This window comes from Pleurodeles waltl, chromosome 2_1, assembly GCF_031143425.1.
Source record: "Pleurodeles waltl isolate 20211129_DDA chromosome 2_1, aPleWal1.hap1.20221129, whole genome shotgun sequence".
NCBI classification, from domain to species: domain Eukaryota; kingdom Metazoa; phylum Chordata; class Amphibia; order Caudata; family Salamandridae; genus Pleurodeles; species Pleurodeles waltl.
Genome location: NC_090438.1, coordinates 783,457,117 through 783,529,205, shown reverse-complemented (window position 1 = coordinate 783,529,205; position 72,089 = coordinate 783,457,117).

Here is a 72,089-nt window from a genome sequence, read left to right as displayed (position 1 = left end):
GTGCGACAGGGGGCGGACAGGCCAAGGGAACCCACTCTCCACGAGGCCCTCTCCTCCATCATGGGAGCATACCACCACTCCCAGTAGACGATGGCGACGGTCCTGTTCAAGTTTCAGGAGACCCAGCGACTGCAGGAGGACCAGTATTTGGGGTTCAGGGAGGAGCTCAGGACCATCAGCTCCACCTTGGGCACCATCATAGGGGTGCTGAAGGACATACAGCAGACCTTGAGGGACACAGTGGCACTCCAAGGGGCCCCTGACACTAGCATGGATGATGAACTTCCCACCACCTCCGCCGGCGCTAGTGGATAGGACGCCCTGCCACAGGACCACCACACCAGCACCACACCCCCTGCAGACGGACAACCACCACGCAAGCGGTCCCTGAGATCCAGGAACAGGACATAGCAAGATGGCAAGACCCCCGCCAGGAAATGAGACCACCCTGATTGTCCTCCCACTGTCCCACTTTGTAACCCTGTCCATACTTAAACTGCCCCAGCTCCACTTCCTATGCCCATATGGGCAGTGCACCTGTGAGACTAATAGACTGGACTCTGCCATGGACATTCCTCCACCATCACCCCTCACCATTTTACAACCCCCCTCCATTTTTGAGCACTTAAATAAACACCCTTGAACCACAAAACAATCTGGAGTCAGTCTATGATTTGGTAAAATGTATTATCAATGACAGTGTCTAAATGCGTTTCTAGTTGTAAAGGCAACATACCTATGTCACACATCACAAATCCTTGAAAGATGCATGCAGATGACACACGTTGGTAAGCACACCTGTGAAACCGTAATGGAAAGGAACAACTCAGTTACCAAATAATCCTATGAAATTACACACAGGATAGAGGAAGACGTGTGAGAGTGAATGTAATGGTAAAAATGAAAATGTTCTCACCTTTGTGTCACTGGAAATATTGCTGTATGACTGACTCCCTGTTGTCGTTGTCTTCTTCCTCAGCTACCTCCTCATCACTGTCCACAGGCTCTACAGGCTCCACAGCTGCCACAACACCGTCATCTGGACCATCCTCCTGCAGAAAAGGCACCTGGCGTCGCAATGCAAGATTGTAAAGCATCGAGCAGGCGATGATGATCTGGCACACCTTCTTCGGTGAGTAGAATAGGGAACCACCTGTCATATGGAGGCACCTGAACCTGGCCTTCAGGAGGCCGAAGGTGCGTTCGATCACCCTCCTAGTCCGCTCATGGGCCTCATTGTACCGTTCCTCTGCCCTGGTCCTGGGATTCCTCACTGGGGTCAATAGCCAGGACAGGTAGGGGTAACCAGAGTCCCTTAATAGCCACACACGGTGCCTCTGGAGTTGACCCATCATATCAGGGATGCTGCTATTCCGCAGGATGTAGGCGTCATACACTTAGCCAGGAAACATAGCATTTACCTGAGAGATGTACTGGTCTGCCAAACATACCATCTGTACATTCATGGAATGATAACTCTTCCGGTTCCTGTACACCTGTTCACTCCTGTAGGGGGGGACCAGAGCTACATGGGTCCCATCAATAGCACCTATGATGTTGGGGATATGTCCAAGGGCATAGAAGTCACCTTTGACTGCAGCCAAATCTTCCACCTCAGGGAAAATGATGTATCTCCTTACGTGTTTCAGCAGGGCAGACAACACTCTGGACAGCACGTTGGAAAACATAGGCTGGGACATCCCTGATGCCATGGCCACTGTTGTCTGAAAAGACCCACTTGCAAGGAAATGGAGCACTGACAGCACCTACACGTCCGGGGGGATTCCAGTGGGATGGCGGATTGGTGACATCAGGTCTGGCTCCAACTGGGTACATAGTTCATGGATAATGGCACGGTCAAACCTGTAGGTGACGATTAAATGTGCAGATGTCAACCATAGCCATGTAGGCCAGATCCCAGAAATTGCATCTGTAGAGGCCAGGAGAACGGCGTAGTGCAAGGGGCTGCTGTGTCTGTATTGTCCGCCAACGGTAGAGGTATGCCATGCGCTCAACCTGTCTTTCTTCTGTCTCCCCCCCCCCTTTTTGTGTTCTCCCTGTTCTTTTGTGCATCAGCATCATCAGGCGGAGGGACAGTGGCACCGGAGCACGAGGGAGCTGCATCCCACATGGCCATGGAGGGCCACACCATGGACTCAGAATGCACCAGTGGGACGGAGTGCGAGGGGAGCTTCACGTCGGCCACCGGATCACCAACCAGCGACACGGACTCGTCCGCCGATGGGAGCTCCCTTGTGGTGGCGGCACCATCTGTGGCCCCACTTCTACAGGTACAGCCGCCACCTCCCCTACCAGCACCGCCCGCCCAGCAGCCCCTCAGCGTTCGCCCTGTGCCAGCTCACCCAGGAGGGTGGGCATCACCTTCGCCCCAGGCACCTCAGGCCCTGCCCCAGTCACCCCTGCTGCCCTCAGTGAGGAGGCCATTGACCTCCTCAGGTCACTCACTGTTGGGCAGTCTACCATTGTGAATGCCATCCATGGTGTAGAAAGGGAGTTGCAACACGGTAATGCATTCCTGGAGGGCATTCATTCTGGTCAGGCTGTCCTTCAGCGAACCCTGCAATCTCTGGCCTCAGCACTGATCGCAGCCATTGTCCCTGTGTCTAGCCTCCCCCTCCAACCTCCTCCACCCAGACCCAATCCCCTGTACCCCAGCCCATCCCAAGCACACCATCAGACCAGCATGCACACACCTCAACACACAAAAGTAGCTCAGGCAAACATAGACACCACACATCCCACAGGCACTCACACAAGCATCACCCACATACAGACACAGCAACATCCACTGCCTCCACTGTGTCCCCCTCCTCATCGTCTCCCTCCTCCCTCCCAGTGTCGTCTACACTCTCACCTGCATGCACTACATCTACAGGCACCAGGACTCGCACCAGAACACCCAGCACCACACCCCGCTCACCTGCAATCACCACCTCCACTCCCATTTACACGTCCCCTGTGTCCTCTCCCAGTGTGTCTGTGACGCCCCCTCTCAAAGTACACAAACGCGGGCACCCACACACCCAACATCCATCCACCTCACGACAACCTCCAGTACCTGCACCTGCACCCAAAACACCTAAAGTGACACCTCCTACAACCACCTCCTCTTCCTCCACTCCCAGACCCCCTCCAGCTACCCACCCAGTGTTCGTCAGAAACTCTTCCTCTGCAAAGTTGACCTTTTTGCCCCCACCCTCCCCTCCGATTCATCAGTCCCATCTAAAAGCCTCAGCCCATCTAGCGCCTCAGCCAAAAAGCCTCCAGTACCAGTGGTGCGTGTTCAAGGTGTGTGGAGTGCACCGGCCACCAGGGCAGGCAGTGTGACCCGGAGCCAAGGCACTGGCAGTCCACCCCCTGTAAAGGCTCTGAAGTTGGAAAGTGGCCGACGGGACCGTGTGAAGACTCCTGGAGGCAAGACAAGTCACAGAGGTCCCAGGGGGATTGCAGAGTCAGCTGTGACTCCTCCAAAGGTGGGGAAGGGCCAGAAGAAGTCTGCACAGCCTGGTGTGAGCATCACAGCGGAGAAAGGTGGCATCCTTCCCGGCGGCCGGGACGCCACCGCCAGCACCGTCATCACTGGTCATGAGACCACAGCCAGAGTCATTGCCCAGGAGGGCCCAAGTATCGTCACTGGTCAGGAGACCACCGCCACCGCCGGAGTCAGTGCCCAGGAGGGCCCAAGTATCGTCACTGGTCTGGAGACCACCGCCAGAGTCATTGCCCAGGAGGGCCCCGGCAGCCACAGCCCCGCTGGGCAATGAGGGACCGTCATGCCACACACCAATGCCCAGTCCAGAGAACGTCATGCCACACACCAATGCCCAGTCCAGAGAACGTCATGCCACACACCAATGCCTAGTCCAGAGAACGTCATGCCACACACCAATGCCCAGTCCAGAGACCGCCATGGCAAAGCACCGCTGAACAGTCCAGAACCGCCATGGCAAAGCACTGCTGAACAGTCCAGAGACCGCCATGGCAAAGCACCGCTGAACAGTCCAGAGACCGCCATGGCAAAGCACCGCTGAACAGTCCAGAGACCGCCATGGCAAAGCACCGCTGAACAGTCCAGAACCGCCATGGCAAAGCACCGCTGAACAGTCCAGAACCGCCATGGCAAAGCACCGCTGAACAGGGCATGCACCGCTGAACAGGGCAAGCACCGCTGAACAGGGAATGCACCATTGAAGAAGGAAAAGACCGCCACACTAAGCATCGTTATCCAATGTGCAGCTGGGACAGTGACGGGAAGGAACTGTCACGGGGAGACTAATCCAGTCTGGGCACCATTCCCCCTCCAGAACCAGTGGAGAGATCCATCCACTCTGTCAGTCCTTCACAGGATGAAGCAGTCTGGGCACCAGTCCCCCTCCAGAACCTGTGGAGGCTGTTATCTACTTGAGGGACTGTGGCTTTGCACTCCCCAGGATGGTCCAGTGGGCAAACCACCCACTGTAGAGACTTGAGAGACTGTGGCTTTGCACTCCCCAGGATGGTCCAGTGGGCAACCCACCCACTGTAGAGACTTGAGACACTGTGGCTTTGCACTCCCCAGGATTGAACAGTGGGCAACCCACCCACTGTAGGGACTTGAGAGACTGTGGCTTTGCACTCCCCAGGATGGTCCAGTGGGCAACCCACCCACTGTAGAGACTTGAGAGACGGTGGCTTTGCACTCCCCAGGATGGTCCAGTGGGCAACCCACCCACTGTAGAGACTTGAAAGACTGTGGCTTTGCACTCCCCAGGATACATCAATGGGCATGGAGCCCCGTCGTGGATCTGGCTTTGCACTCATCCGGCTGAGGTGCCCCCCCTTACCTTCCCCCTGAGGTGCCTGTTGTATTTCTCTCTGATGCCCCGGCAGTGTTCTCTCCGTTTGTGGACAGGTATCTTGTGTGGGCCTCGCCCATGCATTTTTGGACTAGTGGTGCACGGACATTGATATGTGCATATCTGCACTACTTCTCGTATTGTATATACTTTTGAATGATTTTATAATATATCTGTATATATTTGGGACATGTATATTGATACATTACAATGTTTGAACTGATTTCGTTTTGTCTTTGCATTCTTCCGGGGGGGTTGTGGGTTGCTACTGTGATGTTTGTAAATGCATTGGTGTGTGTGTTGTAATATGCAAGGGTGGGGGTGGGGGTGTTGCGTGTGTGTCCCCCTGACTTTTGCCTCCCCCCTCCCCTATGTCATAGGTGCAGTACTCACCGTTGTCTTCGCCGGCGGTGGTGGTCGTAGATGAGTAGGAAGAGAAGGGCCGGTAGGATTTGTAATTCCGGCTCCATGGTGTCCTCCTTCCTCGTGGAATGTGTTCAGGTGAGCGTTTTCACATTGCAGAAACTGTTTCCGCCGTGTTTTTATCCATGGTGAATCCACCCCGGAAAAGGTGGCGGATTGGCGGGTTGTGATACTATGGGCGGTACATTGTCTTCTGCCTGTCTGTTGGCGGTGACCGCCGCGCTGCTTGTCTGTACCGCCGTGGCGGTCGGAGTGTTAAAGTGGCTGTCTTTGTTGGCGGTTTCCGCCACGGTCATAATTCCCTTTTTTTGTCCACCGGCCTGTTTGCAGTATTACCGCCGCTTTAACACCGACCGCCAGGGTTGTAATGACCCCCTTAGTCTTTCTTCAGCGGGACGAACCTGCCAGTTCAATCTGACCTCCTGGAGCCCTTCTCCGGATACGCGATGCGGGAATCCTCGGTGGAGATTTTTACCTTCGGACTTAGGCCCTCATCCTGACCTTGGCGGGCGGCGGAGGCCGCCCGCCAAAGTCCCGCCGTCAGGTTACCGTTCCACGGTCGAAAGACCGCGGCGGTAATTCTGACATTCCCGCTGGGCTGGCGGGCGGCCACCTTCAGGCCGCCCGCCAGCCCAGCGGGAAAGAGGCTTCCACGATGAAGCCGGCTCGGAATCGAGCCGGCGGAGTGGAAGCTGTGCGACGGGTGCAGTTGCACCCGTCTCGTATTTCACTGTCTGCGCAGCAGACAGTGAAATACATTTAGGGGCTCTCTTACGGGGGCCCCTGCAGTGCCCAGGGGCCCCGCGACCCCCCCTACCGCCATCCGGTTCCCGGCGGGCGGACTGCCGGGAACTGGATGGCGGTAGGGGGGGTCGGAATCCCCTCGCCGGGGAGACCGCCGGTTTTCCTGCACTGACCGCGGCCAAAGCGCCGCGGTCAGAATGCCCTGCGGGGCACCGCCGGTCTGTCGGCGGTGCTCGCGCCGACCCTGGCCCCGGCGGTCTAAGACCGCCGGGGTTAGAATCACCCCCTTAGTCTCTTTTTCGAGGTGAAAATCCTTCGACCGGGGTAAACCTGGATCTTGATCTGACGTCCCTGGAGCCCTCCTCAGATACGCTGGCTGGAAGGTCCCGGTCAACTTTTTACCTTCTGAATTAGTCTCTTTTTCGGAGATTTTCTTTACCGGGATGAACCAGCAAATCAGGCCGGGTCGCGGTTGAGGCGAGCCGGCTAGAGTTGCCGCGGCGGGTCGGTCCCTCTATGGAGCTTTTTTTCAAAAGTTGTCCAAACTTCTCCAAACTTCTGGGGCTTCTCCCAGATGTCCTTTTAAGGTTCTTATGAGGTCCACAGCTCACCCCAAGGGTGCAGAAGTTCTGAGATGGTCCTTGGGGGTATGGACTACAACTCCCAGAATACACCTGGCACAAACTCCTTTTTGGCCACTGGACAGTGGTCAGCTGGTCGCTTTCTTCAGGAGTTGGTGCAGGGGACTCTGGTAAGCAATTTTTCACCTGTAGCAAACAGGGAGTCCCTCCTTGAACCAGTTGAAGCCAGGCAAAGTCCTTCTTGTGGTGAAGCCCAAGTGTGCAGCTGGTGCAGTCCTTCTGAGTGCAGGTTCCAGGTGCAGGCCAGGGGTCCAGCAGGGCAGTCCTTCTTCTGTAGTTCTTCCTTGTTGGATGTGGTTGGGAACTGAGGTGTGGGTGCAGGGATGCCATTTTTATCCTTGCTCCTGGGTGAAAAGCATGGGGGTCCTGGTTCTCCAATCAGGTGCAGGGTCCTTCCCCCTGTGATGACCACTTCCTGGGAAGTGTGGCAAAAATCAATCCCAGGAGGCAACATTCTCCAAAAATCCAGCATGGCTGAATCTGATTTGTGGAGGTTACATCTGGCTGAGCCCACCACTGGTGTGGCTAAAAATCATAAACACACCCCTCTCCTGCCCTCTCCTATTCTAATCAAGGGGGCACCTAGTTGTCTGGGGTTGCAGGATGTGGGGGTGTTGCTGGTTGCTCTAAATGTCCTTCTCTGCCTTTGAAGACCAGTTTGGCAGCCCTCCCCCTTCCTGCCTCTCCTTCTGCTGAGGTGAGATTCCCTCCCACAGGCACATTCCTTTGTGTGAAGCCAGGCCACTTCACACCTCATCAAGGCAGCCTGGCCAGACTGTTAGAGCCTGGCCAATCAGAGCACAGCAGCACAGGGCTGAAATTGGCAACTTTTCAGGTAAAGTTTAAAACTCTTTACCTGAACAAGTCATATTAAATCCCACAACTGAAAGTTGTGGGATTTATTACAACAATTAATTTGATACCAAATTCCTGGTATGCATCATTTAAGGAGACTTAACAAATTAAAATAAAGTCTCCCCATTCTAGCCTATGAAGGCCATTTACTACAATGAGGGAAAAACTAATTTGGCTGTTTTTACCTCACCAGGGCTTACAAAACTATTTTTATAAAGTCCCTGCTTATAGTTACATGGCACCCAGCCCTAGGGGCACATAGGGCACACCATAGGGGTGACTTATATGTAAAAATAAGGTAGTTTAAGACTTTGGAACTACTTTTAATTCCAAAGTCAAATTTGCATCTAACTTTAATTTAAAATCATCCAGCAATGCAGGCCTGCCTTTAAAATGACACTGGGCACCTCAGCAGTGCACCTATGGGTGCACTACCTATTCTGTGGTCCCTAAACCTACATGCCCTACCATATACTAGGGACTTGTAGGTAGGTTCACTCAGCCAATTATAATTAGCCTAATTTGCAGATCCATTTTACACAGAGCACTGGCCCTGGGACTGGTAAGCAGTACCCAGGGCACTACCAAGAGTCAGTAAAACACCAGCAAAAAGTGAAAAATGGGGGCAAAAAGTTAGGGGGCCTCTGCAATCAGCCCTGTTTTCTCACACAAGCCCCCCCCAGCCCACACGCCCAGGAGACTCAGTCCAACCCTGGGAGAGTCTTCCTGGCTTGTTAGGCGAGGAAGACAGCAAAGAAAACTGGCTGTCCCTTTGCAGGGCCTACTCTGCCTTACATCCTACTGCCATGGTCACTCCCTCTGGGTAGTGAAGCCATCCCAACAGTGAAAGGACCCATCTCAAACTGAAACTTCCCTCTAAAGGGGTCTTCCTCCTCTCTCTCTGCCAACTTGGGTAGTGAGGTGCCCACCTCCCCTACTCCTAACTTTGCTAGGGCAACACCTAGCTTACCCAAAGAGGTCACCCAACACTTGAGCAACCCCACCATGACAGGAAGGCTAGCACCCAGCAGAGGCTACTGACAGCTGTCAGTACCCAGAACCATACCCTAAGCTCTCCACTGACAGGTGGCTGAGCTGCTTTAGGGGCAACTGTGGGGTCCTGGCACCCCTCTTGCTGTCTAGAGTGGGGGCTACCACCTCCTGTGACAGACACCCTCCTTCCACTCTCCCTTCTGTCAGTGCAGGGGCAACACCTTGCATCTGGACAGCTGTCTGACTACTCAGGACTTCCTTGGGGTCAGGTGAGGCCTCACCAGTGCCAATTCTGGGCTCCCCCCTACTGGGGCAGAAGGCCTTTGGCTCCCTGGAACTCTCTTTAAGAGTGGCCTACCCTTCCTTTTCTTCTTTCCTTTTCTTGGGGACCCCTGTCTCCTAACTGTAGGGACTGACTCCCCAGGACTTTGGGTTGGGGGGGCGCCCTGGGCGACCGCCCCATCTGGGACCAGACTCACCTCTTGGAGGTCATTGCCCAGGATACAATCTAGGGGGATGCCAGCACTGACTACCACCCTAAACCAGTCAAGGATACCCTCCCTCTCTAGGGGCACTATGGCTACAGGTTTGGAGGTGACCTCCCCTGTGGCTATCCTGACTTTCCTGGTCTCTCCTGGGACATACATGTCTGGGGTCACTAACCGGTCACTCACCATAGTGTGACTGGCACAGGTGTCTCTCAGGCCAGTGGTAGGGATCCCATTCACCTGAATGGGGTGGAAGTGCCTACTCCCACCCTCAGGGATCACCAACTTACCATCTGGTCCTGTCTCCCAGCTCAATGCTAGGAGGACTTCATCATCTGAGGAGTCCTCCTCCATGGCTACACTGGACAGCCCAGTGCTAACCACCTTCTTTGGACAGGCTGCATCTCCTCTGAAGTGACCTGTCTGCTGACAGTCAAAGCAAGCCTTACTGTCCAAGAGCTTTTTTAACCCTGGGTCTCCCTGTCTCTGCTTGTCAGAGTGGGAGTGGGATTTACTCTCCTCCTTCTTAGGGTTCTGGGGTACAGAGGGAGTCTCTGTGGTGGGCTTAACACCTTCCTCCTTAGGTTTTTGGGACCTGACCCCCCCTTCTTGGAGTCTCGCCCTGGGACTTGACAACCACCCTGGTTCTCAACCACTCATCAACTGCCTCCCCTAGCTCTCTAGGGTTGGTCTGCTTATAGTCCACTAGATGCTGGCGTAACCTTTCTTGGGTACGATTGGTCAAGATGCGCTCTCTCATGATCAGATTGTATAACCCCTCATAAGTATTTACTTTGTTACCAATAATCCAGCCCTCTAGTTCCTCAAGTGAGGTGTCTACAAAGTCAACCCAAGACTGGGTACTGACCTTCTGGGTGTCCCTGAAATTCATTCTATACTGCTCTGGGGTTAGACCAAACTTCTTGGTTAAGCACCTCTTCATACTAGGGTATGAATCTGCCTCCTCCCCCCTTAAGGTCAGAAGCCTATCCCTCCCTGAGTTGGGGACCAACTCCCACAAAAGGGAACACCAGTATTGAGGCCTAACCCTTCTCATTTGGAGTGCCCTCTCAAAGGCCTCCAACTACTTGTCTATATCATCCCCCTCTACATAAGCAGGAACCACCCCCTTGGGTAATCTGGGGCAAAAAAAAACCACCCATGGACACCTCAACTTCTCTGTCGCTGCCACCATCTCTTTTCTCTCTCTTTGCCCACTTTTTCTTTTCTAGGGCCAGCTTCTGTGCTTCCAAAGCTATAAATGCTAGCTGGGCCTCCAGCTCTCTTTCTCTGAGGGACAGGTTCTCTCCTCAAGGGACCCCCTTCCCCTAACTAGCTTTGGGACTGCCCCTAGTGACTGTATGTAATGAGGACCGGTCTTCCTCATCCTCACTTAGGCTCAGATGCCCTCCCTCCCCTGAGTGGTGAGAGCTAGCATCCCCCCCTACTTCTCCATCCTCTGGAGCTTCCTCTGGGTCTACCTCTTGGGCCTCAGCCCATGCTGTCAGGGATTTGATCAGGACATGCTTCCCGAGGTCAGTGGTTGCAGGCAACCCACTTTCAGTACACAACCCCCTAAGATGGACTACTGTCAGTGTGGGTAGGCTAGCCAGATCAAGCTCCATGGTTCCCTAGTTTTGTGTCAACAAAAACTTTTTGCAAAAATTGGAAACAAGAATTTAGAAAAATCACAAAAATTCAATAATTGAAATTAATCCAAATTAAAAATTAAAAAAAACATTTTTGCACTAGGACAATTTAAAGGATTTTTAATTTGTTTTACTTAAAACTGTAACGTGATACTGAACACAAGTACAGGATCCCACCACTGCTCACCAAAAATGTTGGAAAATGGGTTATTGGTAAGGCAGGTAGGTACCTACACTTAGCAATAGGCCACTAACCTCCACTAAGGTCCAGTTAGGTCTCAGTAAATTATCCCCAGCTCAACCCTTGGTAGCCTGGCAACGAGCGTCAAGGCTTAACTTAGGAGACAGAGTGTAAAGCATTCAAATATCACAAAACAGTAATTAAATAAAACACAGGAAACAGTTTAAAAATCCAAAACCAATTTATAAAAATAGATTATATTTTTATCTTTATAATGACAGCAAAACGAATAAAATCGGATAAGGGGAACCGGAGATATGTATTTTTAAAGAATTATTATTTTTTAGCGCCTAGAAACAAAAAGCGCCAATGGGGTCATCTGGTTGCACCTCGACCGGAGCAAAGTCAAAGTTTAAGGCCGACCGCGATGGAGCCCTGCTCGGCTACAGGCCGCGGGAGGCCTCGGTTAAAAGTTTACCTTCACACTGAGGTCCTCATTCCTACATTGGCGGGCGGCAGTTGCCGCCCGCGATGCGGGAACCTCCAATCTGCCGCCACGCGGTCAAAAGACCGCTGGCGGCATTCCAACCTTCCCGCCAGCCCAGCGGGAAGGGCGGGCCTGCAACATTGAAGCCGGCTCCGAATGGAGCCGGCGGTGTTGCAGGTGTGCGACGGGTGCAGTTGCACCCGTCGCGCTTTTCACTGTCTGCTAGGCAGACAGTGAAAAGCAGGCTGGGGCCCTGTTAGGGGGCCCCTGCACTGCCCATGCCAGTGGCATGGGCAGTGCAAGGGCCCCCAGGGGCCCCAGGACACATGTTCCCACCAGCCTCTTCCTGGCGGTGTAAACCGCCAGAAACAGGCTGGCGGGAAGGGGGTCAGAATCCCCTGGGCAGCGCTGCTTGCAGCGCTGCCCTGGCGGATTTGCCAAGCCGGGGGAAATCCGGCGGGAAATCGCCGGACCCGGTTTTCTGACCGCGGCTTTACCGCCGCCGTCAGAATGGGCAGGGAAGCACTGCCAGCCTGTTGGCGGTGCTTCCGTCATTTTAGCCCTGGCGGTATCGGACCGCCAGGGTTAGAATGACCCCCTTAGTCTTTTTTTCGAAGATTTTCTTCAGCGGGACGAACCTGCCAGTCCAATCCGACCTCCTCGAGCCCTTCTCCGGATACGCGAAAATCCTCGGTGGAGATTTTTACCTTTGGACTTAGTCTCTTTTTCTAGGTGAAAATCCTTCGACCGGGGTAAACCTGGAACTTGATGCGGCGTCCCTGGAGCCCTCCTCGGATACGCTGGCTGGAAGGTCCCGGTCAACTTTTTACCTTTGGACTTAGTCTCTTTTTCGGAGATTTTCTTTACCGGGACGAACCAGCAAATCAGGCCGGGTCGTGGTTGAGGCAAGCCGGCTAGAGTTGCCACGGCGGGTCGGTCACTCTATGGAGCTTTTTTTCAAAAGTTGTCCAAACTTCTCCAAACTTCTGGGGCTTCTCCCAGATGTCCTTTTACGGTTCTTTTGAGGTCCACAGCTCACCCCAAGGGTCCAGAAGGTCTGAGATGGTCCTTGGGGGGTGCGGACTACAACTCCCAGAATGCACCTGGCACAAACTCCTTTTTGGCCACTGGACAGTGGTCAGCTGGTCGCTTTCTTCAGGAGTTGGTGCAGGGGACTCTGGTTAGCAATTTTTCACCTGTAGCAAACAGGGAGTCCCTCCTTGAACCAGTTGAAGCAAGGCAAAGTCCTTCTTGTGGTGAAGCCCAAGTGTGCAGCTGGTGCAGTCCTTCTGAGTGCAGGTTCCAGGTGCAGGCCAGGGGTCCAGCAGGGCAGTCCTTCTTCTTCTGTAGTTCTTCCTTGTTGGATGTGGTAGGGAACTGAGGTGTGGGTGCAGGTCTGCCAGTTTTATCCTTGCTCCTGGGTGAAAAGCAGGGGGGTCCTGGTTCTACAATCAGGTGCAGGGTCCTTCCCCCTGTGATGACCACTTCCTGGGAAGTGTGGCAAAAATCAATCCCAGGAGGCAACATTCTCCAAAACTCCATCATGGCTGAATCAGATTTTTGGAGGTTACATCTGGCTGAGCCCACCCACTGGTGGGGCTAAAAATCATAAACACACCCCTCTCCTGCCCTCTCCTAATCTAATCAAGGGGGCACCTAGTTGTCTGGGGTTTCAGGATGTGGGGGTGTTGCTGGTTGCGCCAAATGTCCTTCTCTGCCTTTGAAGACCAGTTTGCCAGCCCTCGCCCTTCCTGCCTCTCCATCTGCTGAGGTGAGATTCCCTCTCACAGGCACCTTCCTTTGTGTGAAGCCAGGCCACTTTACACCTCATCAAGGCAGCCTGGCCAGACTGTTAGAGCCTGGCCAATCAGAGCACAGCAGCAAAAACAATGCAGGGCTGAAATTGACAACTTTTCAGGTAAAGTTTAAAACTCTTTACCTGAACAAGTTATATTAAATCCAACAGCTGGAAGTTGTGTGATTTATTACAATTAATTTGATACCAAATTCTTGGTATGCATCATTTAAGGAGACTTTAAAAATTAAAATAAAGTCTCCCCATTCTAGCCTATGAAGGTCATTTACTACAATGAGGGAAAAACGAATTTGGCTGTTTTTACCTCACCAGGGCTTACAAAACTATTTTTATAAAGTCGCTGCTTATAGTTACACGGCACCCAGCCCTTGGGGTACATAGGTCACACCTTAGGGGTGACTTATATGTACAAATAAGGTAGTTTAAGACTTTGGAACTACTTTTAATTCCAAAGTCGAATTTGCATCTAACTTTAATTTAAAAGCAGCCAGCAAGGCAGGCCTGCCTTTAAAATGACACTGGGCACCTCAGCAGTGCACCTATGGGTGCACTACCTATGCTGTGGTCCCTAAACCTACATGCCCTACCATATACTAGGGACTTATAGGTAGGTTCACTTAGCCAATTATAATTAGCCTAATTTGCAGATCCATTTTACACAGAGCACTGTCCCTGGGACTGGTAAGCAGTACCCAGGGCACAGCCAAGAGTCAGTAAAACACCAGCAAAAAGTGAAAAATGGGGCAAAAAGTTAGGGGGCCTCTGCAATCAGCCCTGTTTTCTCACAACTCCTCTTCCTTGAAACTGAATCTCTCTTTCTGATATGGGCACAGGAGCGGTAGAAGAACATCGGGATGCTCCAGCACTTTTCTTGAATAATAATAACTGTTGGCACAATTACTAACACTGCATTACCAAAAACCCAAACTGAGTGCCATAACAATAAGTACTGCGACACTAGGGCTGGCTTCACAGAGATTCACTGTTGCACACTACAGTTAGAACTGTGGTTGCACTTATCATGCACAAGAAAGACAAACAAGGGCATTAACCTCTTCGCTGCCAGGCCTTTTCCCCCTCCTGTGCCAGGAGTTTTTTTGGTTATTTGGGGCAGTTTGCGCTTAGGCCCTCATAACTTTTTGTCCACATAAGGTAGCCAAGCCAAATTTGTGTCCTTTTTTTCCAACATCCTAGGGATTCTAGAGGTACCCAAACTTTGTGGGTTCCCCTGAAGGAGACCAAGAAATTAGCCAAAATACTGCAAACATTTCATTTTCTTTTTTTTAAATGCAAAAAAAGGGCTGCAGAAGAAGGCTTGTGGTTTTTCCCCTGAAATTGGCATCAACAAAGGGTTTGTGGTGCTAAAACCAGCATCTTCCTAGCTTTCAGGAACAGGCAGACTTGAATCAGAAAACCCCATTTTTCAACACAATTTTGGCATTTTACTGGGACATACCCCATTTTTACTATTTTTCGCGCTTTCAGCCTCCTTACAGTCAGTGGCAGAAATGGGCATGAAACCAATGCTGGATTCCAGAAACCTAAACATTTCTGAAATGTAGACAAAATTCTAAATTCAGCAAGGGGTCATTTGTGTAGATCCTACAAGGGTTTCCTACAGAAAATAACAACTGAATAAGAAAAATATTGAAATTGAGGTGAAAAAAAATCAAACTTTCTCCACGTTTTACTCTGTAACTTTTTTCTGCAATGTCAGATTTTCAAAAGCAATATACCGTTACGTCTGCTGGACTCCTTGGTTGCGGGGATATATAGGGCTTGTACGTTCATCAAGAACCCTAGGTACCCAGAGCCAATAAATTAGCTGCACCCTGCTGTGCGTTTTCATTCTATACCGGGTATACAGCAATTCATTTGCTGAAATATAAAGAGTTAAAAATAGCTATCAAGAAAACCTTTGTATTTCCAAAATGTGCACAAGATAAGGTGTTGAGGAGCAGTGGTTATTTGCACATCTCTGAATTCCGGGGTGACCATACTAGCATGTGAATTACAAGGCCTTTCTCAAATAGATGTCTTTTTTACACACTCTCTTATATTTGGAAGGAAAAAATGTAGAGAAAGACAAGGGGTAATAACACTTGTTTTACTAATCTATGTTCCCACAAGTCTCCCGATAAAAATGATACCTCACTTGTGTGGGTAGACCTAGCGCCCGCGACAGAAAACGCCCCAAAACGCAACGTGGACACATCACAGATGCAAACAGAGGTGTTTTTTGCAAAGTGCCTACCTGTAGATTTTGGCCTCTAGCTCAGCCGGCACCTAGGGAAACCTACCCAACCTGTGCATTTTTGAAAACTAGAGACCTAGGGGAATCCAATATGGGGTGACTTGTGGGGCTCTGACCAGGTTCTGTTACCCAGAATCCTTTGCAAACCTCAAAATTTGGCTAAACAAACACGTTTTCCTCACATTTTGGTGACAGAAAGTTCTGGAATCAGAGAGGAGCCACAAATTTCCTTCCACCCAGCGTTCCCCCAAGTCTCCTGATAAAAATGATACCTCACTTGTGTGGGTAGGCCTAGCGCCCGCCGACAGGAAATGCCCCAAAACGCAACATGGGCACATCACATTTTTTTAAAGAAAACAGAGGTGTTTTTTGCAAAGTGCCTTCCTGTAGAAGTTGGCCTCTAGCTCAGCCAGCACCTAGGGAAACCTACCAAACCTGTGCATTTTTGAAAACTAGAGACCTAGGGGAATCCAAGATGGGGTGACCTGTGGGGCTCTGACCAGGTTCTCTTACCCAGAATCCTTTGCAAACCTCAAAATTTGGCTAAAAAAACACATTCTCCTCACATTTTGGTGACAGAAAGTTCTGCAATCAGAGAAGAGCCACGAATTTACTTCCACCCAGGGTTCCCCCAAGTCTCCTGATAAAAATGATACCTCACTTGTGTGGGTAGGCCTAGCGCCCTCGACAGGAAATGCCCCAAAACGCAATGTGGACACATCACATTTTTCATAGAAAACAGGGCCTACCTGTGGATTTTGGCCTCTAGCTCAGCCGGCACCTGGGGAAACCAAGCAAACCAGTGGATTTTTGAAAACTAGAAACCCAGGGGAATCCAAGATGGGGTGACTTGTGGGGCTCTGACCAGGTTCTGTTACCCAGAATCCTTTGCAAATATATAAATTTGGCCCAAAAAACACTTTTTCCTCTCATTTCGGTGACAGAAAGTTCTGGAATCTGAGAGGAGCCACAAATTTCCTTCCACCCAGCGTTCCCCCAAGTCTCTCGATAAAAATTGTACCTCACTTGTGTGGGTTGGCCTAGCGCCCACGAAAGGAAATGGTCCAAAACACAACGTAGACACATCACATTTTTTCACAGAAAACAGAAGTGTTTTTTTGCAAAGTGCCTACCTGTGGATTTTGGCCTCTAGCTCAGCCGGCCCCAGGGGGGGCAGAAATGGCCTAAAATAAATTTGCCACCCCCCTTACCCCCCCCCCCGAGAGCGACCCTTGCCTACGGGGTCGCTCCCCCTGCGTGACATTGGCGCCAAAAAAAAAAAATCCCCGGTGCCTAGTGGTTTCTGCCCCCTTGGGGGCAGATTGACCTAAAATCGGCCAATCTGCCCCCAAGGGGGGCAGAAATGGTCTAAATACAATTTGCCCCCCAGGGGAGCGACCCTTGCCTAATGGGTCGCTCCTCATCTCTAAAAACACAAACAAACAAAAAAAAAACACAAAGAAAACATTTGCCCTGGCGCCTAGAGGTTTCTGCCCCCCCTGGGGGCAGATCGGCCTAATAACAGTAGACCGATCTGCCCCCAGGGGGGGCAGAAATGGCCTAAAATAAATTTTCCCCCCAACCCCCACCCGGGAGCGACCCTTGCCTACGGGGTCGCTCCCCCTGCGTGACATTGGCGCCAAAAAAAAAAATCCCCGGTGCCTAGTGGTTTCTGCCCCCTTGGGGGCAGATTGACCTAAAATCGGCCAATCTGCCCCCAAGGGGGGCAGAAATGGTCTAAATACAATTTGCCCCCCAGGGGAGCGACCCTTGCCTAATGGGTCGCTCCTCATCTCTAAAAACACAAACAAACAAAAAAAAAACACAAAGAAAACATTTGCCCTGGCGCCTAGAGGTTTCTGCCCCCCCTGGGGGCAGATCGGCCTAATAACAGTAGACCGATCTACCCCCAGGGGGGGCAGAAATGGCCTAAAATAAATTTTCCCCCCAACCCCCACCCGGGAGCCACCCTTGCCTACGGGGTCGCTCCCCCTGCGTGACATTGGCGCCAAAAAAAAAAATCCCCGGTGCCTAGTGGTTTCTGCCCCCTTGGGGGCAGATTGACCTAAAATCGGCCAATCTGCCCCCAAGGGGGGCAGAAATGGTCTAAATACAATTTGCCCCCCAGGGGAGCGACCCTTGCCTAATGGGTCGCTCCTCATCTCTAAAAACACAAACAAACAAAAAAAAAACACAAAGAAAACATTTGCCCTGGCGCCTAGAGGTTTCTGCCCCCCTGGGGGCAGATCGGCCTAATAACAGTAGACCGATCTGCCCCCAGGGGGGGCAGAAATGGCCTAAAATAAATTTTCCCCCCAACCCCCACCCGGGAGTGACCATTGCCTACGGGGTCGCTCCCCCTGCGTGACATTGGCGCCCCAAAAAAAAATCCCTGGTGCCTAGTGGTTTCTGCCCCCCTTGGGGGCAGATTGGCATAGCAAAAATCGGCCGATCTCCCTCCAAAGGGTGCAGAAATGGCCTAAATCCAATTTTCCCCTCCAGGGGAGCGACCCTTGTCCAAGCTCCCCATCTGTAAAACAAAAAAAAACAAAAAATCCCCGATGCCTAGGGGTTTCTGCCCCCCTTGGGGGCAGATCGGCCTAATCAAAATAGGCTGATCTACCCCCCACGGGGGCAGAAATGGCCTAAAATATTTCCCCCCCAGGGGAGCGACCCTTGCCTAAGTGGTCACTCCCCTTGCGTGAAAATCACGTAAAAAAAAAACTCCCTGGTGTCTAGTGGTTTCTGTCCCCCTTGGGGGCAGATTGGCCTCATCAAAATAGGCCGGGCAGAAATGGCCGAAATATAATTTGCCCCCTAGGGGAGCGACCCTTGCCTAAGGGGTCGCTCCCCACACCTAAAACAAAAAAGTAAACAACATTTTTTTATCCCTGGTGCCTAGAGGTTTCTGCCCCCCCTGGGGGCAGATCGGCCTAATAATAGGCCGATCTGCCCCCAGTGGGGGCAGAAAAGGCCTTCCAAAAAAATGCCACCCCTGGGGCTGAGCTTCCAGCGCAATGGGAGAGGCTTTGTGATTGCGCGCGCTGACGTCAAAGGGGGAGTGGGGGGGTCGGGGTGGAAGGGGAAGGGCTTCCCCTTCCATCCCTGACTTGGGGGGTGGGCGGGGAGCACAGGGGGGGGAGCGCTAGTGCTCTCCCCAGTTACTGTGCCTTGGACAAGAGGCCAAGAGGTTAATAATATCATGTATAACTTTCCTGAATGCAAAGGGTTAAACTAAAAGGAAAAAAAACAATCCAAGAAATACAAACGTCCACTCTGGTTTTAAACAGTTAGGGTGGCACAGTTTGATTTGGTTTCACTGTGCGTGTGAAAAACCCTTCAAAAGCAAATTCCTCAAACCTGAAACACATGCATGAATGACACAATTTAAATCCAAGAGTTATGCAATTAGAGAAAGAAAAGTCATGTAAATGCTCTTTTAAAATTGCACTGTCACTTTTTGTAGTACTTGAGCTCAAAAAGATATCCTGAAGCACATTTAGGCTAGTAACTACAATAATAATGTAGAATGTTCAGATTTGCATTTGTCTCTTCAAGATAAGCCAAAATACGAGGTCTGAAATACACCAGCTGTTCTAAGAAAGCGCAGCGCTCAAAGAACAAACTCCCTGGAGAATACTAGTCACTTAGCTGCAGTCTTTTCCGGAGTGCTGGAGGAATGTCTGGTGTCAGCTGGTACAGGAACAAAGAAAAGAATTGCCTCAAAGTCCTGAATACGAGGATGACAGCACGGGCTGGACTGCCAAATCAGATGTTGAGATCAGGAAGCAAAACAAAGGCAAGCAGGGAGGCATACTTCACTCTGCTATTTATAGCCAATCAGGAAAGCAGTTGAGTTTCCACATGTAGATGAGTCACCACATCCAATTAGAAGCACATGTCTACACCACACCTAATTAGAAGCAAATGTCTACACCTTCTAACATTAGCAAACAAGCATTGGTGAAACAAGCATTGATAAAACCAATTGTGTAACACAGCAGAATATGTTTACTTAGAAACATGAAGGTTTAACCAAGAACAGAGATGTGATTTAACGCTAATCCCTGGGGATGCTGACAGATAACGCAGGAGGCACCTTGGGGATTCCTGAGAATGTCAGGGAAAATATGTGTGAATAGGACATAGTTATTCAAAGGACACAATCAGGTCCCGATTACAGTGCGATACTATTGTAATCTTAGTTTCAATGCACGGCTACAAAATATGCAAGGCCCTGAACTTTTCAACATTACTTTTTGTGTCCACGCACTCTGCTTGAACGCTCAGTGGGCTCAGTGGCACCTCTTGTTGAGGGTTCAGAGACAGAACTGTGTCTGGAACTACGACGCCTAGAATACATCACAGGGGCTGTGACACTGCTGAGGCTAGAGAGCTCCTCGCTATCCCACCACCCAGATCTCTGTTTGCAGCACTCTGAGCTGTCTGCATTGTCCCCAATACATTGGTGACTTGAACCAATCCTCGTGCAACATCCTGACTTCAATGTGCCATTTTCACTTGCATGCCCACAGCACATCTTGACAGCAAAGCAGTTGTGTTGGTGAGCCGACTGACAGATCTGTTGATTCCATCCAACTTACCCATCAATTGGTTATGGCACCTACGGTGGGTAACATGCTCCTACTGCATTACAGTGCAGAGTTCCTTAATGGCATTTCTCATCTCGCTTACGTGTTCTGCTGTAGCTAGCTGTCCCTCATGCAGCTTGCACATTTTGTGATTGAGAGACACCAACTGGCTGTGCATTGATCTCATGCGTTTACATTGCAGGTGCTGCACTTTCAACATGGATGACTCAATACCACCGAACAGTGCTGGGCCCTCACCTTCCTCTGTGCTCTGGCTGCCTTCTTCACAATGCCTCCAGAGGGGAGTAGACTGACACCAGAACAGGGACTGCTGTCTGTGGGTGCTTCTACCCTCTAAAGGTGGTTGTAAGTACATCTTCCTGTAATTAATTGGAGTCCAGAGTAAACTCAGGGAGGGGTTCCACTCTTGCCCTGTGCCTGGTTGGTGCTGGTATGATGGGCTCAATGGTGTTTGAATCAGACTGTGGGTGACTTTCGTTATTCCCCCCTGTTCCAATTTCGGCTACGCCAGCGCCCTGGAACATCTGAAACAACAATGCGCAGCATGTCCTTCATGATGTTCTCCTTTAATGTGTAATTTCACTGTTACTTTAATGAGAAACATTTCCACTGGCATAGTGTCTCTAATAGTCTGTTGTGTTGTTTCTCTGTTTAGTTTTACACTATACTGCTATTTATGTAGTAGATGCACTTTTGGGGTATGGACTTCTACTTCCATAAGGCATTGATATGTTGAATGGAAAATGTGGCCTGGACTATTTATCACAGTACATGGTGCCATTGCAATTTTCTAAGCGACATTTGTACATGCACATATGGTGAGTCAAATCATTACTGCCTTTACCTTTGCTGGTGCCGGGTGTGCCTGAGGTGTCTGTGTCAGTGACACCACCTACTGCTTCATACAGCAGTGTTGACTCCACCATGTCTTCCAAGGGGGTGGACAGTGTCTGAATGGGTGGTCCACCACCAGTGCTCCTTGCTTCCTTCAGCCTGCTTGCTACCCTCTCCTTGGCATGTGATCGTAAGTGGTACCAGCGCTGCACAACACCCACCGAGCAAATTTTGGTCTGGATTTCAGTCCACATTTTCCTTTTCTCACTTTCTGGGACATGTAGTGAGTGTTTGCCAAAAAACTGGTCATGGTTTCTGACCACCTCTTCTGCGAGCACCTCCAATTTCTGCTCACTGAATTTCAGTTTTCTTTTTCTCCCTCCTGTGTCCCTGCCATTTCCATTAGTGGCCATTGCCTTCACCTGGTCCTGGCTGACTACCTCCCTGGTGCTTTTTTTTTTTTTTTTTTTTGCGATTTCCATATACTGATTCGCTATCTTATCTAATTGTTATTTGGTACTCGCTATTTGTGACTGTGAATTGTTAGAAATCGCAAAAAATTCTGTGATGGTCTTGTTACATATCATTTTATAAATCCCGGTTACCGATTTGGTAAAAATCGCTGTTTGGTGTTTGCAAATGTGAATCTTCAAACATCTGTCTCTCAGTGAATATGCAGATCAGCAGAATATTTAATTCTTATTCCAGATTAACAATCATGGCTTGGCAAAGGTTCTTTCAAAGAGTTTTAAGAGATGTGTTCTTTCTTCATTGAAATCTATGCAGGTGCACAAAAGGCAAGGTGATGATTCAAGGTAATATCGACAGAATCTGCAACTTTTGTCCAGAACATTTGGCTACCATGAGAGAGATCTGTCCTTTGACTGAATTAAGCTGAATCAACATAACAGACATTTCATTTGTATTTTGATCGAATGGATAATGTAGGTATTCTTGAAATTTGAGGTGTTTGAAAGAATTAATTAATAAGGGACCACGCATGATAGCAATTGAAGAAGACACTTTCAGCAACCTGTCAGACACATTTTTTGAAGAGGCTGTGGTTTTTCGAGTGAGACAAGAGATCTTGTAGGCCAAGTCCACAGAGAGGCACAACATGAAGAAATATCTTTCTCTCTCCTTGATTTTGCCTCTTTCTATGTGTGCTGCAATCTGCAGTACATAAAGAAAGTTGAAAAGGCCTCCCAGGACTGTTTTTGTGCATTTCTGAAAGGATCATCAGGTACTCCCAGAACCATGAGCTGCCAGGGGCTGTATTACAGAAAGTGGCCCAGGGTATAACATGTATAACAAGCATGTGCACTCACTTTGTACGTCCCTGGGGCACTTTGGTATTACAGAAGGAGCCGCAGATGATTTTTGATGCAAAGGCAAAGAAGCTGTCAGGAGGCACACTGAAAGTGCGCCACAGAAAGGTGGCTCATTATCAGTATGCCCCTGATGGTAGCCTTCTGGAGGGGGGAGGGGGGTCTCATAGACCCTCAGACATCCCTTGCAGGTGGGTGCAGTCACTACCTGCACCTACCTGCAAACAGATCTCAAATCCCTCTTGAAAGTGCACTTGAATGTGATGCCTCAAGGGCAACACAAGTTTGTTGCTGCCACGAGGGCAGCACATTCTCTGTAAAAGGGCACAGTTTTCCTTTTTTGTGCACAGCACACCTATTTAAAGATGCTGCATACCAAAAACAAGAAAAGTGCAATTTATCTGTAATAATGTCCCAGATGTGTTGTCAGGTTTGTCTCTCAGACACCCACACAATTAATGAGCCTTCAACTTTTTTTATGAAGTTGCATCCCTGGCACGCACATCTCTAATGTGTCTCTGATTTTTCAATGAGGTTGTCTCCAGAAAAAAATCTCATAAAAAAAATCCACACCCTAGTATGGTTTTGAAGATGCCCACACTGCACTTAACTTACAAAGCTGGTACCTAAAAAATCACACAACCACCTGCATGCCAGCTACATTGTCCACATTTGCTGCTTAACTCTGAAACACAATACAATCACACTTTAAGCAGTCTCATATAACAATTCATTACAGTTCATTTTACATAACACACCCATATCAGTGCTCAAAACAGAAAAACTTGGGAATGAAACACTGCAAAATATTTGCACGATACACTCTGTTGAAATACTAAACATGCTTACATTTCACAGCAGCTCTTATAAACTTGCATGCGTGAAAAGCACTTCTCATGATGTAATTGTAAAAATGTGTATGCACAGTAAAAATAACTGCATGCATCTTTACAGCCATAAAATGCACCTTTACATGGCAATTATTAAATGGCAAGTATTACAAATAAAACTATGAATATCAAGCTCTCATCACGAGTGGCTTCCGAATTGTGGGGGCAATAACAGCAGTTAATTACCCTATCAACATTATGGCCCTCATCATGATATTGGCGGTAAATCCTTCTTACCATCTGTGGTGACGGCCGCCAACATACTGCCGCGAAGGCGAACACCTGTTTGCCAAATTAGGACACACACACACCAATCCCACAGAATACTGCCACATACACAAATCTGCCAGCCCAAAGGTCAGTGCTAAAGTGGCGGTACCAACACCCATATTGTTATGCCAACAAAACAACGCTCACCACATCATGACCCCCGAATCATCACGGCGGACATTCAATGGCGGTAAACTGTTGTCAGTACACACCAGCATACTCAGAATGGATACCCAAATACTAAACTACACAACATTGGCCAATACCAGAAACACACACCTGACACTAATACACACACCATACCCACACACTCACTGCACTATAAAACACACACCCATATTACCCACAACCCTTTACTAATACAATTTATTGCCACAAGGTTGACACCAAGACCACTGCGACAACTAGACACACACTCCATATATATCCATATATCCCTCACGCACACCACTTCATACACCCAACCACAGTACCCAACACCCACACACCTACACACAACACCCATGTCCCCACAAAGGTACCCCTGTTTCACAGATGAGGAGTTGCGGAACATGGTGGAGGAAATAGTCAGGATAGAGCCACAGCTGTTTGGAACACAGGTACAGCAAATATCCCTTGCAAGGAAGATGAAGCCATGGCGGAGAATCGTGGACAGGGTGAACGCTGTGGGACAGCATCCAAGAACATCAGGGACGACATCAGGAAAAGGTGGAACGACCTACGGTGGAATGTACGTTCCATGGCAGCAAGGCACCAGCTACCCCATCCAGAGGACTGGCGGTGGACCCCCACCTCCTTCCCCACAGCTCACAACATGGGAGGAGCAAGTCTTGGCAATACTGCATCCTGCAGGACTCACTAGAGTAGCTTGAGGACTAAACACTGGTGAGTCAAGATTTACTATCTCACCCCCATACCTGCATCCCATCCCATCCCCTCACCCTCATTCCCATCACTCCACTCCATCCCACACACTGTACCTACACATTTGACTAACCCCAATGCCAAGCCCTGCATCCTATACCAATTCATGGACTGCCCTCCTAGCCCTGCATGGGCACCCATCACAAAAGCATGCACAGCATAGGGGAAATAACAATCCCACAATACATCACCATACACAAACAAATGTGGCATGGCAACAGCAAAGATAGAGAGGAAACTAGGGGTATACAATATGTCACTGACATGAAGCATAATACATCACTTACATCCCCACAGGTGCCCCAGCCAATGTCAGCGGAAAGGAGGTGCCACAACAAACCAGTCCCCCAACTGAAGATGCCCCCAGTTATGATAGTAACTCTGGGCTTCTGGATCTGGATGAACTACCTGGCCCATCAGGGTCCACTGGTCAGTCGGTCACCCCAGCTCACTCCCAGTCAACCACAGAGCCTCCCCCATCAGTATCCAACACCACAGCACCCACCCAGTGTCCCCACACCTCTGTCCCAAGGACATGTCAATCAGCAGTGTGCCCTCCTGTACAGGGATCCCAGTCCACACCTTGCCCCCAAGACAATCAGGGACATGGGCCCAGTGGAAGTTGGCACACCATTCAGGGGAAACAAGCACAGGGCAACAGGGACACTGGGAGGACCGCTGTGCACCAGGGGGAGGACAGGCCCAGGGAACCGACTCTCCAGGAGGCACTCACCAAGATCCTGGGGGCCTACCAACAATTCCAGGACACAATAGGCCAGATCCTTAACAACATGTAGGAGAACAAGCGGCTGCGGAGGATCACCATCAGGAGATCAGGGAGGACTTGCAGGCTCTCAACACCACAATGAGCTCCATAGCAGGGCTGCTGGCAGACATGGCCAACATCATAAGGGAATTGACAGCACACCAGCGGACCCCTACCACTAGCCAGTCTATTGACCAGCCCTCCACTTCTGCTGCAACTAGTAGGCATGGATCCCTGCCACAGGAACCACAGGCCACCAGCACCCCTTCACCTGCAAAATGTGAACCACCCTGCAAAGTTCCCTGTGGCCCAGACAGAAGCCAGAGACACTTGCCAAGAGCAAGAACACCGCCAGGAAATGAGACTCTCCTGATTTTCCCCCTTGTGTCCCACCCTGTCACCTTGCCCATTCTGAACTGCCTTTGCTCCCCTTTCTATGGCCCCTTGGACACTGGACCTGTGCTACAAACAGACAGTAACAATACCCTGGACTTTCCTCTACCATCACCCCATTCATTTGCCCTTTTCCGTCAATTATTTGCACTACAATAAACACCCTTGAACACAACTTGAGTGACACTGTTTTATGTGTTGAAAATGTGCATTTATGGGAACAGTCACATCTAGTTCAAATGATCTGAACAGTGTGATTTCATACAAATAATGACCTGTAGCTGTCTGTAGTAAACACATAAGGACACTGTTGTCATATCACCAACATCTGTAAAATGACAAGCCATAGGTGACAGTAAGTTGAGATGCAAAGGAAGTGAATGCCTACATGCTACAGCCACACAGATAAATCAATAGTCAAAGTAATGGTCAGTTCCATTGTCTCACCTGTGTGTCATTGGAAGTATTGACGTATAACTGATGTTCTATTGTCCACATCCTCATCCTCTGCCTCCTCATCCTCACTGTCCTCGGGGTCCACTGCTGCCGCTGGGTCATATCCAATCTCCTCCTCCTGCAGAAAAGGCACATGTCATCTGAGGGGCAGGCTGTGCAACATGCAGCATGCCACTACTACCTGGCTGACCTTCTCGGGTGAGTAGCATAAGGATCTACCTGTCCGATGCAGGCATCTGAACCTGGCCTTCAGGAGCCAAAGATCCTTTTGATTATTCTCCTGGTTCGCCCATGTGCATCATTATAAAGGTTATCAGCCCCTGTCCTGGCATTCCTCACAGGGGTCAGGATCCATGATAGGTTTGGGTAGCCAGAGTCACCTGCAAGTATTGAGGGACAAACATTAGCCTTACACAATTCTATGGGGATAACACACGAAGGCATTCACTGACTACAGTGTTTGGGGACTCTGGCTCATCTATTAGCCACATTCTGTGCCTCTGTAGTTGGGCCATCACATTTGGGATGCTCCTATTCCTCAGAATGAAAGCATCATGCACCAACCCAGGATACATGGCAGTGACGTGGGATATGTACTGGTCTGCCAGGCACACCATTTGCACACTGAGTGAATGGAAACTCTTCCTGAACACCTGTTCAGTCTGGCAGGGGGACAAACACAATATGTGTACCATCAATCCCCCCAATAATATTGGTTATATGTCCCATTGCATAGAATCCTGCCCTTATAGAGGCCAAATCTTCCACTTGGGGGAAAGCAATGTAGCTGCACATGTCTTTCACCAAGACAGACAATACCCTTGCCAGCACGACTGAGAATGTTGGCTGTGACATTCCTGCTGCCAAGCCCACTGTCACTTGGAAAGAACCAGTTGACAGGAAATGGAGCACTGATAGGACCTTCACAAAAGGGGGGTCCCAGTGGGATGACAGATAGATGATATCAGGTGAGGCTCCAATTGAGCACTCAGCTCGGTGATTTTTGATGAGTATTATATGCCTGTCCTCCAGTGTAGTTAAGTCCACAAGGGGTCTGTAACCAGGGATTTGTCTCCTCCTCCTATTTATCTGCAGTGGTAGGTATCCAAGGGACACAAGAATGAGTAGGCTGTCACAATTTGAATAATGAAACCACCACATCAGTGTGCATACAGCATTAATGTGATGGGACAGTTTGAATGGCAATGTATGTGCAATTTTCTGCAATGACGCAGTTATGTAACATCTAAATGTAGTCCACCACCATGTAATGGCGACCGCCTGTCCTGTATCTAGGAACGGGTGGAAGTGAGGTAACTCTGCTGGTGACGTTGGGCGTCGTGGTGGAAGGCGGTCTTGCACCACCGTGCAAATCCTCTTTGGCTAATATGGGGCTCTATGGAGTACAGTGGCCAATGGGGATCAGCAGCGGTGGTGACGGTGTACACCAACGCAGACGTCACCACCATTTTCTGTTCTTGATTCCTGACTTTCCACAGGACAAGACTTATACTGCGTGTGCTGCTGTGACCTGTATCTGGAACCTACCATGGCCCGAGTGAGTGGGGAAAGGGCCCCTGTCTTCACTTTGATGGAGTTGGACCGCTTGGTGGGTGGGGTCCTACTCCAGTATGGACAGCTGTATGGTCCTCCAGACCACCAGGTGAGTACACCTTGGGCACAATGCATGTGGGAAGGTTGCATGGAGATGTGTGTGCAGGCATCGTGTCATTTGTGGGGAGGATGTCTGGTGATAGTGTACATTGTGTGCGCCGGCGATGTGTGTGCCAATGGAGTTGGAAGCGGGATTTGTGGGCCATGTGTGTGACAGGCTGGATTTTATGTGTAATGCTGTCCTCCTGTCTGTATTACCTCTGCAGGTCAGCACCCATCAGAAGAAGGGATTGTGGTGTGCCATCGCCAAAGATGTGCAGACCCTGGGGGTCTACAGCAGGCGGAGCACCCACTGAAGGAAACTGTGGGAGGACCTGAGACGCAGGGCACGGAAGATCGCGGAGGCCCAGCTGAGGATGGCCTCCTAAAGAGGAAGGGGTGCCTGTCAGATCCTGATCTCCCTGATGGCCCGCATACTGGCGGTGGCCTACCCAGAGCTGGATGGGCACCTGAGGGCATCACAGTAGCCACAAGGGGGTGAGTACAGTGGGCATTACTACAATAATTGGTAGGTGGCATGGGATCCGAGTGGTGGGTGTGAGTTAGTGGGTGTCCCTTAATGCCAGGACAGACATTGCAGCGTGCTCCGGCTCAAGGGTAATGGGTGTATGGGAAATGCAGGTAACCTAGCTCGGTTGCATTCCATGTCTGTCAGGGCTTTGTGGGTCCCAGGAGGGGTGCAGCTGGTGGTGTTTCACCCTCATCTTGCTGTGGCATATAGCCAATTGAATGCCAGTGCAATGCGTAGTGTTTAAGCCTGATGCCTGTGTGTGACAGTGCTGTGTATGCCAACTGTGGTTTTGATAGTGTAATTGACCCAGTGCTCCCTTTCTCTCCCTCCCCACCCTTTCTCCTTCTGTCATCCTGTTCATGTGTGCATTAGCATCATCAGGGGCACCGGCGACAGAGAGAGCTGCATCCCACAGGACCCAGGAGGCAGAGTCCACCAACGCTGAGTCAACCAGTGGGACGGGGACGAGGGGAGCACAATAGCAGAGACAGAAGGTGACAACAGACTCTGATTCCTCCTCCAATGGAAGCTCCCTGGTAGTGGCGGACACCTCTGTGACCACCCCAGCTGCAGGTACTGCCGCCACCCCGTACCAGAACTGCCTTCCCAGTAGCTCCTCAGCAAGTTGCCCGTGCCCGCTCACCCAGGAGGGTGGGCATCTCTGTCACACCAGTCACCTCAGGCCCTGTGCCAGTGAGCCCTGCTGCCCTCAGTGAGGAGGCTTTGGACCTCGTGAGATCCATCTATATAGGGCAGTCAACAATTATGAATGCCATCAATGCCATCCCAGATGCAACAATGCAATGTAATCCTGGAGGGCATCCACGGTGGATTGGCGGCCAAACAGAGATCGATTCAGGCTCTGGCCACCTCTCTGATGTCAGCCATTGTCCCTGCTTCTACCATCCCCCATCCAACTACCACTTCCCAGTCCCAGTCTCCTCAACCCCAACCCATCCCATGTACACATACAGACGAGCATGCACACAAGGCATCACACAAGAGTGGCACAGTCAAACACAGGCACCACACTTTAGTCCACAAGCACTCACACAAACAGCAGACAGTTGCACACACATCCACATCCACTGCCTCCACTGTCTCCCCTTCCTCTTCCTCCTCCACCTCCGTCACAGTCACGTCCACACTCACACCTGCATGCACTGCTGAAACAGCCACCACCAGCATCACCACACCAAGCAGCACACACCTCACCAGCAGACACCTCCACAACATCCATCCAGGTGTCCCCTGTGTCCTCTCCCACCCTGTTTGTCCCCCCTCCTAAAGGACACAAATGCAGGCACTCAGACACCCAGCAGCTATCCACCTCACATCAGCACACTGCCCATGCACCTGCACCTGCACCCAAGTCCTGCAGACGTACTCCACCAACAACCACTCCCTCTACCTCCACTCCCATCCCTCCTCCCTCATCCAGCCCCACCATCCCTAAGAAGCCTTCCCTTGCCCAACTTGACCTCTTCCTTACCCCCATCCTGCCCGTAAGAGCAGGGTCCTAATGAACCAGCCCAGCACCTCAGCCAAACAGTCCACGGGGACAGTGTAAGCACCTCCTCGTCGTGGAGGCAAGACAGTGAAGGATCCCACTCCACCAGCCAGGAAAGGGAAGGATCCCACTCCACCAGCCAGGAAAGTGAAGGACCCCACTCTACCAGCCAGGAAAGTGAAGGATCCCACTCTACCAGCCAGGAAAGGGAAGGATCCCACTCCACCACAGAGCAACGGGAAGGGTCTGACTCAACCACCGATGACAGAAGAGGTTCCCACTCAACCACCATTGACAGAAGATGTTCCCACTCAACCACCAATGACAGTAATGGTTCCCACTCAACCACCAATGACAGAAGAGGTTCCCACTCAACCACCAATGACAGTAATGGTTCCCACTCAACCACCAATGACAGAAGAGGTTCCCACTCAACCACCAATGACAGTAATGGTTCCCACTCAGCCACCAATGACAGCAATGGTTCCCACTCAACCACCAATGAAAGGCAAGAAACCCTCACCTCGAGCCGAGACAAAGCAGCCCTCACCTCCAGCAGAGGCTGCCCAGGGGACACCTCCCTCAGCTGAGAGACAGCAGTCCTCACCACCAGCAGAGGGCATGTCGGCCACCCTCCAGGGACTGTTGTACTAGGAGCCCCCTCCAGAAGCAGTGGGCAAGTTCTCCACATTAGAGACTGTCACCTTGCACTTCCCAGCAATTTGGAATGGGCATGAATCCCCCTCCAGAGCCAGTGGGCATGTTCCCCACCTCAGAGACTGTGACCTTGCACTCCCCAGCAATTTGAAATGGGCATGGATCCCCCTCAAGAACCAGTGGGCATGTTCCGGACTTCATCTGAGGTGCCCCACACCCCCATGAGGTGCCTGTCCACTTCTGAGATGTTGCCCCTGCCCAGTTTTGTGTGGAGTTAGTCAGGATCAAGTTGGGGCTTTGACTGTGCTCTGTGGCCATGTGGGCCTTATGTACTTTGGACTAGGCATTGGCCATTTCTGGACAATTGTTCATATATCTTTGTTATCCAATTGGTTCATATGGTGGCTGTTGTCATGCAATTACAATCTCACTACTGCCGACCTGTAGTCCTTGTATTATTATGCCATGTGTCCTGTGCCATTTGTTTTTCTCTGCAGCTGGTTGTTTGTATGGTGTGTGTGTGAATGGTGTGTGTCGTGTGTGTGTGTCACTCTCCTTTTCCTCCCTCCCTTCCTTGTGTGCTAGGCAGCTGTACTCACAGTCGTTGTCTTCGTCAGCGTTGCAGTTTCAGGACCGGGAAGACTTGAAGTTCTGGTTCAATGGCAGCTTTGATCTTCTCTGTGCCTCTGTTGGTGAGTCTGTAGTTTTCTTTGTTGTGTTTCTGCCAGGCTTTTAATGGCGTTGGTACCGACCTGGAAATCGTGGTGGTTTGATGTGTCATAATATGGTGAACAGTACCTTGTCTTCTGTCTGGCTGTTGATGGTGCGTGGTGTTAACGCCCTGGCAGTTGGTGTGGTAAATTGGATGTCTATGGGAGTTATAACTGCCATGGTCTTAATTTGGCGGTAATTACCACCACCACTTTAACAGTCAACACCAATGTCATAATGACCTCCTATGTGATTTGCAGGAACATTGGGGAACTCTTAACATTCACTTGGAGATTTTGGAAACAGCTAGTAACTCCACTTCCAAGGTCTTAGGACTGGATTAGCACCACTTGGCAGGGCAGGACTCACATATTAGTCTAGAATCTGCAGACGTGTGGTTGGAAGTTTTTGATGTCCATGAGACTTCAGAACAGGTCAGCAAGCCATTAGAGTCACTTTAGTTCTGCAGATGTAGAGATGCAGCTCCAGTACTTCTCACTCCAGGCAAAGAGACCACCAGGCAGCAGGGTAGGGACAGCAAAGCAGAAGTCCAGCAAAGTCCAGCAGAGTGACAGTCCTTTCAGCAGCACAGCATTCCTTCTTCCTGGCAGAATGTTATCAGGTCCAGAAGTGTACTGATTTGGTGGTGTCTGAGGTCCAGTACCTATACCCAGTTGTGCCTTTGATGCGGGAGAGACTTCAAAGAGATGCATTTGAAGTGCACAAAGTACCAGTCCTTCCTACCCAGGCCCCAGAAAAACTATAAGCAGCTATGCAGCCCTTTGTGCTTGCTCAGGACACAGCCCATTCAGGTGTGAGTGTCATATCCTCCCTCCCATCCTGCCCAGGATGTCCCATCAACAGGCAAATGGCTACTCAGTCACACCTAAGTTCCCTTTGTGTGTTGTGGATGGAGGGAATGAACAAAAGCTCAGCTGTCATCCACCCAGACGTATATTCAGAGACAGGCAGAAGGCACTAGGGGCCAGATGTAGCAAACGATTGCGACTCGCAAACGGGCCGAATCGCAATTTGCGACAGTGCAAAATCGGAAATGGGATGCAAAAAGCCCATTTCCGACTCCCAAAAAGCGATGGGACCCATTTGCGTGTCGCATCCGGTGCGACCCCATTTTGCGACCCGCAAATTGCAAGTCGCAATTTGCGAGTCGCAACCCATATGCAATTGCAACTCGCAAATTGCGACTAGTCGCAAAAAGCCCAGTTTGCATGTCCCATTTACCACTAACTCAGAGCAGGTGGTAACCATTACCAAAGTATAAAAGGGGACCCAGAAGGCATCTGGGTTACTCAAGATGGCGGAGATATACCTGAGAGCAGTGAGGAGGAGAGTCTACGCAGCCCAGCAGAGGAGGAGGAGGGGCCACAGACAGGAGAAGATATATAGAACCAGGCAGACTCTTTTTCAGCAAACTGAAGAGGAGATCTATGACAAATACCGCCTTAGCAGCGCAGCCATTCTAGAATTAATAGATTTACTGAAACCACAGCTAGAACACAAGACTCTACGTGGCTGCGCCATCCCTACGCATGTGCAAGTACTATGCGCACTGCACCTCTTGGCCTCAGGGAGCTATCAGGGGGTCATTGCCGTGGCAGGTGGGGTATCCCAAAGTGCAGTGTCAAGGTTCCTCAGGGCATTCCTAGATGCCTTAGTCACGCACATGTCTCACTTCATATACTTACCAAGGAATGAGGCAGAAATTAACAGCACCAAGCTGGACTTTTACCGCATTGCCCACTTTCCTCATGGCATAGGGTGTGTAGATGGGACACACATTCAAATATGCCCCCCTGCTAATCTGGAACACATTTTCCGCAACAGGAAGTGTACCCACTCACTCAACATACAGGTTGTTTGTGATGCCCATTATGTCATCACGGACATAGTAGCTAAGTTTCCTGGCAGTACCCATGACTCATACATTTTTAGGCATAGTGGGATACATCAACGCCTGGAACGTGGGGAATTTGGAGACGGTTACCTCCTAGGTAGAGCCACAGACACCTGCAGACATACACACAGGTCACTGTGCACGACAATCTGGACTTCCTAACCGTGTACTTTTGTGCCCAACAGGTGACAGTGCATATGCTCTCAGGCCTTGGATCATGACTCAGTTTTTAACACCCAGAACTGAATCAGAGAGGCAATACAACAGTGCGCATAAGAGGACCACGAACCTGATCGAGCGCACCTTCGGACTGCTGAAGGCAAGATTCAGATGCCTCCACCGCAGTGGAGGCGCCCTCCAATACACCCCCATTACCGCTTTCAAAATTGTGGTCGCATGCGCCATCCTCCGCAACATAGCCACCCGATGTGGGCTACCTCTCACCCCTGCAGACCCAGATCCTGATGATGAAGAGCAAGAACAGCCACATCGCCATCATGGGGATAGGAGTCTAGCTAATCAAGGCAGACTGAGACGGGACCACATTGCAACGCAATATTTTGGACGGTACGTGTCAACTCCCACCATACTCACCTATTAAACATTTGTTAAGTGGAACAAAAATAACTGTTTTATTAATGTCATGAAGAAACTATATACAAGTTGAAATTGTCCATGGGCAGGAAAATGCCAACCAGTCATGTGGCACATTAACGCCATGTGCCACATTAATCTGTCCTGGCTGTTATCTATGATCTCCTGCCCCTCCTGCCAGCCTGGCTGGTCCCTGCTGCGTCCATGGTGCTGTGCCTACCACTCCTCAGCACCCTACTGTCAGTGGCAGAGACACTGCTCACTGTTGAGCCCTCCTCCCAGGTGTATTTGTTAACTTCCTGGCTGTGATGTCATCATCATGTGCCAGGAAGTGTTTCCAGAGTGTTCTGGTATGCTTTCTGGAGTGTCTGCTGCACCTGCAAGCAATTTTGAAGGTAATCGCAATTTGCGACACCCACTCGCTAATTGCGAGTTCGTTTTTTGCACACTCGCAAACAGTGACCTCGCAAACTGCGGACTCGCACACAGCGTTGCGAGTCCGGCTGCGAGTCGCAAAATCGGATCGCTTTTTTTTCTGACATTCCAATTTGCGACTCGCATTTTGCGAGTCGCATCAACTCACAAAATGCGAGTCGCAATTTTTATTTTTGCTACATCTGGCCCTAGATTATTTAAAGTAAGAAAAGGACAACTTTCTAAAAATTGCATTTTCAGAATTACAATTCAAAACTGACTTCATCATAAGTTGTGATTTTAAATTGTGATTCCAGACACACCAAACTTGGGGGTCTCATCTCTTCCTAATCAGAAATTACACTTATAAAATGTAACAAGGCAATCCCATTGTTAGCCTATGGGATAGATAGGCCTTCTAGTTGTGAAAAATAAATGTAAGAGTTTTTCAATACCTGGACATATAAAACTTAAAAATACATGTCCAGCTTTTTAAATACACTGCTCCCTGCCCTTGTGCCTGTCCAGGGGCTACATTAGGAGTGGTTCATATGTATTAAAAACAGTTTGGGCATGACAAGGGGACTAACTTGCCAGGTTGAAATGGCAGTTTAAAACTGCCCACACAGGCTTTGCAGTGGCAGGTCTGAGCCATGTTTGAAGGGCTACTGCAGTGGGTGGCAACAATCAGTGCTGAAAGCTCACTAGTAGCATTTAATTTACAGGCCCTAGACACAGGTATTACACTTTACTAGCACCTTATAAGTAAATTAAATATGCTAATTGTGCATTAAGCCAGTTTTATCATGTTTAGGGAAAGAGCATGTGCACTTTAGAACTGGTCAGTAGTGGTAAATGCCCAGAGTCCTTAAGCCAGCAAAAACGAGGTCAGCAAAACAGTCGGTCAGAGAGCAAAACATCAGGGGAAATCACACGAAGGATGCCAGGTCTATCACAGAGGATATCAACAATCATCCAATCATGTCAACAATATGCAAATGATTCCAATAATATGAGAGGTGCATCATAATGCCTCAGTCATGATTCCACAAAGGAAGGCCAGGGATAGATAGATGGAAGTCACGTCCACATCAGCTTGTAAAACAGTGTGGATAATTAAATTGGTGAAAAGTGTATCAAAAAGATTAGCAGCACTACTAACATCAGAATGGCTAAGCCAATAGTCCGAAACTCCAAAATTGCCATTAAGTAGCATATAACTAAGGAGAAGCGTGTTACCGGCACCTGGGGGCCAGGAGGAGTCAGCGGCAGTCCATCAAAGGGCAGGAACCCTTTAAATCACTGATAGTGCTCCCGCCTCGCGGGAAGCGCGTTACCGGCACCTGGGAGCGCCAGGAGGAGTCAGCGGCAGTCCATCAAAGGGCAGGAGCCCTTTAAATCCCTGATAGCGCTCCCATCTCGCGGTCCCAAGAGCTAAACTGTGGGAAGTGCGGGGCAGATTGGGAGTTCCAGAGGACTTATTAATCCTCCTAAAACGATTACATGAAAATATTTATGCCCAACTGAGGTGGGGTGAACAAGGCGAACTGACAGAACAGATTCCAATTAGAAGGGGAGTTCGCCAAGGTTGTGTGCTAGCCCCCTTACTATTTACTTTATTTATTAATGAAGTAGTGAAGGCTGTGTCCACATGCCAGAATGATGCTCCCTCCTTGAATACACAAACAATCCCTATCCTGCTCTTCACGGACGATTCGCTCCTTATTTCCAAGACACCAATGGGGTTGCAAATTCTTGTTGACCGGTTCAATCTATTCTGTAGCGATCACGGGTTGGAGGTTAACATTAATAAAACAAAACTGATGGTGTTATCCAAAGGGCCCAGCAAAAGATGTTCCATTCACCTTGATGGAGTCCCCTTGAAGGAAGTTAGCTCTATAGACTATCTGGGAGTCAGGCTAACTAGTAAACTATCATGGGAAGAGCAGATCATAAAAAGCGCAGGGTTGTTACAACACAGAGCTTCATCCATACTGCGCTTTTATCAAAGTTCCTTTACAAAAGCTGTTTCCCCAGCAATAAAAATCTATATAGCTAAGGCACAAGGTGCAGCCCTGTATGGAGCAGAAGTATGGGGTTCCTCCAACTGTAATAAGATCTCAGTGGGGGAAAACAACTTTGCAAGGACTTTGATAGCGTGTCCACGCTTTACACCCCTGCTTCCACTATTTTTGGATCTGGAGTTAAGTCGAGTAGCAGATCTAGTTATTTTAAGACCCCTCCTTTATTGGATCAGGCTATGGACTACCCCTGAATTAGATATATATAAGACCTCATTACTTGACCTATTAAAATGTCCAAATGCTAATACTCTCCCTTGGATTTGTCATGTGTCCCATTGACTTCGGGCGACTATTGGGAAAATCCCCACAAACTAGAGAGACGGCATAAAAATGTTTTAAAGTTAACTTATTGGTCTTATGTTAGGGATAACAATATAACCTGTAAATCTCACGGTTGTTTAACTAATTCTTTTATTGTTCTTAAATGGTCTCCAAAGTTTGAATCTTATCTGGACATCATACCGGATCTGCAGGGTAAGAGTCTATATGCAAGGTTTCGTTTCAGCTCTTTGCCCCTGATGTCATTGATTCATAGGTGGGGGCCGATCAGTCTTCCTGATATATGTCCTGCTTGTGGTCGTACCTTTGAAACCATCGAACATTTTATGTTCTTCTGTCCAGCCTATGCGATTCCGCGATCAAAATGGATCCGCAATACTTGTAGGGCTATGGGATTTAGGAACTGTTCCTTGGCTCTACGGGTGCTAAAAAGTCACAACTCAGTTGATGTAATTCTTCCAGTGAGCAAGTATGTAGTGACAGCATGGCGCACGTGCTGCCATCTCCAAAAAGCAACCTAAGGTTTTATTTTTTTAGAGTTTTATGTGTAATTCGAGCTTTCTATTGTTTTAATGATCTTAAACTAATTTATAGATGGGTAGATGCTGTATTTAAACAAAAATGATTATTTACTAGGATCATGTACTATTTACTAGTTTTTGTTTTTCTATGTTGCTTTTATGGTCAATTGATCGAATAAAGCTGATGATGATGATGATGAACTAAGGAGAAGTCCATGGGCTTATAGGTGCAATTAACACCCATTCAAGTTTTCTCAAAAGTACATGACAGAAATGGTGTATGTAGAGATGTTTTGGTGATCTGCTGCTCACTTAAACATCAACTTAAGCATGGCATATAAATAACAAAATATGCAATGTTTAAAGGAACTTGATATTGCCTACCTTAAAATAAAAAGCTCCTACACATCTTACTTACATAATTCAAATCTAAAATAACTTTTGCTCTGCACTGAAATGGAGTCCAGTAAATAACTCTATTCCCAGATTAACTTTATAGAACAATAAGGTTATACAAAGATTGCTTTAATGCTCTAAAGATACAGTGATTTTTGAAAACGTAGCTAAGGTTTTTGAAATAAGTTCTCGTTAAACTGTTATAGTAAAACCAAGCTACTCATATTTTATACGTCATTGTAAATTAAAATCAACTTACATCAGTGATAATGGGAATCTCACTAACTCAGAACTATGATAATGATGGAAAATTGTTTATTTTCTTTTTATTTATTTGTACAATTTTAGATAGCACAACCATTGCTCAAATGTTAAAAGTTATTACATATGTTATTACATATGTTAAAATATATCTTTACAATTAATAAAATTGTTTAAAACATGGAAATAAATTCAATTATAATGTATTATCTGGAATGAGGTATTTAATTATCACAAATTTTCCAAGTCAAAGCCTCTTTATAAAAATATTCTGCTATTATATCTAAACATAAAATAGATTGTTCCGATAAAGTACTTAATTCGTATATGTGGTGCACCTCTATTTGTAGACACTCATGAGAGGGGCGATCTTTGTCCCACGAATACCTAATGGAATATGATGTCTATGCCAAAAATATTTTTTTGCAGTGTACCTGATATTGGCAGAAAATCTGTTCGTATTTCAGGACACAGCAAAAAGGTGGCAGTTTTTATCCAGCCAATCCTTATACAGATCAACTCAGTGCAATCCATTTAGTTTCAGTTCAGCTGTTTAGTGATTTCTTATAGCTAGCCCCAATAACCTGTCTTTTTCATTGATATACCAGCTTGCATATAATAGGAGCTTTCAAAATAAGCTATTACTTTCATTTCATTTTTATATTCTGCATTTCGGGAGCTCTACTAGGTTTCCGTTTTTTGGAATACACAATATTGATGCTCATTACAACCCTGGCGGTCATGAGACTGACAGGGCAGTGATGGAGATCGGGCCACCACCAAAGCAGTTGTCTGGCCTCCACATTATGATTGTGGCAGAGCTGCCACGGTCAGTCCACTGACACCGACAGCCTGGCGGTCTCGGCAGTTGTAATCCGTCAGGGTGGCACTGCATGCAGCACCACCCTGGGGATTATGACTACCAAATCTGCCAGCCTTTTCATGGCAGTTGGACTGCTGCCATGGAAAGGCTGGCAAACTGGGGGCATCGGGGGCCCACTGGGGGCCCCTGCACTGCCCATGCACTTGACGAATTACAGGCAATGGAAAGCGCGGTGGGTGCTGCTGCACCTGCTGTACATGCCGGCATCAATGTTAAGGCCCTGTTTCCTGCTGGGCTGGTGGGCCGAAACACTGTACCCGCCTGGCGTCCTGTGGGAAACTTGCAATAGGGCTGGCAGTATTCTGGCCGCACTGACAGTCAGATGGCGGTATGAGTTTGGCAGGAGGCCTCCACCGCCTGCCAAACTCATAATAAGGGCCATTATCTACTATTAGGGTTCATTTAGATCTTTTGGAAGAGGGAAGTCTGATAAAGGATGTATTTTTTTCCTATTTCTGTGTTCTCTGGTCACATTTCAATGATGAGTCTGGATTTCATTTCGGAAAACTCAGGGCCATATTTATGGGAATTTGGAGTAGGGCTGCACAGCAAGTCCACTGGCCTAACAATATCCCCTGCAGCCCAAGGGACGCCCTCAGTAGCGGACATTATGCACGGGCGGAAGGCCCTGGCTTGGAGCTCCTGACTTAGTGGGGGCCGTCTCCAAGTTTTATTACACCACTGATCAAGTCATCTTTCTGTGCTGCACTATGCTAAACTGAAGCAGGTAAGCACTATATTTATGGGATGCATGCATTTCTGCCCTTTCCCTCTGTGCTGGTGCCCTTTCCCTGTGTGCTGGTGCTGTTTCTACAGCCTAGCGCCAATACAGGCACCCATGCTCCATGGAGCAAGGGTGTCTTTGTTGTCAGCTGAATTAGAGACATTTTCCTTTCTATGAGTGCTAGAACTAGTACTAGAATGCAGCATGCATGGAAAGAGGAAAAACAAAGAGAAATAAAAATATTTCAGGGCAGGCGTAAAGTTTTGGCACATTCCCAGGATAACAGGCTCTCATAAATCTGGGTATGTGTCAAAATCCATGTATGTTGCGTGGGAAAACCCCCTGCAACACCCATGGAACGGCTTCCTGGCACAGAGTAAGGCAACACTGGGACTTGTGCTGCCTTGCCTTATTCCATATCTCTAAGACTATTCAAAGCCACTCAAAATGGCTTTGCGTGGACTCATAGATATGATTTTGTAGTCTGCGTTGGAAGAGCAACGTTAAAAACTGACGCTCCGGGGTGTCCAAGATGGCGACGTGAGAAGTCGCTCGGCTGAGAGCTCTGCTCGTGGCCCTCTACAAATATCCTGAAAACACCTGATTCCCGGTCTCCCGGACACAGCCGAACAGTGGCAGTTGCGTCGGGGATCCCACCGCTCCTTGAGGCTGCGAACGGTGTCGCGCGCTGACTCGCGGTGGTCGGGCTGACAGGGCCTTCGCCGTCCTCGTGAGCCAAGGCCGACGCACCTGCGAGCATAAGACGTCGGCGCCGGGAGGGCGCAGCGGATGCCCGGCTCCTACCTTGGGCTGGGGCTCCCGCTATCCCAGAGGCACGGGAGTGAGTGGAGCCACCTGTGATACGAGAACGAACGGATGTTGCGAGCACTGCACCGAATGTCCCAGAGCCGCTTTTCGTAGGAATAACTAAACACGACCGAGACCAGAGGTACAAGGGAACCCCAAAGAAGATCGGATAGGGAGAGGAGGGCGAAACAAAAGACGCTGTTCTCCATCGCTTCCACTGCCGAAATCATTGCGGTGGATCATCGACCGTGAATTTCAGAGCGGATTGTGACTTTGGGTAATGCGCAGTGATTGCGTGGAGACTGCGAGGTGTTAGTGTGAGTCGATGCTTCCTTGACTTATTTTCGTGAACTGCCTACGCTTGTGGGCTACTAACTTCATCCGGTGGTGCGTGAACAACATAGAACTTCGCGGGTGGTTGCCACACCGGGTGGAACCAGGTCCTCGTGGACACGAGGCGTGACGCACCCGTCCCCCGGAGGGATATCAGAGGAACGTGGGCTGCGAGGTGACGATCCGCGAACTGGGGTCCGTTCCGGGGACAGCGAGGATCGGGGAGCAGCAATTGGGCCTGATTCTGCGTGGTGCCGCAGAGGGGCCTTTTCAGCGCACTCCGCTGAGAGTGATTGATGGCCTAGGATGAACCCCCCATCGGAAATTACTGGCGCAAAATGTAAAGCTTAAGTGAGTCCATATACCCAGGGCAAATACAACCTTTTGCTCTCCAAATCTGCACTTCGAATGTTAAGGCGCACAACACAGTGAACTGTGCAAAAATCTGAACCCTCATCACGAACTAGCACAACAACGCCATGGTGAAGCTACTCCAGCTCCAGCGGGGGCGGGAGACTGTGATCCCTTAATGGGCCCCCTACTGCAGAGCTCTCTGTGATCAGTCAAGTAATGACCAAACCACAAGCGACGGTATAGACTCAGAGAACTAGCGGGTGCTTACTCGTCACTATACATTTGAACTGTGGGTCATATAAAACACTAATCCAAATATAAATTTCAACTCACAATTAATGTACAACGCACCCCAATCTGATGCAAACATGGTGAAACCGAAGCCTCGAAAGAATCAGCTGGAATCTAAACCCTCAACCCAGCAGCTAGAGATCGATGCAGCACTAAGTTCGAACGCACTAAGCAAAGTACCCGAAACACTGGCCGCCCACTCTACACAAATCGAGAAAGTACTACAAGCTGTACTTGACACCACAACTTCACTAGAAAGCAAAAGAGATACAGTGGTGGCAGAAGTTAACATCCTCCACGTGGAACATCGGAAACTGGCAGACAGGGTCACCACAGCCGAAACATCCCTGGAAACGGCACAACCAGACATCGAAGAAATGAAACTCCGTCTCCAACACCAGGAATCTGAGATACAACGACTACACAAATGCGCAGACGAAGCAGAGGGACGCTCTTGCCACAACAACGTGAGATTCCTAGGTTTCCCTGAGAAGATTGAGCTGCCCAACGCGGAATTATTTCTAGAAAGTTGGCTTAAAGAAAATTTATTAACACAAGACACTTCACCATTTCTGGTAGTAGAACTCGCACATCGAGTGCTGGGAGGCCCTCCCCGCCCGGGTGCCCCACCGCGCCCGCTGATTGCAAGATTTTTAAACTACCGGGATAGAGACCAGGTGCTGAGAGGCTTCCGCACGACAGGCCCAATAGATATTGAAAACGCCAAAATTATAGCATACCTACACTATACAGCTGATGTTCAACGTAAGCGCGCCACTTTCTACTCAGCAAAACAAATACTGCGACAGAAAAACTATTCATATTCCCTAATGTACCCGGCAAGACTACGCGTGGTAGACGGAGACAGATCCCATATATTCCCAAGCTCAAAGGCTGCATGGACTTGGATTCACGCGAAGGGACTTGCAGACCCAACAACAGAACCCCGAGAACAAAAAGAGTGGTGATTCAAACAACCACGCCGAAATAAAAGACAAAAACCAAGAGCTGAATCATCCCCAACCAAGTCACAAGCAGCAGTCAAACAAGCCCGGGTCTTAAAAACTGTAAACAGATTCTCGAGCATACGACCACGACCCAATCAAGACAACAATGACTCGGGCTCTGACTCGGCAAGCAGTCACCACGGTCCGCCATCATCGCCGCTGACCTCTGGCCCAGCATTTACTCCACACTCGGCAGACGACCTTTGAGATGATACACGTAAGTCAAAATCATATAAACCCAAGCTTTTGTACTAAACCAAAGACACAGTAAGAGTAAAACAGCTCCAATTCCCTCAAGAATTAAAGATGGATCGTCAGACCCACTCACGTCCTCTTAGGGTGTGCAGGCAATAGTCACACCTAGTAACTCCCTGCAACAACGTGGGCGAGACACTCTAAAGCTCCACACAGGAACTGTGCCGGGAAACGATAATATCCGCAAGGGCCACAACGCAAGGGCTATCTTTTGGACTACTCACCAACACCCCCCTAAATCTAATGGGTTGCCGAATGGACCTAAAAGAAACCAAAGTTCGCCGTAGCACCAGTTGTGCCTGGCAGTTCATAATTAGTTTAATAACTGTAAGTTGTATTCTTTTTTCTTCTTTCCCCCTTTCTCTAATGTGCTTAACACTCAAACACGTGTACAGAAGGCAGTGGGCTCGAGGTGAGGCAGATAGGATCCCGGGATGGTCCGCGAATACCTCTAGGGCAGATACCACGCAACACACCGACACAGAAAATATGACGACATATAATATAATAACCTGGAATGTCAGGGGTCTAGCCAATATAACTAAAAGACGAAGAATATACGCCTACCTTAAACGCCATAAAATACACATCGCCATACTGCAAGAGACACATGTACCAGCACACGAACTGTGCGAAATCGGCAAAAGCTGGCTGGGCACAGTATACGAAACTAAAACATCAACATTTGCGAAGGGCGTCTTGATCTGGATTGCCCCCGGGATCCCTTACACAACACAAGAAACCCACATAGATAACAATGGCAGATACGTCTGCCTGGTTGGAGAACTAGATGAGAAACAGCTAACAATAACAGGGATATACGCACCAAACACGGGACAAGGAAAGTTTATTTGTTTAACAACTACACAAATCCCATACGACCCGCACATACCAACTATCTGGGGGGGAGACTTTAACAGCGTGATAGATGTGACAATGGACAGATCCCATCCCCCACTAAAAGGTGCCCAAAGCAGGAATTTGTCTCAAGTATTAGGGCAATGGATACAAGAGAGGAAAATACAAGATATATGGCGTTGTACACACCCCACAGATACAGAATTTTCATTTTACTCTCCGGTACACCAACTCCATACGAGAATAGACCTGTTACTATGCTCAACCAGATTAGCACACAAGATACACAGCGCATTCTACATGGCCAGAACCTTATCGACCATAACCCCCTAATCGCAACACTTAAATGGGGCACACAACTTACGCGCATCTCCACATGGCGCCTACAACCTACCATACTACGTGATCCCCCCTTCCGAGATAAACTAGCGTAAGAAATAAAATCCTACTTTACAAACAACACAAAGTCGACGATGACACGAGCGACGGAATGGGTCGGACACAAGGTAGTCATTAGGGGTATCTGTATGTCACTGACAGGTGGGGTTCGCCATATGTTAACAGCAGAGCTACATAATATAGAAGGAGTAATACGTGATAAGAAACGTGATTTGGCTAGTGGCAAATGCAACGCCATCGAATTAACTGTCGTAGTTTGGATTCTTGCTCTGAGCAAGACTGCTGGTTTAAGGATGACAGTACTTTTGTCTGTAGGCGACTACGGCTTTCTTACAACAAGTCGCAACTGTTGTCCCAACCTTACCGGCTCACTAGCAGCACCTCACCAGAAACACAATAGTAAAAGGTGATTTATGGCAGCCGTTACGCATGGACTCGAGAATAAGATATCTCAGGGAGTGTCGTGGTTAAACGGAGATTACCCTTTTCTCACAGATATATCATGTCTCATACAAACACAGGCAATGACACAGATGCAGTAGAGTTTCAATCGTTTTTATTTAACATAACTGCATTTTGCGATAAGTTGCATGGGCCACAATGATTAGGATAATGAATAATGCAAGAAACAGAATTGTGAAGACGAGAGTCATTATTACAAAGACCCCCACCATCTTGCAATACATAGAGAAAGTATGTGAGATGTAATATGCCCTAATACCCTAATGTGAAAGGCCTAACCTCCTACCTAAATGAGAGCTGGGTTTGTTAATCCTAATCTGCCAAGGCCATGTCCATGAGAGGAGCCCCCAACCCTCGTTACCTTGGAATGAGGTCTCTATCTCAGACTCCGCTGGGACACGAAGACTGGATCAGCGTCAAGACGACTGCAGCATCGGTATCAGCGATGGTGGCGATGCCCTCTGGTCGGAATCCCTCTGATTATCTGTCTAAAGTGTGATGTATTTATACAGATCTACAAGGACCCCTGACATAGGTGTGTTCCTAAACAATAGATAACAGACATGCTTGGGACGGCAATTAATATAAACAATCCCTCGAAAGTATAGAGAGGGAAAATCCCTAAGTGTGAACACTTATTGTTTGTTTGTCTTTGGTGCTTGATCTTGACGCCTTGGCGCGGTGACACTGATAATGTTACCCATAACAAGTGGCCTATCTATAAACAAGGCAGCCATCTTAGAAGAAATAAATAATTCAATGGGCTAAGACAGAGCAAGCTAAGTAGGTTAAAAGTCACTAGGTGACGGGGGCACGAGTCTGCAAGCCAGAAGCTAAGCTAACTCCTGTTATCCCATTAAAATGAACTAGGATTCACTACACCCTCCCCATTGCCGTAACAGATATGATGAAGGTACATGAACCCAAATGCTAAAACTGGCTCTGAACTAAAAGCTAAAAGCAAAAACAAGGTAAAAAAAATCTTTGGAATATGTTAAAAAACATAGTAAAAAAAAATCTGCTAAAAACACATACAGAGATGTTAATGTCAACTACGACAAGCACAGTGTGCAAAAGCAAATGTCAATTTAAATGCATAATTTGGAATCAGGAATGGCAAATCAATTCATCAAATTATTTGCTGTACGCATGATCTTGAAGAATGCCATCAAAGTCACCAACCAAGGACCTAAAAAATGAGTCAACATCATCTGATGTTAAGTCGAGTGTTGGGCGGACAAACGGATCCACAGAGCAGAAGTGAGACGTATTTCCTGGTGTATCATTATCCGTTGCAGTGTCCTCATCCATGGTAGATCTCAAAACGGAGGGCTCATAGGCGACCTCGCGGAGCAACCTCAGTCTCAAGGGGCATGACCGTGTATGAACCCCCATCGGGGACATCAGCAGTTCGTGGTCCACAGGAGATGTCGGTGCAACAGCAAGACAGACCATAGGCAGATGTTCAAAGAGACACCATATGCAGCGGAAGACTGGTTGTGCGCACCAGAGAAGGGGCCGAAATGACGACGACCAGTCATGCCCCAGTTCCACCAGCAAAGGTGCACCGAAGATCCGAACCATGCGCTCACGGCACAGTGGAGTTGGTGGGAGCGGCTCCATTGCTCTGTGTTGCTGAAAAGAAACAACCACTGCGAATCAGAAGAAATAGTAGTAGTAGTCCGCCAATCAAAGCCAAAATAATCGGAAAGCCACCAAACACACTTGAAAAGAGAGAATGGATGGCTGATCGGATGACTCCGAAGACAGTCTGGAAGATGGACACGAAACAAGACCCGACAGCCTTAAAGAAATTAACAATCCCAGTGGTGCTTGAAGCATTGAATATTCTGGACACCAGTTCTCCAAAGTGCTTGGGGAAGTTGGTATTTAGAAGGGATTGTATCTCGGCTGATGATCTCGCAATCTGGAGAGCATACGACTCCTTTGCGGATGTCAAGGCGACCTGTTTCTGAAACAATAGCGCCTTTAGCCTACTCAGCTTGTCATAGCTCACATTAATAGTATCTATGTGGGGCCACATGTCAGATACTTTAATCTCTCGTGTGGGGGGAAACAAAACATGCCCACAACACGTAACGACCTTCAAGACCGAAATTGCGTAGGCAATGCCTGGTCGCATGTCGCGACAACTTCGTTCAGTACCACATAACTTCCATTGGAAAGTACATGAAATACCGGGCGAATCGAAGGGACGAGAGTACCCTTCAGAAAACAGGCCAAATTTGCGACCCCTGCATTGCAAAGACCGTGAAGAGACACCTGCCTGCATATCATAGAATGACGAACAGCAGTCTCACATTCGCTTCCGCTAAGAAAGACCTCTTTTTCGCCGTTCAGACATCTATAGTCAAAGGGTAACTCCCACTCTTCCTTAATAAAGCTATCTCCTAGTTGCTCATATCTTCCCACTGCAAGATGTTTCAGGCAGCTCGAGAAACGAAAGGTTGAAATCGGTAAATTAATGATGCCATGTAAGAGCCAGATAGTTGAAGGACTCTCTGCTACCATGAAGGACAACTTATCTAACTTCTCTACTTGAAGCAGGGTGAAACTAGCCTCCCTTTTAGGCATTGTCGCTTGTTCCTTGGAAAAATTCAAGGCAGTGAATAATTCACTCCCATTAATATACTTCCATGGAATGCGCCCACTTTTCAGTGTCTGTAATGTCCAACCTAGCTGCATGATGGAACGTAGCTGTGTTTGCCCATGATATAACTGGGACAAGTCTGTCTGAGTGATACCAATAGCCGACAACACTATGGGGGTCATTCTGACCCCGGCGGTCAAGGACCGCCGGGGCCGGGGTCGGCGGTAGCACCGCCAACAGGCTGGCGGTGCTCCGCCGGGCATTCTGACCGCGGGGGTACAGCCGCGGCCAAAAGCGGAAAGTCGGCGGTGTACCGCCGACTTTCCGCTGCCCATGGGAATCCGCCATGGCGGCGCAGCTTGTTGCGCCGCCATGGGGATTCCGACCCCCTCACCGCCATCCTGTTCCTGGCGGTTCCGCCCGCCAGGAACAGGATGGCGGTGAGGGGTGTCGTGGGGCCCCTGGGGGCACCTGCAGTGCCCATGCCAACGGCATGGGCACTGCAGGGGCCCCCGTAAGAGGGCCCCACTTTGAATTTCAGTGTCTGCTCAGCAGACACTGAAATTCGCGACGGGTGCTACTGCACCCGTCGCACATCCTCCACTCCGCCGGCTCCATTCGGAGCCGGCATCCTCATGGAGGGGTGTTTCCCACTGGGCTGGCGGGCGGCCTTTTGGCGGTCGCCCGCCAGCCCAGTGGGAAACCCAGAATACCCGCGGCGGTCTTTTGACCGCGCAGCGGTATTCTGGCGGTTCCCTCCAGGCGGGCGGCTCCCGCTGCCCGCCGGGGTCAGAATGACCCCCTATATTTGATAGTGAATAAATTCTGTTGGACTGTGTATTCATTGTCGACAACAGCTAATGTATTTTCTAAATTTTCTTTATCCAATTGCCTTAAACGCGCAGCAGCCTCAAGCTGGGAAAGTTTCCAAATTTCATTGTACACGGCACATAAAAACCTTTTTGAGCGTTGTTTCCTAGGACCCAGCAGAAAATCCTGCAAGTCTATATTGTCAGAAAGAGTGTTCAGGTGTTTCTTAACCACGGCTTATGTGTTTGTTTGTACCCATTGCTGGCACAGCTTACCCACACTGTCTGTTGTAACTATACCTGTGTGTTGACCCGATATAAAGAGAGGGTCTGGCCTGTTAACCGTAATCGTAATTGTAAAACCCCCTGAAGAATTCAAAAAACACGCTTGACACTCATTAGTGTCAGTGGGCCATATTAACCACCCGCCAGGACAGGAAAGTGAAGAATTATGTGGTGTTAAAACTTCATCAACAGGCTCAACTGAGGAGCGATCAGGAATATAGTGACCATTTATAAGCAAAAAGAAAACAGTCACAAAACCATTCCATAAAAATAATGCAAAAAATGTCAAACAGAACCATAAGTAGTTCCATGGATATATCAAATAGTTATTTTTAAGCCATCGATACAGCTTACTGCTTTTTGAGACATTGTCAATCACAGCAGTGGATAAATCTGAAGAAAAATCATCAATGTCAATGAAATAGCCAGAGGTAGTCTCTGCAAACACAGGAGCCGGTGTACTCTGGTCCACTGCATGTGGAGGTTCTTGGTAGACAATGTCATCAGTCGGTGATGTGTTTGTGTAAAATACAGCTAAATCTTGAAGCGGGGTGGTCACTGAAGATGTGACTGGGACCAACAAGAGTTCATTTTCCGCCCTCCCCATGGTCGAGGAGTTGTCTGGAACTGCAGTTGACATTGTTGCATAGTCTGTAGTAGTGATGTTCATCCTACTATGTAGATGGATGACATGTTGGGTAGTGAGAGGGGATTGGGAACCACCCAAGGGACCTCCTGGTCTACTGTGAAGGATCGGCCACATGGTGTAGTTTGATGTCATCAATGGAGATGAATCTGTTCGTCTTAGAACCAGACAGTGGTGGTAAGATGACAGTCCTGGTGCCTTGTATTCCCAAGACTGGTACAGGTGCTCTGTATGATGGACCGAACTCCTTCTTCACAGCGATCTTCTCACGAACCAGATCCCCAACTTTAGGAATCCAGCCAGTTGAAGTTTTTGCCAAATCCCTTATTCCTAAGGTGGCAGCTCTTGCAGATGATTTATCATCACAAAATTGTTGAAGCTCCTTTAAAACAGTGAGACGTTCCTTTATGTCAAACGGTGTTTCTGCTGCCACCATACCAGGGGCATCAAGATCTGGGACATACATAGGTATCCCAAAGAAAACCTCATATGGAGAGCGTCCCCCCAAGGACCGTCTTGGCAGATTATTCAGTGCTCTCTGGACCCCATATAGGTGGTGTAACCAACTGCGGCCTGAACCTAATACTCGAGCTGTTAAGGACTGCTTTAGATCACGATTCCGCCTCTCCACGACTGAATTTCCCTCGGGATGGTATGGTGAGGAGTAATGGAGTTCAACACCCATTGTCCCCATGGTGTCCCTGAATGCCTTAGAGGCAAACGCAGGGCCCTGGTCCGACTGGAATGCTGCAACCGCATATGTAGCGATAAAGATAAGCAAATCTTTTATAACAGTCCGGGCGTCAGCCGACCGCTGTGGCCATACCCACAGGAATCTAGAACAAGAATCTAAAGCGACTAAAATATATTTGTATGCACCATCAGGCTGTAAGGGACCACAATGGTCGAGGTACAAACACTTTAGTGGCCTGGTGGACACTAAGAGGGATGTCTGGGGTGGGCGTTTGATATTAGAGCCCTTGATCTGCTGACAAATGTCACAGCAAAGGACATACTGCTTTGTTCGTCTGCATAGACCAGGCCACCAGAAGCATTGCTTTAGGAGTGTTATTGTGGCCTGTATACCAGCATGTTCAGAAGCGACACCCTCATGCGCTGCTTTCATTAGATCTAATCTCTGGTCTCCATTGGGGATCACTCAATCTCCAACCCCAGGAATCGTTTTGTAAGCAACATTCTGTGCACTGATATGGTAAGTATAGTTTGTAGGGTATCCTTTCGGAAGGGGCTTGCCTGCAGCCAAAGCTTTAACGGCAATTAATATTTCATTATCCATTCTCGTTTGTGAGCGAGTCACTGCAGCCACAGAAGCCGTAGCTACTGCTGTTTTGGCTGCTTCATCAGCCAATGTATTACCGGTAACGTGTATTCCTATACGTTGGTGACCCAATGTATGGACTACATGGACACACAGTAGCTTATCCTTAAGATCAGCCACCCTCCCCCACAATGTCTTGTGTTTAATGGTGTTCTCTTTAGAATCTCTAAACCCGTTCAGTTTCCAATGATTGAGATATTCATTGTATGACTGGACGCTGTAATATGAGTCACAGACTATTAAAGTCTGGCATCCTGTCTCAGTATGTTCGAACGCTAGAATAAGAGCTTTAAGCTCAGCCAACTGGGCTGTGCAGTCCCCTAAGGTCTGCGTGTAGGTATTGTGAGGGTGGAAAACTCCATCTTCTATCACTCCGCTCACGGCTGCGCAAGCTGCCGAGTATTGATGTTTAGTACCTACAGACGGTTGTGCTGAACCGTCAGTGTATATGACAGTATGGTAGCTGTCTAGTAGCAAGATATTTAGACTCATGTTCATACTGGAGAAATTCTTGTGTCTGAAGTTTTGGATCGAATATATAATCGACATCAGTGGCGGTCAGAGACGTTGCCCATTGAATCCAAAGCGGATGTAATGCTTTTGTGTTAGGAACGCTTGCTTTGGTGACAGCCTCTAAGGCCGGCACCGGGGAGACAACAATTTTACATTTTCCTTGGGCAAGTGGCCTCTCTTTTATGACGGCCATCTGAACTGCCGTCAGAATCTTTTCTGTAGGTGCAAAACGTTGTTCAGCATTTGAGTATAAATTTGATTTATCTGCTATGGGTACCGTGTCATCCTCATTAAAGGTGACATAAGTAAATCCAATGGCACCAGCAGTTATTCTGATGACCAAATTTGTTTTATTGTCACGTGTGTTTAAGTGTCTAGCTTCTAGCATGTCCTGTTGCATGTCCCTAAGGATGTGCGTGTGTTCAATTGTCCAGTGTCTGCTCGAAAATTTGGGCTGAACTAAGTCATAAAGTGGCTTGATGCGTTCTGCATAATCTGGAATGTATGTTCTGCCAAAATTGAAGAAACCCAGTAATGACTGAAATTTCTTAAGTGTGTTTGGAGGCTGTAGTTGAGCACACTTCTTTAGAAAGTGAGGGGCCAGGCTCTTCCCCTCGTTTGATAGCTCATATCCCAGAAATAATACGCTAAGAAAGGCTATCTTGCTTTTCTTAAAATTGAATTTGTAACCGAGGTCTGCAAACCCCAAAATGATCCGATCGACCCTCGCAAGATGAATGTCGAGGAAGTCGTCTGTGAGATATATGTCATCCACATAGGACAATGCCTCGGAATCAATATCATGTACTATTGAGGTTACACGGGCTGAAAACAATCCTGGGCTATTTTAATAGCCTTGAGGTAAACGACAAAAGCGTTCTTGAGAGCCAAATGAGAATGCACTCAGGTCCCGACTTTCCTGTGCTAAATTCTGACAGAAGAACCCATTAGATATGTCTACTGTTGTTTTATATTTTTTACGCACTATATTGTTGATTAGTGCCGTGCTGTCTGAATTTTGTATAGCATATGTGCATGTATGACTATTTAAGTGTCTATAATCAACAACTATTCTATATGAATGGTCTGGCTTTGCAATGGGGAATAACGGATTATTCATTGCAGATGTACAGGGCTCAATTACTCCCTGGTACTCAAGTTGGGTGAGGATCTCCTTCACTGGAGCTTTCGCTTCATGTTTGACAGGGTATTGTGGCTGCGGTTGGGGTGTAGACCTAACAGGAATAATAAGACAAGGAGACTCCTTGTCCCAACCTACATGATTGCGATATAGCGCAGGTGCCTGTGCTAAAGCCCATTCAGCAGCATAGGCTTCTTTTGCTGCTTCCGGAACAAGATCGGAGAAAGAATGCAAAATGACATCTTCCCCATGCGGGATCTTGCGGACGTGTTCAGTTGGCCAGTCTCTTTCGGCCAATAGGATATCACTAGTAAGTTCATCCCAAAATATCACACTAATAGTGCGCTCCACGTCTCCCTCTATCTGAATTTTGAAATCATAAACCCTATCGGGGGAGAACGCGTCCATCCGCTGTTTCAACCGCGATGTAATAGCTAGTTTCTGTCGCAGCCAGATGATCTTTCAGACTCTAGCGGCATATCGTGACTTCTGCCGCGCTGTCTGGCAGGGTCACTGCCCACGTCTTGTTCCTCAACAGGCTTCTCAATTTTCCGGCATTTTTAACTGTCAGTGCTGCCACCTTCTTCTTTTTGAACTGTGGCTTTTGCTGAGGAGTCTTTTCTTCTTTTTTAATGGTAGACTGTTGTGAGTGTTTCTTTTTTTTCACGTATTCAGGACGTCGATCTTGACGGCTCCCTCTCTCGCTACGTTTATCCAGTGCGTCCTGAAAGGAACGAGAGGGATGTGAATCAGTATATCTGTCTGGAGTTTTAATGTTCTCCCTATTTCTGAGATTATATCTCCTTTCGGAGTTCTCCGGGTGTGGAGAAACAGCTCTCTTATTTCTTCTTTCTTTGAAATCTTTTTGTCTGTCCCAGCACTTCTTAGAGCCCTCTAGTGCCTGCTTTGTACCCTCCTTATGGGCGGTAGCTTGTAACTCAAATTTTTTAGGTTTGGCTCCCAAACTATCTCGTCCTATACTAGTATAGGTATTAGAAATTATTTTCGGTAGCTGTCTCTCTTGTTCCTGGTTTGGAGTTTCCCGGAGACGCTGGCGAATTGCCAGTGCTACCGCTTCCCCTTTAATATTACTCAGTATTATTGAGGATACGGCATCAAAGTTATGCATTAATTTCGTCCCCAAATCAAGGGCTGGTGCAGCCCCATGCTCATTTTGTATTTGTTTTAACACTTCCGGTAAATTGGCAAGTGTCGGGGTGCCATGTGTGGTAGTATATATGGCAGAGAATACTGTACCCCATGTGGCACAATCATCTACCGAGGGAACCATCCCAAAAGGCAAGCACATAGTGAGCAACCTATGTTTTTCCTGTGGTCCCGTGTGGGAAAACACAGCTTCCAGCTGATTAGTTTTCTGGGCAGTCCAGAACGGTACTTTTTCCCGTTCCGTGGGCACTTTACCCATAATAATAGTATGCACTGTTTGCGGATTAATCCCAGTAGCCAATTGATAACTACCAGCCACTGGCGGTGCTGGACTAGCTGATGTTGTGTTCAATGTTTGCATTACGAACTGGACTAATCGTCTATATAATGCCCCTAATTCATTATATAAAACTCGTAGATATGCTATTGTCATATTTTGTATGCCTGGGTGAGGTGTGTATGTGGCAAACATAGGCCATGTAGGTCCATCATTACATAAGGGACCTAACCTCACTCTTCGTAAGACATGTGGTAGGGCGCCTTCGAACCAGTTCTGATGCTCTTGGTATGTGAGCGATATTTCATGATACTGGTATGCTTGGTACCGTAAAGGTACGTTTGCAACTTCATATGTGTGGAATGTGTGCGTTCTTTGGTCAACCTCAGGAAAGGTGACCCAACAGTAAAATGTTTCTGTTTGGTATGCTTCAGTAGCTTCTATTATCAGAGTAACATCCCCCCCCTTATCTGTAAGGCCATGCGTTAATAAATGTTGTGTTAGTGCTTGTCTATCATTGTCAGGAATGTCAATGGCATCAGCCATATTTGTTTAGAGAAACGGAACACCAAAAAATGGGTAGTAAAGTCCTTTTATTAGTTTGAGCTCGAACAACCTACAGCTTAATCAGGTGTTACCTTTTCAGCTGAGGAGGATTCTCCCAAAGACCACGGACGTCTCCGTATAATGGTTCTTAGGGTACCTGTTGTCTGTGAGACAGTGAGAGTCGGGGTAACCGTAAATTAGTGCCTAAACACCATGGTTGGTGGCGCCATGTCGTAGTTTGGACTCTTGCCCTGAGCAAGACTGCTGGTTTAAGGATGACAGTACTTTTGTTTGTAGGCGACTACGCCTTTCCTACAACAAGTCGCAACTGTTGTCCCAACCTTACCGGCTCACTAGCAGCACCTCACCAGAAACACAATAGTAAAAGGTGATTTATGGCAGCCATTACGCATGGACTCGAGAATAAGATATCTCAGGGAGTGTCGTGGTTAAACGGAGATTACCCTTTTCTCACAGATATATCATGTCTCATACAAACATAGGCAATGACACAGATGCAGTAGAGTTTCAATCGTTTTTATTTAACATAACTGCAATTTGCGATAAGTTGCATGGGCCGCAATGATTAGGATAATGAATAATGCAAGAAACAGAATTGTGAAGACGAGAGTCATTATTACAAAGACCCCCACCATCTTGCAATACATAGAGAAAGTATATGAGATGTAATGTGCCCTAATACCCTAATGTGAAAGGCCTAACCTCCTACCTAAAGGAGAGCTGGGTTTGCTAATCCTAATCTGCCAAATCCATGTCCATGAGAGGAGCCCCCAACCCTCGTTACCTTGGAATGAGGTCTCTATCTCAGACTCCGCAGGGACAGGAAGACTGGATCAGCGTCAAGACGACTGCAGCATCGGTATCAGCGATGGTGGCGAAGCCCTCTGGTCAGAATCCCTCTGATTATCTGTCTAAAGTGTGATGTATTTATACAGATCTACAAAGACCCCTGACGTAGGTGTGTTCCTAAACAATAGATAACAGACATGCTTGGGACGGCAATTAATATAAACAATCCCTCAAAAGTATAGAGAGGGAAAATCCCTAAGTGTGAACACCTACTGTTTGTTTGTCTTTGGTGCTTGATCTTGAAACCTTGGCGCGGGGACACTGATAATGTTACCCATAACAAGTGGCCTATCTATAAACAAGGCAGCCATCTTAGAAGAAATAAATAATTAAATGGGCTAAGACAGAGCAGGCTAAGTAGGTTAAAAGTCACTAGGTGACGGGGACACAAGTCTGCAAGCCAGAAGCTAAGCTAACTCCTGTTATCCCATTAAAATGAACTAGGATTCACTACATAACCAATCTCCAAAAGCAATGAAACGCAACAGAATTTCGCCTACGCAAATTCGACTATAGACACAATACAGTGGGACTGCAATCTGAGGACGATCGCTCTAGCAGAATGCTAGCATGGCTAGCAAAAGGTACACAAAGAACATCTCCTATAAATGGCATTAGACTAGACACGGGTACGATAATAAACACGCAACTAGAAATCAATGACGCTTTCAAACAGTATTATAGCACACTATACAGAGCTGAACCTCCCCTACACCCATCATAATTATAAGAGTTTCTCAACAGCACCCCACTAAAACAACTAAATGTGACACAAATAACAGACCTAGATAAACCCATAGAAAAGGAGGAGATCCAGCAGGCAATACAGCAACTTGCCCACAATAAAACCCCGGGGACAGACGGGTTAACCATCGAATACTATCAGGCCTTTACCCCACAAATAATCTCATCGTACCAAACAATGCTACAAGAAACATATGAAATAGGGCGGCTTCCAGAATAACAACGCAAAGCGACAATAGTTGTCCTACATAAAAAAGGCCGTGACCCCCTAGATGTCCGCTCCTACCGACCCCTGTCACTTCTAAACACAGACTAAAATACTAGGTAAGGTATTAGCTAACCGACTCCTACCATTGCTGACCACTCTGATACACCCAGACCAATCCGGCTTCATACCTGGGTGCAACACTTTCATTAATATTAGGAACCTACTACGAATAATGGCCGAGACTCCTGAAACAGATCACTCCCGAGCGGCAGTGGCACTGGACATCGAGAAGGCCTTTGATACACTGGGCTAGCCCTTCTTGATGGCAACCTTACGTAAAATGGGATTCGGGGCTGGCTTCATGTGCTGGATATCTATAATATATACCAGTCCCAAAGCAAGAGTCAAAACCGGGGCCATTATCTCGTGGAAATTTGACATAGATAGAGGCACACACCAGGGATGCCCACTGTCGCCACTCCTGTTTGCATTAGCAATAGAACCGCTAGCAGTAAGACTGCGGGGGGAGGCAGCGAGATGGGGCATCCCAGAAGGAGAAGACTTCCGCATCGTCTCCTAGTACGCAGATGACGCATTCATATATTTACGCAATAACACTGAATCACTGCCACATATACTACAACTGCTTAATAAATACGGGTCCCTGTCTGGCCTACAAGTTAACTGGGCCAAGTCATGCATATTTCCTATGCAACCACTACGAGAACCACACCCCAACATCATAGTTGACAATGACTTAAAATGGGAACACATGACCTTTAAATACCTGGGGGTCTAAATATACCACAGTGCCTCTGACCTAAAAGAGGGCAACTTAGACAGAGCATTCAGATCAATAAAAGGGACTATCCCATTCTGATGCTCTCTGCCCCTCTCACCCAAGGGCAGAGTGGCATTGATCAAAATGATTTTGCTCCCCCGATTGCTATACTACTTTGCTACACTGCCACTCATACTCCTTAAAATATTATTTTCACAATTAACCAAGTTACTGGCTGAGTTGATATGGGCCAAAGGACGCAGGAGAGTAGCTATGACCAAGATTTGCCAACCAATAGAAAAAGGCGGCATGGGCGTACCACAGTTTGAACTATACTATGCAGCAGCACAGTTGCACTGGATTATGATTTGGCTACAAGATCCCTCAAACCCGGAGGCCCGTAAAGTAAGGTCATATTTGGGATACACCGACATACTGGGCTGGCTCGTAGGACATGAATCCCCTTCTCCCCATAATAATGTTCTGATAATAATGGATGATCAGATATGGAATCGATATGTAACACGCGGCATTTACACACCATTATACTCACCCAAGATCCCGTTATTAGCCATACCAGGGATAGATAAACTACAAGGTAGACTAGGCCTCATCCCATGGGTCACCAAGGGTGTACAACTGGTCGGCGACTTATTCACGGATGAGCAGTTCATCTCTTACCTGGAATTAGCAGAAACACATTCGCTAGGACCTGGCGGATTCATTACATACAGAGCACTTAAACACCTAATACGCACGACATGGGGCTGCGTAGACTCAGAACCACCAACTTCACCTACTCTCCATGAATTATTAACGGGCGCCAGTACACTATCAAGCATCTCCTGGTTATACCATACGCTACAATCCTCTCCAGCAGAAACACAAACACAAGCAAAGTCCAGATAGGACAGGTCTCTACAAACACCCCTTACACCGGAAGACTGGACCATGGCCCTTTCAACAACACGCGAAATATCACGCAATGCCCGCTTCAGATATACCCAACTTAACTACTTACACCAGACATACTTAACCCCGACTCGCATAAAACGCATGTTTCCACAGGCAACATCCGAATGCCCAAGGTGCAGAAACTTGGATGCGGACTTCCACCACATGACCTGGAGCTTCCCACCGCTACTTCGCGTGTGGCACGCAGTTACGCAACAAATAGCCACGTGGCTGGGTCTGCCCCTAAACCCCACACCTGAGTCATGTATATTATGAATACGTTGCAGGCGCAATAAAGACAAACAAAAACATAGATGTGCAGACAGCGTTTATTGTACTTAAACGACTCATAGCAACACAATGGAAGTCCCCTGGGGCACCGGGGACATGTAAGTGGACTGCAGAATTGATACACTGGACCAAAGCAGAGATACAAGTACTACATACACTCCGCGACCTTGGAATCGAGGTCAAGCACGCTGACACATGGGAGACCTTTCTTGACCAGATACAAGAAAAAGATGACACCCGACCACCTTAGTTGGGTAACATAATATTCAGAGGAAAGAAAAAATCATACGACGTCCCACCAGAGAGTTTCACCACTTCTCACATCTCACCACCCCAGCAATTAATACGTGCCCTCCTCCCTCCCCCCACTGCCGACACCCGAGCGCGCACATTCACGCCCTTAATCACCGAAGGGAAAAAAAAAAAGTGCACCCACAAGTTCTAATTGAGCATCTTCCTCCTGTTACTACATTCCTTCTCCGATACCCCTCTCAAGCCCCATTTCCCCAGTATTTCCCCAGTCTCTTCTCCTCTATAACAATCGTTTATTCTTTCTTTACTGAGCTATGATGTGCAACGTGTGTTATAAACATCCACAAATGTATAAGTATTAAACTAAACAACTAAAGCATTGTACCTTCCAAATGATGTCACTTGCAAAATAGAATGACAACATAATATGTACGTTGAGAATAATAAAAAACTTTAAGAAACAGATTTTTTTTTTAAAGTGACGCCCGGCAGCGCATGTGGCTCATAATTATGACCGTTACTGCCTGGAAAATTCGATAAGCATGTGCTGCGATGTTTCAATTTCCATTTTGCTTATCTGACAGTTGAACTTGGCTCCTGTGAACCATGAATGAATCACGAACGGTGTTAAATATGAACTAAATAGTGTGAGATGTAAAGTACATTCCAATAATTGATTTCCTAATCAAACAGTAGTTTTTGACATTTTGTTCTCATTTCCAAGTGTGCTGAAGACTTTCAGATTTTGTAAATTGTTCTCTTCCTTTGGAAAAAGTATCTTTTTTATTGATCCGACTAATATACATTGTGGATATTTTTCCCTTTTATTTTTACAAAGATTGTCTAGTCCCTCCGTGGTCTATAAAGACCTGTATGTGTGTGTTTTAGAAAGCTTCCAATGTTCTAATTATAGTTACATTGAAAAAGTGCCCTTGGTGAGCAATTAAAATTAAACCTGGATATGCGAAAAGGCCTTCTTTTCAGAGTTGCAAAGCAAATTTCAGTGGGTTGTGATTCCCCGAACTGCTCCTCGGGAACAGCTCAACTGACCTATATTGGAGTAAGTTGATGAACCTGTGATTCTTTCATTGTTTTAGCAATTGCCATACATTCTAGTGCAATTAAATATGTAACAATAGCTATCGACGTGTTTTAAAGTACTTTGATTGTCCATGTTTAAATACATTTGCCTTCAAGAATACTATTAGTCATATCTCACGTCCATTCAGTATCAATACATATCTGCAAGTATCTCACTAAACAAGCTATATAACACTTTTTTATGTCAGAAAGAGTTTATCCCTAAATAGTATAGTGATACTTAACGCTTTGGCAACTAAATTGACTTTTTTTTTGTGCCCAAATATACCAAGTGATTACTCCGTTCAAAGTGAAAAAAGTTCTTAGCTGAATTGCAGGAAATTACTTTAAATAAAACTGTGTATAGGGGTAAGAAGGTCATCGTAATTAGTTTAATTTGTGCAACAACCATGAATATGTCCTGTTTCAATTATTTTAGTTGTGATTTAAATGTTATTATGATGATGATGATGATTATTATTATTATTAGTAGTAGTGGTACTAGTAGTAGTGGTAATAATAATAACAACACCAACAACAATACTACTAATACTACTACTAATACCAATAATAATAATAACAATAATCGCAATTATAATCATAATAATAATAATACCATTCATAAGGTTTCATTAAAGAGACATAATGTAATTAATAGTGCTCATTAACATCCACATTATTATGCACCCACAAATGTCCTCCACAATACTTTAGGGGGATTCTCCAAACAGATGTCTTTATCCCAAAAGGTAATATGTCTGTGTTAGCATGGTTCACTTTGTTGCTAACACACTAGAAAACTCGGGAATAATGCTAAATGCTCTGTTCTACATTTCTCTCGTCAGAATCAAGATACAAGGTAACATCACCAGGAGATAATTCTACCTTAATTCCCCCTCGGAAGCCCGCTATGTATTTAGTTACCTTATTGTATCTTTATGGTAAACGATTGGAAAACACAGCACAGGCGAGAGAGCGGAGAGCAGACAGTCCTGCCTGGTCCCGTGGCTGATGTGCACCACCTTCCCTATTCTCCCATTCATTCAGCTAGTCCTGTGTTCCTGCATACACCCAAGATGGTATCCTGATGAACAGGGGGCGGAAGGTATTTTCATTTGATTTTGAATTGCCCAAGAAAACTCCAATGTTACCAGGTTGAAAGCCTTCTCTTTTAGGAAAACTACTGAACCAGGACTATTTTCATCAGAGATATGGGAGACATCTTTTATAGGAAATGGGCTTGGACTGACAATTTTCATCCAGGTGTTGAGCAAGATTGGTTTTAGCCCACCACGCTCCTAACGACTGGTGCTAGTTGATTTGCTAAGACTTTCAGAACGTTTTTATAACTCATAATAAGGATAGAGAGCGATGTGTCAATACCTCGGGATTTCTCTAAGTTTAAAAAATATATATAATTAAACTTACATGTTCAACATACGGTTAGGTAGCTTGTGCAATTGGGTAACACTTATGTTAAAAAAATAATTGTATATGTTGCTTCTAAACAATACCTCTCAGATGCCTTGCCTGCGTGTAAATCTTTGATAGGTTACTTAATCTCTTCCTTACTTGTAGGACGTTCCAAGGAAACCAACCATTCGTTCCTAGCTTTATGGGATATTGGCAGTCCTTGTGAAAACCTGAGATTTTCTCCTCAGCTGATGTTTAGTTTTTCTATATTTAGTTCTAGGAAAAAGTGTTTGAATATTGGGGCTCCGAGAGGGTTGCAATATGTCTGATAAATGGAGTTTGTTTTTTTGTTCACTTGCAGCAGAGGTAGAGCATTAAACGTTATTCAGATGTCAATAAATAGTTACATTAACAATATTTGGTAAAACATTTTAAAAAAAACCTGTCACAGTTTTTTGTTGTCTATGATTTTCTTCCCCCAAAGCCATTCAGGATTAAAAAGTGTGTAGGAGCTACACTGCTCCCCTGCTTCCCACGATATCGAGCTCCATCTGTGATTGTGGTGCCTCCTTTTTTGTACAAACCTTCAAGCACAAAGGTCCTTGGTTGTCACTCCTTCTCTAGCACAGTCGGGCAGTCTGAGCTAGACAGCAAGAACGTATCCCTACCTCCAGCCTGTCCCCCACCTTTGATCCTTCGCCGCATCATCCTATCTCTTGCCAGCACTTTTGCAGTCTAAAGGGGCTGCTCACGTTCAGTGTTGCAAGCTGTCGTCTGTTGTTGCATATATGAGCCAGTAAAGGGTTGTGTCTTCCCACATCTACTTGCTATTCTTATGCTCTGAATGTCACTCAAGCAGGCTGCTCACTCAGTTCATCTGAATGGTCAGTACAGGCCTTCACAACTGCACTCTGCTCTGCACAGGAATTCACCTTGAGTAGGCTAGACCGACTTTATGACCAGGGGAAGTCTACTCGAACTTCCTTGTGGCTTCACCTCTTTGTCTATCCCCATTGAGCTTTACTTGTAGGAACAAAGACACATTGTGGCCCCTGATGGTCACTCCTCCTGTAGCACATGCAGGCAGTTTGAGCTAGACTGCAAGTAAGTAGCCATACATCCAGCCAGCACTCCTACGAGACGCTGCTAACTGTCCGCTGCAGTGGGCATTTATGAGACATAGTAGGGTCCCTTTTTCCACATCTATCATGCTTCTGTTCACATTGTCACTCCAGCAGGCTACCCACTCAATCCAGCTGCGGGCTCTGTGCAGGCCCTTGTATCTGCACTCTGCTCTGCCCAGGCAGTCCACCAGTTTGACTATGATTAGGCTAAACTGACTGTACGGCCAGCATAAGTCTGCTCAAACCTTCTTTGTGGATTCACCTCTTCGTCTATCAGTTGTGATGGTCTGGGGCCCGAAAGTTCACTCACCACAATGCCTCCTTGCTGTTTCACCTATAATGGCACACTTTCATCAGCAGCCATCCCATGCAAAATCCAGTGCTCTAATCCACTGGAGCAGTCCATACTGACAGTAGGAATGAGGGACAGTCGGTATCATTATTCTTAATTGAGATTACCTATTTGTGATTTTCTGCAAATCGCAATTAAGTAATCGCTATTTGAATGTATGAAACTCCATGAGTTCCATTTATATTTTCCTAATGGGTCGCAAGTTTACCTACCTCATTAATATTAATGAGGCAGGTCGCAATTCACGACCTATTAGGAAATGCAAAAATCACAAGGATGGTGGCCTGCTGGGCTCAGCAGACCACCATGGCTGTGATTGATTTTAAATCAATCTTTTTTTTTAATTCAGCCCATTTTCCTTAAAGGAAAATAGAATGTGTTTAAAAAAGAAAAATGAAAAGCTGTCTTTTCATTTTCCAAGAGTAGGCATTGGTCTGTGGGACCCTTGCCTGCTCCTAAAAAATGTTTTACTACCATTCACAAAGGTGAAGGGGTCCCTTGGGACCCTTCCCATTTGCAAATGGATTACCACCTACTTGAAGTAGGTGGTAAAATGCAAATGTTTTGTGGCCGTATTTCGGTCAGAAAACATTTGTACATATCGCTGCGATTCGGTATTAGGAAAGGACGCCCTTGACACGCCCCTTCCTCATACCAAATCAATATGAATGCGTAATTCTAATTTGCTATTTAGTCACGTCACTGAACCGCAAATTGAAATTTATACATGCCAAAATGCATTTTTGTGGTCGTAAACGGCCCGATCGGGCCGTTTGCAACAGCAAAAGTGCAAAAATGTACACGTGAGGTTTCTAGCCTGCTCTTCTTCAGTTTCTTAAAGTCTTTTAACCACATAGGCAGACTGCTATGCTGAGGCCCTGGTGCTGTATAGCTTCAATAGGATATATTATGCATTATCATATCTAGTTGAATGACTGAAGAGGGGTTCGAGGCTTAGATATCCAGAAGCTTAGGCAGCATGTTGTTTAGCACTGGAACTTATGGTGGTCATCGTCCACTTCCTAGGTCCTCATAAGAGCATGTTCAATTCAAAGACAGTTAAAGATATTCAGTAAGAAAACATACATAACTATACTGAATCATTGTTACAGAGTTGGTGATAGTGACTCTGGAGTTATGGTTAGGTCTGTTTTTCTTTTGAAAAGATGATTATTGGTTCATTGATCACTTTATTGCCATTTGACAATCTTCAAAAAGACATTCTAACAAAAAGTACATCTGGTTTGATTTCATGCAGATCCAACCAGGAAGTGGAAATAAATGAGGCTCAAAAAGGGTGTTTCCCATTCCATCTCCTATAGGATATATCGTCCTCCACAACCTTAAACAGTAAAAAGCACTAAACAGATTTACATTAGCATAAAACTAGAACTGTAGGTAGAGGAATGCTTTTACTTGGTGGATGTAAATTTGTTCAGGAATGTTTGTGAAATTAGCTTTAGAAAAATGATTTTGGAACGTTGTGAAGGCTTAAATTATAAAGCTATGGTGGCAATTGAAAGGTTTTAGATTTTTTGATTTGCATGGAATTTGACACATGATTAGCACACTTTGCTAAGTTTTAGTATTTAAAAATTTGTCAGATCATTCAAGAGGATACAATTAAAAATGGAGAAGAGAGAGCGTTTGTTTATTCATACCTTTGCTAAATTTCACGAAGCCACATGAAATTTGGGAGACATCAACATGTTGTGGCCCAAATTTAAGAGGGCCTAACATCTACTTACACAACATTAGCATAATTGTTTTAACGTAAATATGGCCCAGTGAGGTCAAAATTGCTGCACAAGATTTACAAAGTGGTGCTAGGCATGCATTGTGCCACTGTGTAACCCCTTGCACCACATTATTGCTGCGCCAGGCATAATGTATGTAAGGGGACGTTACCCTAATAGTGGGGCCACATAACATGGTGCAAAGAAATTCAAAACTTTTCTTTGCGCCATTTGTTTTGGCATTTTTAATGCCTGCTCAAAGCAGGCTTTAAAAGGGGGAACACCATTGGTTACAATAGGCCCCTAGGTATTGTTCAGGGTTGGCACCAACATTTTGGCACTAACCCTGAAAGGTACATCAATAGCGTCACATATTCTGAAGCTATTGCACCCTACCCTGCACCACAGTGTGGCGTATTTTAAATACGGCGCACACATGGTGGTGATAGGGGGGTGCTAAGGGGCGAAAGGAAAGTGAAGCACCACCTTTCTTAAATCTACTTCTTACTCTTTTGTGGGCAGGGCAAGGTGTATATAGATGCTGTGCCAAGGGGGATGTAGTTAAGTTAAAAATAGGGCAAAAATTTAATGTCTTAATAACATTGGTGTTGTTTAAGGAATCTGCATGAAACTTGCCAGGCTGCTAGCAAGTTAATCCAAGTGCAGACATTTCAGATTTCATGCAAATCTAGATGGTGGGGGAATGTTAATGGGGTTGTGGGGGGTTGAGTCAAAAATCATTCTGTTGCTCATCATACCTATGATACAGTTTTAAATATCTGCACAACACTTGGCAGAAATTTAGCACATTTAGCATCATCTTGATATTCTGATTTTTATCCAAGTCCATCAAGTGCAGCACACTTATTGGAGGGTCAAAAACTATTATCTTGTTAGTACCATTGGCACTGTTTAATGAATCATCATGGCATTTTGCAGGCTTTTATCAAAATATGTGCAGTGCAGGGATTTCTTGTTTCAATTAGATCTGAAAAGAGGGTCAAAGTTAAAGTTGGGCACCGGATTTGCTGATAAATCCGGTGCCATTTTTTTAGGCCTGCCCAAAATAAGGCTGACACTAGGCATGTTTAACTTAGTTCTAATATCATCATTGTTAGAAATGGGGTCTTTGGTTGACAGTCAGGTTACCCCTGTTCACGCAAGGACCCTCACTCTAGTCAGGGTAAAAGAGAATCACCCTCAGCTAACCCCTGCTTACCCCCTTGGTAGCTTGGCAGAGCCGTAGGCTTAACTTCAGAGCTCTAGGTGTAAAGTATTTGTACCAACACACACAGTAACTTAATGAAAAACACTACAAAATGACACAACACCAGTTTAGAAAAATAGGAAATATTTATCTAAACAAAACAAGACCAAAACGACAAAAATCTGACATACACAAGTCAAGTTATGAATTTTTAAAGATTAAACAAAAAAATAGCGCTTAGAAACAAAAATGCTTCGATGAGATGTTAACTGGGTGTCATGACGGAGGTGTTTCCAACAAGCCGACACCAGCGGCGCAGGACACAGAGTTGTGTAGACCCCCAAGTACAGTACCTTTGGTGAAGAGTGAAAACAAGCCGATGCGCGAAGTCGGGGATAGCGGCGTCTGTGCGAAACGTTGAATCCACACACTTCGAGCGGCGTCGGTCACGACGTGGTGTGGCGACTTCCACGGAGTCACAGACTTCAGCGGGGCTGCAGCGGCGTCGGGCCTGCGAAAAGCGTCGCGTTCCAGTGAAGGTCACGGTGTCAGGTGCAGGCGGCGTTACCGGATTCAGCAGCGGCGTCGGTCCGGAGTCGTCCGAAGTCGATTTCCTTGGATTTCCACCAGCTTTCCTTTCAAGGGCCCAGGGACTGGATAGGGTACCACTTGTCGGGGCAGGAGTCTCTCCAGAGACTCCAGGTGCTGGCAGAGAGAAGTCTTTGCTGTCCCTGAGACTTCAAACAACAGGAGGCAAGCTCTAAATCAAGCCCTTGGAGATTTCTTCACAAGATGGAAGGCACACAAAGTCCAGTCTTTGCCCTCTTACTCTGGCAGAAGCAGCACTGCAGGAAAGCTCCACAAAGCACAGCCACAGGCAGGGCAGCACTTCTTCCTCAGCTATCAGCTCTTCTCCAGGCAGAGGTTCCTCTTGGTTCCAGAAGTGTTTCTAAAGTCTGTAGATTTGGGTGCCCTTCTTATACCCATTTTAGTCTTTGAAGTCACCTTTCTTCAAAGGGGACTCACACCTACTTGTGAAATCCTGCCTTGCCCAGGCAAGGCCTCAGACACACACCAGAGGGTTGTAGCCGGCATTGTCAGAGGCAGGCACAGTCCTTTCAGATGAGAGTGACCACTCAACCCCTCCCTCCTAGCAGAGATGGCTAATCAGGAAATGCAGGTTACACCCCAGCCCCCTTTGTGTCACTGTCTAGTGCGAGGTGAAAAACAACCCAACTGTCAAACTGACCCAGACAGGGAATCCACAAACAAGGCAGAGTCACAGAATGGTTTAAGCAAGAAAATGCTCACTTTCTAAAAGTGGCATTTTCAAACGCACAATCTTAAAATCAACTTTACTAAAAGATGTATTTTTAAATTGTGAGTTCAGGGACCCCAAACTCCACATGTCCATCTACTCTCTAGGGGAATCTACACTTTAATCATATTTAAAGGTAGCCCCCATGTTATCCTATGAGAGAGACAGGCCTTGCAACAGTGAAAAACAAAGTTGGCAGTATTTCACTGTCAGGACATATAAATCACATTACTATATGTCCTACCTTATCCATACACTGCACCCTGCCCTTGGGGCTACCTAGGGCCTACCTTAGGGGTGCCTTACATGTAAGAAAAGGGAAGGTTTAGGCCTGGCAAGTGGGTACACTTGCCAAGTCGAATTTACAGTGTAAAAATACACTTACAGACACTGCAGTGGCAGGTCTGAGACATGATTACAGGGTTACTTGTGTGGGTGGCACAACCAGTGCTGCAGGCCCACTAGTAACATTTGATTTACAGGCCCTGGGCACCTCTAGTGCACTTTACTAGGGACTTAACAGTAAAACAAATATGCCAATCAAGGAGAACCAAATACATACACATTTTAAACAGGAGCACTTGCACTTTAGCACTGGTTAGCAGTGGTAAAGTGCCCAGATTAACAAAAACGGTAAAATCAGAGTCCAGCACACATCAACAACCTGGGGAACAGAGGCAAAAAGTTAAGGGAGACCACGCCAAGGATAAAAAGTCTAACACGTGTCCCTCCCAGCTAAAAGTGGGGAGCAACTACCCAACCTCATGGGAGTTCTCATCACTAAGGCGGAAGAACCTGGACAGACCATCAGCATTGGCATGCTCTGTACCAGGACGATGTTCCACCGTAAAGTCCATCCCCTGTAGGGAAATGGACCACCTCAACATTTTTGGATTCTCACCCCTCATCTACATTAACCATCTGAGGGGCCTGTGGTCGGTCTGAACTCGGAAGTGAGTCCCAAACAAGTAGGGTCTTAGCTTCTTCAGTGCCCAGACCACAGCAAAACGCTTCGCGTTCTATGGCACTCCACCTACGTTCCCTGGGTAGTAACCTCCTGCTAATGAAGGCTACAGGTTGATCTAGGCCCTCTTCATTAAGCTGTGAGAGTACTGCTCCAATACCATGCTCTGAGGCGTCTGTTTGCACAACAAACTCCTTGGAGTAATCAGGTACCTGCAGCACAGGTGCTGTGCACATGGCAGCCTTCAGGGCATCAAAAGCGTTCTGGCAAGCCTCTGTCCAGATCACTTTCCTGGGTTGCTTCTTAGAAGTCAACTCAGTTAAGGGGGTAACAATGGTACCATATGTATGTATGTATTGAGTATTTATAAAGCGCATTCCGGCCCAAGGGCATCGAAGTGCTAACTGGGTGAAGCGAGTCGACTTAATAAGGAGACAACCAGACTTATTGCGGAAACATCAAGTCTTGACCCGTCTCCTAAATGTTAGATAGTTATGTTCTTGCCTTATGTCCAGAGGCAAAGAGTTCCAGATTTTAGCAGCCGCAATAGTAAATGCTCTGTCTCCCCACTTTACTTTCTTAGTGCGGGATGTTTGAATTCGATAGGCACAGGCCGAACGTAGCAGCCGATTAGGCTTATACCATTGCAGCTTGGTGGTTAAAGCCTTAGGCCCAATCCCATGAACAGCCTTGTGGGTAATGCAGAGAGCCTTAAAAGAGAGCCGCTGGATAACCGGAAGCCAGTGTAAATCTCTAAGGCACCTCTTAACAGAGGCCCCGCGAGGCAATTTTAGTAAAAGCCTGGCAGCAGTATTCTGTATTAACTGTAACTTGTTCAAAGAAACTTTATCCAGGTTGAGCAAAAGCGCATTCCCATAGTCCAATCTGGAAATAACTAAAGGCAAAATGACAGTAGTTCTGCAGGTTTGTGGAATAAAAGGAAATATTTGTTTTAATTTCTTCATAGTCCACATGCAGGTCTTGATTATCTGATTGACCTGAGGTTTGAATGACAGTTGATCGTCAAACACAAATCCTAAGTTTTTTGAGGTAGACCGTGGTACAGGAAGAGTTCCACATACTTCAGGCCACCAGCTAGACGACCAATGTTCCCTTCCTATTCCAAAGCATAAAATCTCAGTTTTTTCACCATTGAGTTTCAACCAGTTGGTCTTCATCCAATGATTCACTGCTGTCATACAGGCGTTGAAACGGATGGCTACTTCTTCCAGATCTTTATTAATAGGAATGATAATTTGAGTATCGTCTGCATATGAAGTAGGAATAAAGCCAAAAGAGCGAACCAGCTCTGCCAGCGGTGCCACGTACACGTTAAATAGTGTGGGGCTTAAAGAGGAGCCCTGAGGGACCCCACACGGCAAGAGGTAAGCAGGGGATCTGAAGTCGCCACTGCTAACTGTGGCCCACCTGTCTGATAGAAAAGATTCAATCAGCTTAAGAGCCTGGTCTCTAATGCCTACCTGATAAAGACGGTCTAGCAGAATGTGGGGAGCAATGGTGTCGAAAGCTGCCAACAGATCCAATAGCACCAAAAAGACCCTCTGCCCCTTATCCACCAATCTGCGTATGGTGTCAGAAGATGCAATGAGAGCTGATTCCGTGCTGTGGGATTTCCGAAAGCCATGTTCCGAGCTGTCTAAGCCCTTAGTGGCAGACAGGAAATCAACCAATTCTTTATTAAGATGTTTCTCCAGAATTTTGGCCGCATAGGGGAGAAGGGCTATAGGACGTAAATTCGTCAGGTCATCGGGTTTACCAGCTGCCTTCTTTTTTAACGGAATAATAGTGGTTTCTTTCCATGCCCTAGGATACAGGCCCGTTGCAAGAATTTCCTGAACAATAGGGGCCAGCATAGATACCGCTAGCTCTGGCACTAATTGGAGGACAGCAGGGGGGCAGGGATCCGTAGGGGAACCTGATTTACCTTCCAAGAGCAGTTTACACAAAACCTCTTGAGATGGCATCTTAAACCTTGAGAGTAAGAGTGGCTTGTCTGGCAACCCGTTTATTGTCGCCACAGGATGCGGATGTGTTGCTAACCTGGGGGAAGAGTTGGCTTGTTCCTTATCCAACGTAAAGCTGGAGTAAATGTCAAGAACTTTACCTTCAAAAAATTTAGCTACTTTATTACAGAAGTCTTGGGAATTTTCTACTTTGGGAGTGCCTAAGGGAGTGGTAAGAACATTGATGGTTCTAAATAGCTCTCTGGAGGAGTTGGCTGCCTCGCTAATTTTTCGTGTAAAATAGTCCGATTTGGCTACCCGACAGGCTTCTTTATAAATGTTGAGTGCGAGCTTTAGCTCCACCCTCTCGGCTTCACGAGAGCTGAGTTTCCAGCAACGCTCCTTCTGCCGGTATTTCCTCTGTAAAATTTTGAGGGCTTGAGAGAACCAAGGTTGGTTGGGTTTTTTCCTGACGCGGGGAACAGAGATCCTCGCCGGTGCTAGCGAGTCTATTGCCTGTGTAATGCCCAGATTAAATCTAGCAAGCGGTGACAATGTAGGCGCCTTTAGATTATTCCAATTATGTGTTAATGTTATTTTCAGTGCTTCTGCTTCAATGTTTCTCCAGGATCTTATCAGTTTTTTCTGGGGAATGGGTATTATAGGCTGCTGCCTGGCCAGGAATTTAAACGTCAGGAGAGCATGATCCGTCCACTCTAACGGGGTCGTTGAAAGATACAGTTCTTCCTCGGGGTGGGTGAAAATCCCATCTAGGGTATGGCCAGCTCTATGAGTGGCCATCCCATCCTTTAGGACCCAATCCAGAGCCACCATAAGGATGATAAATTCCGCGACCAGCAAATCACTCGTATTATCAAAATGGATGTTAAAATCTCCCAAGATGATTGCTTTAGGGGCCATGATTAAAGGTTCCAATAATGAGGTCCATATCGAGAGGAACTTAGAAACGGGGCCAGGGGGCCGATACATTAACAGGCCTTCGCAAACCAGAGATTTGTCAAGGAGGAGTTTAAAGGCCATAGCTTCACAGACCTCTGGCATGTGGCTAGCACTATTCCAAGTGCAAGTAAACTCCGACCTGCAAATAATGGCTAAGCCTCCTCCTCTGCCTGTATTCCTGTCCACCCTGTAAAAAGAGAAGCCGGTAGGGGCCGCCTCAATAAAATCGGGGTCCGAATCAGGCCTCGCCCAAGTTTCTGTTAAGAAGAGACAGTCTATGTTGAGAGTGAGAATAAGTTCATTGATTTCAAATTTGTGTTTTGGGAGGGATCCGACATTTATAAGAGCGAAAGAACCCACCACTCTACAGTCCCTAACAGCTTCACCCATATCCCTTAACAAACCTCCGGTAATATCCTGTGAGACCTCAAAAGGCTCTCACTTCAGTCTGGTCTTTTGGAGGCTCCCAAGCCAGAATCGTGTCAATCTTAGGCTGTAGGGGTGCCACCTGGCCACTCCCCACCTGGTGTCATAAGTACACCACAGAACCCTGCCCTATTTGGCACTTGCTCACCTTAATAGTGAGGCCTGCCTTCTGTAGGGCCTCTAACACTCTCCAGAGGTGTTGCAGGTGTTCCTCCCATGTGGAACTAAACACCGCAATGTCATCCAGTTAGGCGGCACTGAACTCATCCAGTCCTGCCAACACCTGGTTGACCATCCTCTGAAAGGTGGCAGGGGCATTTTTCATCCCAAAGGGCATCACGTTGAAGTGGAAGTGCCCATCTGGGGTAGAGAATGCTGACCTCTCCTTTGCCCCCTCAGTTAAGGCAATCTGCCAGTACCCAGATGTTAAATCAAACGCACTGAGGTACTTGGCAGCTCCTAACCGATCAATGAGCTCATCAGCTTGGGGGATGGGGCGTGCGTCAGTCTTGCTGACCGCATTGATACCCCGGTAGTCCACACAGAACCTAAGCTCTGGAGTGGCACCAGGAGCAGCAGCCTTTGGGACCAACACCACTGGGCTGGCCCAAGGACTGCTTGAGTGCTCAATGACCCCTAGGGTTAACATTTTGGAGACTTCCTCCTTAATGCAAGCCCTGACCCTGTCAGTCACCCTGTAAACCTTATGTTTAATAGGTGTACTGTCCCCAGTGTCCACATCATGTGTACACAGGTGTGTGACTCCTGGGATCAGGGAAAACAGCGAGGCGAACTGTCCCAGCACGTGGCGACAGTCCCTCTGCTGTTCCTCAGTCAGGGAGGGGGAGAGGATCACTCCCTCCACAGACCCATCTTTCTCTCCTGCAGACAGGAGGTCAGGAAGAGGCTCACTCTCTTCCTCCACCCCGTCATCTGTCGCTAGGAGCATGGATAGCTCAGTTCGCTCAAAGTGTGGTTTGAGGCGGTTGACATGTAGGACCCTCAAAGGGTTCCTGGGGGATTGCAAGTCTACCAGATAGGTGACCTCGCTCTTTCTTTCCACCACCTCAAAAGGCCCAGCCCACTTATCTTGGAGAGCCCTAGGCTCCACTGGTGCCATGACCCACACTTTTTGTCCAGGCTGAAACTCAACCAGAGTGGCATTCTGGTCGTACCACCGTTTCATATCCTCCTGGCTTGCTTCCAGGTTCTCCTGAGCGAGACTCCTGAAGCGGGCAGTCTGGTTTCTTAGTGCCAGCATGTAGCTAAATACATCCTGGGGTGGTTTACTAGGAGCTTTCTCTAAAGCCTCCTTCACCAGACTGAGTGGTCCCCTCACAGGGTGGCCATAGATGAGCTCAAAGGGGCTAAAGCCAAGTCCCTTTTGAGGCACCTCCCGGTAAGCGAACAGAAGGCATGGCAAGAGGACGTCCCTCTTATGCCTCAAGGGCTCTGACAGGCCCTGAATCATGCCTTTCAAGGTGCGGTTGAATCTCTCAACCAGACCATTACTTTGGGGGTGGTAAGGGGTGGTGAACTTGTAGGTTACCCCACACACCTTCCACAGAGACTTCATATAAGTGGATATGAAGTTTGTACCTCTATCAGATATCACTTCCTTGGGGAACCCCATGCGGGTAAAAACTCCCATCAAGGCACGTCCCACCACGGGCAGTGACCGTCCTTAGAGGAATGGCTTCTGGGTACCGTGTGGCATGGTCCACCAAGACCAGGATGAACCTGTTGCCCTTGGCTGTCTTGGGATCCAGAGGCCCCACAATGTCAATTCCTACCCTTTCAAGGGAGTACTGACTACAGGTAAAGGTTGGAGGGGAGCTTTGCATTTCCCCCCACTCTTGCCACTTGCCTGACAAGTCTGACAAGACCTACAATAAGCAGCTGACTGCTTGTGCATCAAGGGCCAGTAAAAGTGGGAGACAAGCCTCTTATAGGTCTTGTCCTGCCCTAGATGTCCTGCCAACGGCACATCATGAGCCAAACCCAGTAGGAAGGCCCTGAAGCACTGGGGTACCACCAGCATACGAGCTGACCCAGGCTCAGGGACCTTAGGCTCACTCTACAGGAGGCCATCCTCCCAATAAATCAGGAGAGTATCTGGCGCCTTGCCAGCCGCCTGGGCTGCAGCCTGCTGCCGTAGCCCCTCAAGAGTAGGGCACTCCTTCTGCGCTGTGCAGAATACTTCCCTGGTGGGTCCCCCTTCCTGCTGCCACTGTGACAGCTATGGGACCTCCCCCAGTTCAGCCACCCGTTCCCCTGTAGGCTCCGGGGCATCACCCTCAGGCTCTGCCTCCTCCCGGACCGTGGGAACTTCTGGGGCCAGTTTCCCGCA